Source organism: Melospiza georgiana, chromosome 27, assembly GCF_028018845.1.
Source record: "Melospiza georgiana isolate bMelGeo1 chromosome 27, bMelGeo1.pri, whole genome shotgun sequence".
NCBI classification, from domain to species: Eukaryota; Metazoa; Chordata; class Aves; order Passeriformes; family Passerellidae; genus Melospiza; species Melospiza georgiana.
Genome location: NC_080456.1, coordinates 1,444,279 through 1,515,192, shown reverse-complemented (window position 1 = coordinate 1,515,192; position 70,914 = coordinate 1,444,279). Strand labels below are relative to the sequence as shown.

At 44.9% G+C, this 70,914-nt stretch overlaps 2 protein-coding genes across 5 annotated transcripts in view; both read left to right on the top strand.

Annotated features, from left to right (window-relative positions):
* ADAMTS8 (ADAM metallopeptidase with thrombospondin type 1 motif 8) overlaps window positions 1–6,558 on the top strand; it is a 19,244-nt gene extending 12,686 nt beyond the window's left edge. Inside the window, exons 6-9 of the mRNA XM_058041415.1 lie at window positions 1,809–1,992; window positions 2,308–2,480; window positions 3,147–3,322; window positions 5,359–6,558. Of these exons, the coding sequence (XP_057897398.1) occupies window positions 1,809–1,992; window positions 2,308–2,480; window positions 3,147–3,322; window positions 5,359–6,091 (1,266 nt within the window). The 3' untranslated portion in view covers window positions 6,092–6,558. The remainder of the gene's footprint in view (window positions 1–1,808; window positions 1,993–2,307; window positions 2,481–3,146; window positions 3,323–5,358) is intronic.
* A 14,304-nt stretch (window positions 6,559–20,862) lies between these two features.
* On the top strand, window positions 20,863–62,219 carry ZBTB44 (zinc finger and BTB domain containing 44). 4 transcript variants are annotated; one of them, XM_058041252.1, is made up of 6 exons: window positions 20,863–20,951; window positions 39,519–40,588; window positions 45,392–45,476; window positions 51,275–51,384; window positions 54,720–55,020; window positions 57,016–62,219. In XM_058041252.1, exons 2-6 carry the CDS (start codon window positions 39,571–39,573, stop codon window positions 57,296–57,298), a joined length of 1,797 nt encoding a protein of 598 aa, XP_057897235.1. In that variant the 5' UTR covers window positions 20,863–20,951; window positions 39,519–39,570; the 3' UTR covers window positions 57,299–62,219. The 4 variants fall into 4 exon arrangements, with proteins under 4 accessions (XP_057897235.1, XP_057897234.1, XP_057897233.1 ...); XM_058041251.1 differs by having other exon boundaries at window positions 51,272–51,384; XM_058041250.1 differs by having other exon boundaries at window positions 51,221–51,384.
* The last annotated feature ends 8,695 nt before the right edge of the window (window positions 62,220–70,914 follow it).

Sequence of the window (70,914 nt, the reverse complement as noted above, 5' to 3'; positions counted from 1 at the left end):
CCAGTACCTGGAGGAGTCCTTGCCTTTCCTCCTGCACTGCCCTGGGTGTCTGCAGAGCTGTTCCTCTTACATTCTCACTCCTCTCTTCTCTGCCTAATAACATTTTTTTCTTCTTCTTAAATACATTATCCCCAAGGTCAAGACCATATCTGCTGGGCTCAGCCTTGGCCAGTGGTGGGTCCATCCTGGAGCTGGTGTTGGCTCTGCTGGACACAGCAGGAGCTTCTGGCAGCTGCTCACAGAAGCCACCCCTGGATCCCCCTCCACAAAGCCAGTACAGCTGGGCTGGGGCTTGACACTTTGGGATTTCCAAATCTCTGACCCCACCCCTGCTGTCTCTTTGGTTTTGGATTGGGCTGATTTATTTCTGAATGTTTCTCCTTTGTTAATATTTATTACTGGCAAGTCCAGCTCATAGACAAAAGTCTGCTACTGAGCCGTGGGCTGGTCTGAACCAAAAAAAGCAGTGTGGATCTGCAATTAAATCATGACTTTTTGCCCTGCTGGGGAAATTAGCAGCAGTTTCAGAGTCAGTCAGCAAAGAACTCAAAGCCCAGCTTAACTTGAAGCATGTGAACAGACTGGTGGAAGTCAGTACTAACTTTGTGTGAATGCCAAAGTGCTTTTCTGGATCAGTGCTGGAGGAGATTGCAGCATTACTCCAGCCCTGAGCTCACCCTGGGAGGGAGCAGCTGGGCATGGGCAGGCTCAGGGCTGGGCTTAGCAGCTTCTTCTGTATTGGAATAATACCAATATAGCCAGATAGGACATGCCTGGGCTTGTCTGGCCCTTGCTGCTTGACCAAGAGGTGGCAACTGTGGTGATTTCACCTCAGAGACACCTTTGGCCGGCTGGGTGTGTGGTGTTTCACCCCACAGACACTTTGGGCTGGCTGGGTGTGTGGTGTTTCACCCCACAGACACTTTTGGCTATCTGGATGTTGCAGCTGGGCACATGGAGACAAGTCCAGGCCTGCAGGAGCTCAGGTTTGCCTTGGCAGAGAAGCTTTAAGGTGATGGTGAAGGAAAAGGAGTCAGTTCTGATGGAGGGTGTGACCATTTTCACAGGGATCTGAGGATGAGGGAGGAGACGAGGATCTGACTCCATGTTTCAGAATGCTGGATTTATTATTTTATTATATATATTATATTAAAATATACTAAAAGAATAGAAGAAAGGATTTCTTCAGAAGGCTAGCTAAGAATAAAAGAAGAATGGAATGATAACAAAGGATTGTGTCTTGGACAGAGAGTTTGAGCCAGCTCACTGTTATTAGCCATTAATTAGAAACAACCACATGAGACCAATCCCAGATGCACCTGTTGCATTCCACAGCAGCAGATAATCATTGTTTACATTTTGTTCCTGAGGCCTCTCAGCTTCTCAGGAGGAAAAATCTTAAAGAAAGGATTTTTCATAAAATGTGTCTGTGACAGATGGTTTCGATCCAGAGTTTTATTCTGGCCCACAGGCCTCTGAATCCAGCAGCTCCTCCAACAGAACTCCCTGAGCCCATGGTTGCTGTTCCTTTGAACCCTGGGGAGAGGGGCAGGGAAGGGGCAGGGAGCCACCAACCAGGTACATGGGAGGAAGTCTCAAGGGACAAATGGACCTGGATGGCCCAATATCCTTCAGGGTAGAGGGCATCTTTTGAATTCTGCCAATCACTTGACGCCCTTCTGACAGACAGTGCTGGGAGGAGTCAGGGTGGGGAAAGGAGAGGTGACTGACACACCTGGGAGGGAATCTGCAGGGAGGAAACTGAGGCAAACCCTGCCATCTCACCCCAACCGCGGTGCCCCTCGCAGGCGGCGCTGGACGGCGGCTGGGGCCCCTGGAGCGCGTGGGGCGCGTGCTCGCGGAGCTGCGGCGGAGGGATCCAGTTCTCGCACCGCCACTGCGACAGCCCCCGGCCCCGGCACGGCGGCAGCTACTGCCAGGGCCAGAGAGCCAAGTACCAGTCCTGCCACACCCAGGAGTGCCCGCCCGACGGTAAGGATGGCAGTGCCTCAGTGCCCGCTCAGCTCCCACCCCTGCTGCTCCAGAGCGCGCTACAGGGATTGCTCTGCTCGCGCTTGGATATTCATATCTGGGGGAGCAACAGCTTCCTGCTGGGGGCTGTGACCTGCTGTGAATGATGGAAGGAGTGTGGGATCCCTTCTTCATGATGCTCCTCCTTCATAACATTCCTCCTCACTGCATGCTCTCCCTGAACTTAGCTCACTCCCACATCTCTGTGATGGCCAGGGACTGGAGTTCCTGCCAGCTTCCCATGGATTTTGGGCCATGTTTCACCTTTCCTTTCAGGGAAAAGCTTTCGGGAGCAGCAGTGCGAGAAGTACAACAGCTACAACTTCACTGACCTGGAAGGGAATCACTTGGAGTGGGTTCCCAAGTACGCCGGAGTGTCCCCCCGAGACAGATGCAAACTCTTCTGCCGAGCCCGAGGGAGGAGTGAATTCAAAGTCTTTGAGGCCAAAGTAAGATTCCTGGAGATGGGAATGTCCAAAGTAAGATTCCTGGTGGTGGGAATCACCAAAGTAGAATTCCTGGAGATGGGAATATGTACAGATTCCTGGTGATGGGAATCACCAAAGATTCCTGGAGATGGGAATCACCAAAGTAAGATTCTTGGAGATGGGAATCTCCATAGTAAGATTCCTTTAGATGGGAATCTCCGTAGTAAGATTCCTGGAGATGGAAGTCTCCAAAGATAGGTTCATGGTGATGGGAATCACCAAAGATTCCTTGAGATGGGAACCTCCAAAGATTCCTTTAGATGGGAATCACCAAAGTGAGATTCCTGGAGATGGGAATCACCAAAGATAGATTCCTGGTGATGAGAATCACCCAAGTAAGATTGCTGGAGATGGGAATTTCCAAAGTAAGACTTCTTGTGATGGGAATCTCCAGAGATTCATTCCTGGTGATGTAATCACCAAAGTTTAGATTCTGGGTGATGGGAATCTCCAAAGTGAGATTCCTGGAGATGGGAGTCTCCAAAGAAAGATTCCTGGAGATGGAATCACCAAAGTAAGATTCCTGGTGATGGGAATCACCAAAGTAAGATTCCTGGTGATGGGAATCACTCCTGTTCCCCATGTCAGAGCTCATGCCTGGTTCCTCCTGTGCATCCCCTTTCCCAGGTGATCGATGGCACGCTGTGTGGCCCAGAGACCCTCTCCATCTGTGTGCACGGGCAGTGCATCAAGGCTGGCTGTGACCACGTCATTGGCTCCTCCAAGAAGCTGGACAAGTGCGGGGTGTGCGGTGGCAATGGCTCCACGTGCAGGAAAATATCTGGCTCGCTCAACAGATCCAGGTGAGGCACCAGGGAGAGGGTTCTGCAGGGATGGGCTGGAACAACAGCATCCTATCTCATCCCCCTTTTTCTATCACCAAAGTTGTAGGCTTGGAATGTATTGGGATTCAAGCCAGCATCCTCAGCTGGCTGGCATTGCAAGAGCCTGGGCTCCTCCCCAGACTCCTGGACTAAAACTCAGTTTATTTTGGGGGCAGAATTATGCAAGCCAAGTAGAGCTTATTTCCTATAATAATAACTGATGTGACAGGCTTGGTGCACCACTGCAAATAAATCTGCCCCAACGAGTTTACAAAACACATTTCACACCAGAGCACTGAGCTGATTGTGATATAAATGTTCAATAAGCTTTTCCTGGGCTGGGGGGTGACTTTGAATGCTTGAACAAAGGCACTGGGGCAGTCACTTCCCTCACCCAACAGATTTGGGAATTCTGCTTTGCCAGAGAGCAGAATTTAAGGCTTTTGTTGGAAAACCATAACAAAAGCCCAACCATCCAGTTCCATGCAGTGAGGTGACTCACACAGTCAAATTAGATTTCCTAAATGGTTTCCTTCCAGGGAACAGCTGAAACGGGGCTTCCACTCTCCTATGAGTTGTTTGTGGTTGACTAAATGGAGATTAGCACAGGAGCTACAGCCAAGAAGAGATCCCATTAAGATCAGGGTGAGGGAGGCCAGGGTGACGGAGAGCAGAGTTTGACTCAAAGGCTTTTTTCCAAAATACTCTGAACCTAATTACTGACCGCAGCATCCACCATGGGGATCCGTGGAAAATGATCCTGTGCTGGCCCCACAGTGTGAGTCACAGTGCTGAGGGTTCAATGAAACCTTCCACGTGCTGTCCTGGGAGCCCTGGTGCTCCAGGGATGGGCTTTGGATGGCTCTGCAGGAAAATATTTCCCTGGCATGGGAATGTCCTCTGTATCCTGCAATGGGATTACTTCTGCATTGTAGTGGTGACTGCAAAACCCTTCAAAAAGTGAGCTGAGAGTGCAGAGACTCCCTTCTCTTCTGTTGTTCTACATCTATAGCTGTATCTGTACCTACATCTATATTAACTCTATATTATCTCTGTCAATAGGTGATGTCATCCTTCAGCATAACCAGTGACAGGCTTTCAACCCCAAACACTTCACCATTTCCAAATATAGGGAGCAAGGGGAATTTCCCACCTAGGCTGGTGATCACAGAGCTGTTCATTTGATTGCATCACTCATTTTCATACGAAATTCAGAGAAACCTTCCAGCTGAGCTCACATCTAGAACATCTGCAATATTTCTAACTCTTGAGTGCTCAGGGTTAACAGGGATGGCTTCAGAGCCAGGATCCCGAGTGTTGGGGAAGATGAAACAGGAAAGCCTTACAAATATGATTGTCTGGCAAAAGATTTTGAGAATATAGAAACTATAACCGAGATTGAAATGAAAGCAAGCTTTGAGATCCCTCAGTTACTGAACAACTGGAAAACAATGGTGTGGCTGGCTGAAGGTGATCCCCTTTTGATGGAACAACACCCTCTGCTTGCAGACAGGCCCAAGGGTCAGAGCAGACCCTGCCAGCTTGGCAGAAGGGGCCCAAAGAGGAGTTTTTAGGGTTTAAAATGTAACACAGTATGGTAATGTAATGATTCTTATAGGCTGTATGGAAAAGCTGTAGGATTTGTATCTTGTACTAGATTGGTTGGTGAGAATTAGAATATTCAACACAGAAGAAGATTTATGGTATTGTAACAGGAACCTCACTCTCTTACGCTCTTGCTCTCTTGCCCTTTCACTCTCTCACCCTCTCATCCTCTCTCCCCCTCTCTTCTCTCAGTGCTGCTCTGAGCTGTGGCTGGCAGCTCCCAGCAGGGCCCTGCACCCAGGCCCTTTGCAATAAACCACAAGTTCCCAGCCCTGGCTTCAGAGATCTCTAATCTCCGTTCATCCCGACCATCCTACCCCCCTGATGCTCCTACACCTGAGTGCTGCTCCTTACATGAGTGTGTTTTTAGTAAATCTTGCAGGATAACCGTGTCCCTTTGCCCCGCGCAGGTACGGCTACAACGACATTGTCACCATCCCCGCCGGAGCCACCAACATCGACATCAAGCAGCGCAGCCACCGGGGGCTCCGGCATGACGGGAATTACCTGGCCCTGAAGACCCTTGAGGGCAAGTACCTGCTCAATGGAGACTTTGCCATCTCAGCCATGGAGCAGGACATCCTCATTAAGGGCACCATCCTCAAGTACAGCGGCTCCATGACCACTCTGGAGAGGCTGCAGAGCTTCCGACAGCTCCCCGAGCCCCTGACCGTGCAGCTGCTGACCATTGCCAGCGAGGTCTTCCCACCCAAAGTCAAGTACACCTTCTTCATCCCCAAGGACGTCCCTTTCAGCAAGCAGAAGGGCAAAGAGAAGAAGTCAGTCAATGTCATCCGGCCGATGCTGACCTCCCAGTGGGTGCTGGGGGACTGGTCCGAGTGCTCCAAGACGTGTGGCTCCGGCTGGCAGCGGCGCACGGTGGACTGCCGGGACGTGGAGGGTCAAACCTCGTCTGCCTGCAACAGGTCGCTCAAGCCTGAGGACATCAAGCCCTGTGGAGACGTGCCCTGCCCTCTGTGGCGCCTGGGTCCCTGGTCCCCCTGCTCCCAGACGTGCGGCGAGGGCGTGCGGACGCGCAGCGCCTCCTGCATTGACTACGCGGGGAAAATCACCGCCCCCGAGAAATGCAGCTCGCCGGGACCGCCCCCGGCCACCAGCGCCTGCCTGCTGCGGCAGTGCTGAGCCACGGCGGGCTGCAGGAGCCCAGGGTGCCACACTGCACTGGGGCAGCACAGCCAGGGTGCCATGGACTGGGGCAGGACAGCCAGGGTGCCACCATACTGGGGCAGGACAGCCAGGGTGCCATGGACTGGGGCAGCACAGCCAGGGTGCCACCATACTGGGGCAGGACAGCCAGGGTGCCACACAGCACTGGGGCAGGACAGCAGTGGTGCCATGGGCTCCTCCACACCAGGGCAGCACAGCCAGGGTGCCACACAGCACTGGGGCAGGACAGCCAGCGTGCCACCACACCAGGGCAGGACAGCCAGGGTGCCATGGGCTAACACAGCACTGGGGCAGGAAAACCATGGTGCCCAGGGCTCCACCACACTGAGGCAGGACAGCGAGGGTGCCATGGCTAACATAGCACTGGGGCAGGACAGCAAAGATGCCACGGGCAGCACCACACTGGGGCAGGACAGCCAGGGTGCCACACAGCACTGGGGCAGGACAGCAATGGTGCCATAGGCTGACACAGCACTGGGGCAGGACAGCCAAGGTGCCACAGGCTCCACCACACCAGGGCAGAACAGCCAGGGTGCCATGGGCTCCATCACGCTGGGGCAGGACAGCAAAGGTGACATGGGCTAACAGCACTGGGGCAGGACAGCAAAGGTGTCACAGGCTCCTCCACACTGGGGCAGGACAACCAGGGTGCTGTGGGCTCCTCCACAGTGGGGTAGGACAGCCAGGGTGCCATGGGCTCCACCAAACCAGGGTAGGACAGCCGGGGTGCCATGGGCTCACTCTCCAGTGCTTCATCCCCACCACATTGATGTCTACCTCAGAGGGGAGAGTAACGGCAGCAAAACAGGGAGGAATCACTTCTTTTCCTTTCTTTCTTCCTTTCTGGCTGGCTGCTCGCAGGGAAGTTGTAACTTAAAGGGAAAAATAAGCAGATCTGTAGGGTGTTTCCAAAGAGCCGGATGTGGTTGCAGGTTGCTTTTGTAAAGTTTGCTGGGGTTTGGCCCTGGAGAAAATGGGGAGCCTGGTTTTGCTGTCACCCCATCCCAGCTGCAGGTCAGGGAGGTCCAGGGTGGATGTCTTTGCTGATAAAACTGGGATCTCTTCACAAAAGGCATGGAATGGGTCACCATCCCCTCCCTGCAGCAGTGTGGGTGTCCTTGAGCATCAGGAGTGTTTTATCAGCTGTGGGTTTCACTTGGGAGATAAATAGCTTTTGTGAATGGGAGAAGGAGTAAGCTGAGAGCCAGATCCTGGCGTGAATCAGGCAGGAGGACAGGTGAGAGGTGGTTTCTGCTGGATTTATAATCTACAAGGTGACAAACCTCTTTCTCCAAACACCCCCAGCATCTGTGGTGATTCCTAGAGCTGTTACCCCGCACCTCTGTTTCCCCAGCTGTAAAACCAAGGCTTAATTACACCTGATCTGTCTCACAGGGTCACTGTGAGGATTAATTAATTCCTAATTCTGCAGTGCTCCGACTCTGAGATGCCTGTTGTGATGCCCTCTGGAGCAGGCACTCTGGTGTGCCAGCATTTCCTTTCCCATCATTGTCCTTCAGTCCCCTGTGGGCCCATTTTTTCAGCTCTGCTGTAATTTTGGAGATAATTCATCAGCCTGGTGTGCAGCAGGGATGAGCCCACGATCTGCAGATGGTGCCAGAGGTGACCAGTGCTGCTCTTCACCTCTGCTTTCCTGGGACATTTGAGAGTGCTCAGATGTGGTGCCAGCTCCAGCCTTGAGCAGTTCTCGGTGCAGGACCAAGCCTGGCGAGGCTGGAGCTGCTCTTTCCCAGTGGGGAGCAGCCCCAGCCCTCTCCCCAGCCCAGCTGCTGCCTGGCCCCAGCACAGATGGCTGTTCAGACCCTGAACTTTGCCCTTTCCAAAGCAATCCCTGGCCATGTGCTGGCAGCAGCCTGTGCCTGGGGAGCAGGGATGGAATTTGGAAAGATTTTGCTGTTGCTGGATGAGCAATTCAGTATCTCCAGGCTCCTCTCATACCCTGCCTTGGCTTCCTTTTTGGCAGCAAAATGTTGAATTTCCAGTGGGATCTGCCTTTTTCTCATAGGAAGGGGAGGAGGGCTGGAATTTTTGATGTTTCAGATTCCCCATTCACATTTATGGAGCAAATCCTTTTCCTTGTCCCTTTTGCCTGAGCGAGCCAAGCTCGTGTGAGACCCTGTCTGGCTGTCCAGACAGGTTTGGAATGGGATGGTGGGATGAGCTGCTCCTCTGAAGACAGAAACCTCAATGTTCATCTGAAAACATGAAATATTCCTGTTTTATCTGCCATACATGATTTCTATCAAAACCACTACAGCCCAGGATTGAGGGTATTGAGTGCTTGGTTCCTTTGTTTTTATTAGGAAAGGAAAAAAAACCTGAAGGCCAGCTGCAGCTGTTTGTGCTGTGGTACAGACCTACCTTTGGGCAATGTTCTACATCTGCTAATTAATCTCCAGGAATTTAAGTTCTAACAAATAGCTGGATGCTAAAGTCATGTAGCCTTGCAGGGTTATTTTCTTTTTTCCCCTCTGAGTCTGCAAGGGATTTATACTCAAAGCCAGCATGTGTTTCCTCTCCAGTGTCAGCACCAGCTTTTAGGATGGGTCAGGAACATCAGTCTGAGGCAGTGCCAAGGAAAATGTCTGTATTTATCACCCAGGATAATGTGTGCATGACAAGGGTTTTTTCCAGGCTTTTATAATCACTGTGTGGCTGCTTTGCTGGATGTAAAAACTCCTTTTTTAGGGCAAATCCTGCTGCTTTTCCAGCAAGAGGGAAGGTGGGGATCCCCCAGGAGGGGGGACCAGAGGCAGTGATGCTCTGTTGAGGTGTGGGTGATGCTAAGTGGAATTCCTGCCCCAGATTTCTGTAAAAACAAGTAGCCTTTACTCTGATTTAAGTCAAAGAGGTTTTATATATTAGGCTATATATATATGTATATATATATATGTTTCCCTTCAGTGAAGGATTGTAGCAATGTACTGAGCCTCTTGTGTTAGGTATTTATTACAAATTTCTGTTTGGTTTTGTACAGTAGCTGGAAAGGAGAAAAAAAAAAAAGAAAGAAAAAAGAGATTTAAAAGACTGTGTTTTAACATGCTGCTCCCACATCCCCTCTCTGGAAGCTGCAGGGAGCTCAGAGAAGGGATGTCTGCTCATTGTTTATCCACTCTGGTATCTGACTGGTGTTTCCCTCCTCCCTGGTGTACCCACCAAGCTGTGTAAGCATAACAAACCCAACCAAAATTAAGCTTTGGAATTCATCTTAAGGAGAGGGGGGAAAATACAATTTTCTGATTTTTAGCCTATTGTTTGTATTTGTTTTTAATTTTGAAAACAGTCTGTTTGTGGCTCTGCCTTTACCCCTCAATAAAGGACTTCCTGCCTTTTATCTCTTTGCATTTGTCTTTATTTGCACTTTTCTCAGGACTGTTATTATCTCCATCCCAGAGAGATTTCAAATCTCTCTTTTCTGTATCTTATTGATAATAAATGGTTCATTCAGTTTTAAGATGCTGAACCAAAATATTACATGAGAGAATAGACAAAACCCATGGAGCCAGAATTATTCTGCAGAAATTTGGAAGCAATTCCATTGTGCAGATGCCTTATGAGCATGTACCTCTTTTCTATACATACACAGTATATCTTTCTGTATATATTATATACTTATATTATTATAGATAATATATTATTATATATTATATATTATATATTATAGTATATGTAATATACTATATTATAGACAGTATACTATATTATACTATAGTATATATAATATAATATAATATAGTATAATATATATTATATATAATAATAGTAATAATAATAATAATAATAATAATAATAATAATAATAATAATAATAATAATAATGGAGAGCCATAACATATGAACCATAAATCATATATATAATATACATAAACCATTATAGAACCATATAATATATTGTGTATATGATGTATATATACATCATATATATTTATGTAGGCATAATATATATTATACACAGAACTCTAACTGTATTATATATATCTACATATACATCAATTAGATATACACATGTATATACATATCTACATAGAATTCTATTATATATATATTAATATATTCTATATGTATTTTCTACTCAGAATCTTATTAATTCATTATAATATATTTATTTTATATATAATATGTTACATTATACATTATATTATATATTATATATAATAGATACACATATATACATAAAATATACATATATACTGTCATCAAATTTTATAACTATATTACAGTATGTAATAGATAATTATAATTAATTATATTCTAGGTAATATATATATATATACATGATGGGTATATATTATACATAAGAAATATATATTGTATACACACAATATAGACATAATACATTCACATTATATGTATAGATAGATAGAGAATATAAATCTGTTCATACATATAGATAATTCTGCTCTCTACTAGGACAGACAGCCTAAGCAGGACTTAACCAGAGGGGAAATATTGATATAGATATAGATATAGATTAGATATAGATTAGATATTGATAGATAGATATAGATATAGATATAGATATAGATATAGATATAGATATAGATATAGATATAGATATAGATATATATTTCTGCTCTTTACTAGGACAGACAGCCTGAACAGGACTTAACCAGAGGGGATTCTGACTCCTTCACTTTACTGTGGGATAACCAGAGGCAGTGGAATTTGCTGCTCTCTGGATGTGTAGCTCTCCAGAACACTGGAGGGCTACATTTAGTTTATGCCAATGGGAATTTTGGAGCCACCTCGTTAGAATATACCTGGCTTCATTGCAGGGGAATCTTGGATACCTGCCAGATGTGCTGGGTGAAGGCCCACCCTGATGTCTGCTTTATTTTCTATATATTTATGATTATATTATATTATATTATATTATATTATATTATATTATATTATATTATATTATATTATACTATACTATATTATATTATATTCTATTACATTACATTACATTACGTTACATTATTATAATATAGTATTGTTATACTATTATAGTATTATATTGTTATATATTATAGTATTACATTATTATATTATAGTATTGTAGTATTGTAGTATTGTAGTATAGTATATTTATATCATATCATATTATATTATATTGTATATTATATTTATATTATATTCACAGTTACTATTATTTCTATTATAACCATTACATTATGCCATTATTATAATATGCAATACATATACATTATACATTATTGCAATATATTATACATTAGATAATATATATTATGCGTATATACAATATATATTGTAATATACATTAGATAATATATATTATGCATATATATTATATATATAATGCATATATATTATATATATATTATATTTATTATATTATATATTATATATTATATATTATATATTATATATTATATATTATATATTATATATTATATATTATATATAATTTTACATTATTAAAATATACAATATATATACTGAATTTTACATATATATGTGTGTACATATATCTATATATTACATATAGGTATGTGTGACTTCCATTCCAGGTGACTTCCCTGGCACAGGGACAGGCCCTGCCTTGCAGCTCATTAAGGTGACAGCAGCTCATTAAGGTGACAGCCTGCCCCGGCTTTTCCCCACCTTTTTACTTCCTTGTTTTGTAGCCATCGCTGGGTTTGAGTTGAATAATTTCAACAATGCAAAGGCTTTGGGATATTGGATAATATCCCAAGGCTTTGTGATATTACCAGTAGGGGAAAAGTCCTTAATTAAGGATATCAGTGTTACCATCATAATTTAGCTTTAAAAAAATTAGTGGGATAAGGAAATGAACCGTGGGGTAAGAAATAAACCTCGGGGAACGTTTTTTACACTGCATCCATGATGGTACCATAGAGAAAATGGGAACCACCAGGCACAGATGGGTCTCTGCAGTCCCACCAGGGGAAATCTTTGGGGTCAACCCTTGGCTGAACCTCCCCAGCCTGTGCTGCCCATAATGCTGCTCCTCCATCAGGGTAATTATGTTTTATGGGCATATTTCCTCTTGAAATTCACTTGTAGAGGCTGTAGGATGGCACAGGCTTCCCCCGGGCATGAACATTTCCAGTTCTGTGTTGAAATGGTGCTTTGCTCCTTCATCCCAAGAGTTTCTCCATCCAAGGACTGGGCTCTCCTGATCTCCAGCCCCAGCCATTGCTGGAGAGCTGCTCCCCCTTATCCTTGTGCTAAAACTTCTTTATTTCAATGATTTTCCTCTCTCCTGGGTCCATCCCTCCCTCCCCATGTGTCTGTGGACAGCAGTCAGACCCATTCCAGCCTTGCTTTGCTAAACTCTGCAAGGCTCACCTCATAAAACACCCTCCTCAGCCCTGGGCTGAATTTATCATCCCTGGACAGAAGGATCACAGTGTCCCAGCAAGGTCACACCAGCACCTGCTGCTCCAGCCACAAATCCATCCTTATTCCTGATGGAATCATCCTTCCTGCCCTGTCCTAGAGCCATAACATCCATTTTCTGCCCCTATCCTCTGCTCAACTCATCCATCTTGGTCCTACAACCCCTCTGCTCTGTTAGATCCCTCTTTCCCCACACAAACACCTGATAAATCCATCCTCAGGTGCCCAAGAACTCTGTGGTTCCTTGGCAATGGCATTTCTGAGGGGCTGTTGCAATTCAGAGCTTTTTAGAAAGGTTTCCCTCCTAAATTCCTGCTTCAGCCTCCTCTCCTGACAATTAGGATGCTTTAACCCTCAGCACCACACTCACTGAGGGAAAGAAAAAGCAACTCCAGGTCTGGGGAGGACATAGACTCTCAAGCAACTCTGTGGTTCCTTGGCAATGGCATTTCTGAGGGGCTGTTGCAATTCAGAGCTTTTTAGAAAGGTTTCCCTCCTAAATTCCTGCTTCAGCCTCCTCTCCAGCCAATTAGGATGCTTTAATCCTCAGCACTACATTCACTGAGGAAAAGGAAAAGCAATTCCAGGTCTGGGGAGGGCATAAACCCCAAATCCTCCCCATATCAGGAGAAAATCAGGAGTTTCCAAAGAGAGAAGTCAGCAGGGTGGAGTTAAAGCAGATTAACAGCCCTGGAGACCACAACAGGCAGGAGGATGGAGAGGAAACAGCTCCTGCGCCCTGATGGTAAATTCAGGAGCAGGCAACAAGTCCCTGAGTGTGGGAGCAAAGCTGTTTTCCCTCAGGAGCTGCTGGGTCAGGGAGATGAGAGCAAGGCTGTGCAGGGAAGGTGGCACTTGCTGTGGTTGTTAATGAGGAATCCTGCCAGGAGCTGCTGGCACTGCAGAGTCTGCTCCAAGAGCTGCTGAAGCACAGGAAAACACATCCCACAGGCTGCAAAACCAGGGTGAAGCAGCTTCCAGCCAGAAATGGCACCTTCTGGGTGCTTGGATGAGGTAAGCAAGGGAGAGATTCGAGGATTAAAGAAAGGGGCAGACCCCAGGGATGGATGGGAGGTACACCTGGGTGTTTACTGAATGTATGGGAAAACAGAAATTCTGTTTAGATGGATAAAGGAGGCTTTAAGGGCATGGCACAACCTCCAGGCACTCTCCTCATGCTGCAGACAGGAATTTTATTGAAAGCTGTTTTATACCCATCAAATTCCAGGAGGTTCAGCCCAGGAACTCCTGAGATCCCTCTATGTCCCTATAAGAGAGCAGAAGATGCACAGAGCAGTTTTATCATAATTTCACTCAGGGTTTATGTTGGTGTTCCTCCATCTACATCCACAATTCAATCCCAGAATATTGTACAATGCATGCAAGAGCAAATCCCATCACTGGGCAAATACCGGGAATCAGGATTTGGCATTTCTCAGCCTCTCACTGGGAAGCTGCAACTCGATGGAAAAGGCAGTGTTGGGACCCAGGACATCCCTCTGGCTGCCCTGAATGGCTCCAGCCCCCTCAGAGACCTTGGCACAGAGCCCAAGCCCCCTGTGCCTTTGATTTTGACCCATGGAAAATATTACCAACCCTATATGAGGATCTGCAAGCCATGAAAGTTTAAGTAGAATGATAGTTAGTTTGTCACAAGGTGAAAAGTGGAATTTTGGGGTTTTTAGAATGAGGGCTTGAGGTGCCAAGGTGGAGGAATTTGGGCGTACCTTGTCCTTCTTCTTTCTTCTTCTTGGCCTCCATCTTCTGCTGTGATAACATTTTTAGATTGGTTTAGAGTAGAAGTTCACTGTCTAACATAGGTGATAGGTATTGGGAAATTATTGTAAATAAAGTACATGTAGTTTTTAGTATAAAAAGATAACACCAGTGTGCCTCAGACTGACCTGCTGAACAGACCTCAGCAGGCCAGGGAAAGAATGTTAAAAATAACAGAAAATAAACAACCTTGAAAACCAGAACAGAAGAATCCTGACTCCTTCTTTGCTTGCTGGGCTGGGAAAAGAGATTCTCTGCCACATCTTGGGGTCAGCCATGACCACAGAGACCCCTGAGAACTCATATTAATAAAGGCCAACCCCGTCACTGAGGAAATTAATCAACACAGCTCCTCCTCTGGTTTTTCTCCTCCCTGGCTCTGGGAATCACTGGAGGACCTCTGCAGGTATCCAGGGCTGATAAAATGTTGTTAATAAGGGAGAAGAAGCTGAGGGTTGAGGCAGGTTGGTTTTTCAATCAAGTCAGTTCATCTTTCATACACAGCACTAGAAACTGAAAGCAAACAAATTTCATAGTGCTTTTATAAAAGCTATCAATGAAAGGATTGAAACAGTTCTCTTCCTACCTATGTCACTTTTACCAGATTTTAACATGGAAAAAAGGAGAGAAACTTTTATAAATATGGTGTTCTGGAACCTGGTACTGTCTCTGAAAAATTGTTTGGTTTATTTTCCAGTAGGATCCTCAGATCCCCAACTTTATGTGCAACATGTAGGAAAGGTTTCATGAATAAAACTTACCAGTTGGATGCTATTAGTGTCTACTCTTAGCTTCCTGCACACAGGAATGACTAGTTAATTACTGAATTAATTCTTTCAAAAGAAAGCCAAAGCAGTTCTTTATTTTAGAATTTTATGGCTTATTTACAGGTCACATGGAGCAGGTTTAAAGACTGTTGATTTTGACAGTGAGGACACAGACCATGCCTTATTTTACCTTTACTTAATTTTAATTTTGCTTAATTTTACTAAATTTTACTTCAATTTTACTTAATTTTAATTAACAAATTTGTGCAGTTTAGACCCATTTTCCCTCCTGTGCAAAGCCCATCACCTGCTCAGAGCAAGTTTCAAGCTGGATAAAGCACGTGTGACAACCCACAGCACTGAGAGGCTCTGCTGGGCTCACCTGACTCTTTATTCATGAGGTTGTTACAAATCGGCATTTTAAGGCAATTTTAAAGTTGCAACAACACATCTAGGGAAGTCAGCAAGAAAAGATAGATCAGATTCTGCATCTGCAGGAACCAGCACTGGCTCTCAGTTGACTAAAATCACTCATTCTGCAACTTCACCATCAAAAAGCCCCTGGTGGAGAATTTTCAGAGCTTTTTGAAGCTAAGGGATAGCAGCCTGAGGTTTTTTCCATAATCGTCTGTGATTCAGGAGTTACCATGGGTAGCCAGCAGCAGATTTCCTTGAAAGTTATGTCTCATTAAAGTGCAAACAGCACCTGCAGACATGTAACGAGCTGAAACTGGTGCAATTTTACTCCTGCTTTACACAGGGGTAGATTGCAAGGGGAGGCTGCATGTGTCAGGGTTGCAAGGGATCCCTGGGAACTCAAAACCGGTAAGGGGAAGTGAAATGAGAATTAGCAGAGCCCAAATCTCTGCTCTGGATCTCCCAGCAGCTGTGTAAGGAAGCATCTAAAAGGATCTGAAAGGATCCCTGAGTTTTCACAACAGCACAAGGGGAGTTTGGCCCCTTTTCTTTTTGCTGATGGAGCAGCGTGGCTTTTCCAGGCACAGGTTTTAAATTTTTTACTGCTGATTAACACTTTTGGACTGTGGCCTTCAATCTGTTTCCTGCTTCAATTTACTGAGAGCTCATCACCAAAAACAAACCCAAAGCAACAAAAAACCATGCCATAAAACAATCCACAGAGGAAGGGGTTGTGTCCATCCTGTTTTAAAGCTGTGTTTACTCGAATTAGTGCAGATTTGGACCAAATTAATTAGAGACTCATTAAAGGTGATTGGCTGCAAACTGGTGGGACGTTTCTGAGGTTTTGGGAGCTGGGTACCTCATGTTTGGGGAGGGCAGAATGCCCTGACATCCCATAGACGGAGGATGCAGGAGCAGAGCATCTCAGTGCCTGGGGGAGGCACAGCTGGAGCATCCCAGTGCCCTGGTGTTGGGGAAGATGAAACAGGAAAGCCTTACAAATATGATTGTCTGGCAAAAGACTTTGAGAATATGGAAACTATAAGGGAGATTGAAATGAAAGCAAGCTTTGAGATCCCTCAGTTACTGAACAACTGGAAAACAATGGTGTGGCTGGCTGAAGGTGATCCCCTTTTGATGGAACAACACCCTCTGCTTGCAGACAGGCCCAAGGGTCAGAGCAGACCCTACAGCTTGGCAGAAGGGGCCCAAAGAGGAGTTTTTAGGGTTTAAAATGTAACACGGTATGGTAATGTAATGATTCTTATAGGCTGTATGGAAATGCTGTAGGATTTGTATCTTGTACTAGACTGGTTAGTGAGAATCAGAATATTCAACACAGAAGATGATTTATGGTATTATAATGGGAACCTCGCTCTCTTGCCCTTTTACTCTCTCCCCCTCTCATCCTCTCTCCCCCTCTCTTCTCTCAGCCCTGCTCTGAGCTGTGGCTGGCAGCTCCCAGCAGGGCCCTGCACCCAGGCCCTTTGCAATAAACCCCAAGTTCCAGCCCTGGCTGCAGAGATCTCTCATGTCTGTTCTACCCCCCGGGGGATTCACAGCCGGATCATCCCGGTGCCCCGGGGCAGCCCGTGCTGGGGGATGGTGTGAAAACCACGTTTACTCTCTTGTGAAAATGTAATAAGTTTAATAAAGGATATCAGCAGACAAGGACTATATTGTAAAGGTTATTACAGCCGAGTGCATCTTGGCACTCAGCTAACACTGCACTATCACTTTCGGGGGTATTCTTTAAATATTTTTTTCTCTATAACAATCTGTTGCATATTCATAGACTCTTATGCATAGTAAACTTTTTTCTCAAGCTACTTTACATGTTCTAAGAACTGTTTAGCATAGCTCCTCCTTGGGTTCGCCTTTTTAGAGCATGTGTATTCCTTGGCTGTGGTTTTAGTCCTTTTTTTATTACTTCTAGTTTCTGGGTCTTGGTCCACATTGTCTTCAGATGGAGAGTGTTGGTAGATCTGTAGTAGGTGTTTTATCTGATGTTCATTGGGTGTGATCCCATCCCAGCAGGCACTTTAACACAAGCAGCTATTTCACTACTGTCTAAGCTTAATTAACCAACAGAAATAAAAATGATATCTTTACAACAAAGTTAATTTAACACCACACACATACAGAATACATTTAAATCTTTGTGAAAAGCCAATACTACACTGTGTATCTGTAACAGGGGGATGTGCAGCCAGGGGCATACACTCTCTAGTGCCTGCTGGCTACATGTCCTGTGCCCCTCATTCTCCCTGTGCCCCCCATTCCCCAGTGCCCTGATGGCACAAGGGGGGATCACTGGAGCCCCATTCTCTGCCCGGCTCCTGGCACACCAGCACTCCATCCAGGCCCTGTTCAGCCTCTGCACTCACACCTTGTTACCCCATCGGGAGGCACTGGGGCCCCGTTCTTCCTGTGCTGGGGGACACCAGAACCCAACTGGGGCACAGCAGGGCCCTGATGGGTGCAGTAGGACCCCACTGGGCTTCACTAGTGTGGGATCTCAGCACAGCAGTCCTGATGTGCCGAGTCACCGAGACCACCCTTGGGGGGCTCGGAGGTCCTGGGATGTTGCCAGAAGTGTCTGGTGGCTGGACTTTGATCCTGCACAGGAGACGACACCTGTATGAGGATGGGAGGATTTCACTGGGATAAATGGTGAAGGGATAAGTTAATTAGAGTGTGAAACACAGGTTTTAGAATTTCTGTACAGGGGGGTCTAGAGAAGTAAGATGGAGGAATTGGGGCGTGTCCTGTCCTTCTTCTTCTTCTTCTTCTTCTTGGCCTCCATCTTCTGTGGTGGTGGTGGCACTTTGGGATTGGTTCTTACTAAAAGTGCACTGGTCAATAAGGGTGAAAGGTATTGGGGAAAATAGGTAAATATTGTATACGTAGTTTTGAGTATAAAGATAAGTGACCGCCCCGGGGGCTCTCAGTGTGCTCATGGCTGGCTGCTGTGCAGACCTCTGTCGGGCCGAGAGAAAATCTTGTAGATAAAAACTAATAAACACTGAAGACCGAGAAAAAACCTGAAGACTCTTCTCGTCCTTTGGAGCGCGGGCTGTCCAAGGCCATCCCAAGCCTTTCCAGGCCATCAAAAACAGCCGAGAACAGGACACACTAGAACCCCGTTTCTCCCTGTTGTGGTATAGCAGAAGGCCATTTCCCCTGCTGGGATACAGCAGGATCCCATTTGTCCCCGTGGGGGTTCCCTAGAACCCCATTTCCCCGTGCTGGGCGCAGCAGGATCCTGTTTTCCCCCGCTGGGGTTCACTGGTATCCTGTTTCTCCCCGTTGCAGTGCACCAGAACCGTGTTTCCCCCCGCTGGCATACAGCAGGACCACAATGGGGTTCACCAGGACCCCATTTCTTCTCGCTGGGATACAGCAGGGCTCCATTTGTCCCCACTGGGAACCCCATCTCCTCAAGCTGGATGCATCAGCACCCCATCTCCTCCTGTTGGGATGGAGCAAGGCCCCACTGGCATTCACTAACATCTGTTTCCACTCATTGGGATGCAGCAGGACCCCGCTGGGGTTCACAAGGGCCCCATTTCCCCACGTTGGGGTTCACTAGGACCCTGTTTCTCCCATTGCAGTGCAGCAGAACCCCGTTTCCTCCCGCTGGGTGCAGCAGGACCCCGCTGGGGCTCACTCGGCCCCCGTTTCCCCGCAATGGGTGCACCAGGACCCCATTTGTCCCCGCTGGGGTGCAGAAAGACCACATTTCCCTGCTCTGGGGTTCACCAGGACCCCGTTTCCCCCCGTTGGATGCAGCAGGACCCCGCTGGGGTTCACCAGGACCCCGTTTCTCCACGTTGCAGTGCAGCAAAAACCCCGCTTCTCCTCGAGCCGGGGTCCCCCAGAGCCCCGATTCCCGGGGCTGGGCTTCCCCGTTTCCCCTTTTCCCGGTGCTCTCTCTCCTCACTGGAGTTCCCCGTTCCCCATTACCCGTTTCCCGTTCCTCTCTCTCTCCCCGCTGTTTCCCCCGTTCCCATTCCCCGTTCCCTGTTCCCGTTCTCTCTCTCCTTTCTGGGTTTCCCCGTTCCCGTTTCTCTCTCTCTCCGTTTCCCCGTTCCCCCGCTGTTTCCCCCTCTCCCCGTTTCCCGTTCTCTCTCTCTCCGGCGGGGTGCCGGGTTCCCCCTTTCCGTGTCTCTCTCTCCCCGTTCCCCGTTTCTCTCTCTCTCTCTCCCCGCTGCTTCGCCGCTCCCCGTTTCTAGTTCCCGTTCCCATTCTCTCTCCCCGCGGGGTGCCGGGTTCCCACAGTTTCCCCGTTATTTCCCCGTTATTTCCCCGTTGTTTCCCCGTTATTTCCCCGTTGTTTCCCCATTATTTCCCCGTTTCTCTCTCTCTCCCCGCGGGGTGCCGGGTTCCCGTATTCCCGCAGTTTCCCGTTTCCCCCGTTATTTCCCCGTTGTTTCCCCGTTTCTCTCTCTCTCTCCCCGCGGGGTGCCGGGTGCCGGGTTCCCGTTTCCCCGTTATTTCCCCGTTGTTTCCCCGTTTCTCTCTCTCTCTCCCCGCGGGGTGCCGGGTGCCGGGTTCCCGTTTCCCCGTTATTTCCCCGTTGTTTCCCCGTTGTTTCCCCGTTTCTCTCTCTCTCTCCCCGCGGGGTGCCGGGTGCCGGGTTCCCGTTTCCCCGTTATTTCCCCGTTGTTTCCCCGTTTCTCTCTCTCTCTCCCCGCGGGGTGCCGGGTTCCCGGGTTCCCGTTTCCCCGTTATTTCCCCGTTATTTCCCCGTTGTTTCCCCGTTTCTCTCTCTCTCTCCCCGCGGGGTGCCGGGTGCCGGGTTCCCGTTTCCCCGTTATTTCCCCGTTGTTTCCCCGTTGTTTCCCCGTTTCTCTCTCTCTCTCCCCGCGGGGTGCCGGGTTCCCGTTTCCCCGTTATTTCCCCGTTGTTTCCCCGTTTCTCTCTCTCTCTCCCCGCGGGGTGCCGGGTGCCGGGGTCCCGTTTCCCCGTTATTTCCCCGTTATTTCCCCGTTGTTTCCCCGTTATTTCCCCGTTTCTCTCTCTCTCTCCCCGCGGGGTGCCGGCTCTGCCGTTGCCGCCGCCGGGCTCTCAGTGCGCAGGCGCGGTGCCCCGCCCCCGCCGCCGCTCGTGGTGCATTGTGGGACACAAACAAAGTGCCCGGGCGGCGCGCGCGGGAGCTCGGACGGAGGCGCGCGCGCTGCCCCCTCCCCCCCGCGCCCCCCCCTTCCCCCGCGTGCACGCGCAGCGCGCGCGCCCCTCACGCCCCCTCGCGCGGGGGGGTCGCGCGCCCCCCCGCTCTTCCCCCCCCCCCCAGCCCCCCCCCTCCCCCGGGTTTCCCGCGCGCCGCCTGAGGGGGAGGCGGCGGCCTCCGCCCCCCCCCCCAGCCCCGACACCATCCCGGTCATCCCGCTCGTCCCGCCGCCTCCCGGCCCCGCCGTCATGGCCCCCAGATAGCGGCCCGGCCTCACCGACCGCCCGCAGGTAACCGGGGAGCGCGGCCGGGCCTGGAGCGGGAGGGGGCCGGTCGGTGGCGCGGCGGCCGCTGGTGCCCCTGGGGGGCGGGGGGCGGGAGGGATCCGGCTCCGGCCCCTCTCCCTCCCTTTCAGACCCGGCCCGGCCCGTCCCTTCCCCCGTGTTTGCCGTGCGTGCCCCGGGGCTGCGCTCGCCCCCCGGGGGATCCCATTGCGCGGTGCACCGCCGCGGTGTCCCCCTCCCGCGGGGCCGTGTCAGCCCCGCGCCTCGCCGAGGGTTCCCGGCCGGGGGTGTCTCCTGAGGGTGTCGCCTTTCTCCGGGGGTGTCCCTGTCCCTTGTGCCGGGGCTTGGGGGTGCCACCTCCCCCTGGGATGCCCCGCGTTCCGTTGTTCGGGGTGTCCTGTGCCTCGTGTCCCGGTGTTCGGGGTTCTCTCCCCTCTAGGGGTGTCCCTGGTCCCGGAGCTGCGGGTGCACACGGGAGCCTGCACTTCCGAGGGCTGTGGGGGGAACTTGTGTTGTTTCCTGCATCCCAACGGGATACCTGCTGCCTCCAGTGCCGGCTCGTGGGAGGAAATAGAGGGATTCCCACTAGCCGTGAGGCAGAGCTGCTGTCCCTTTGTTGTTGTTTGTTTTTTCCCTACAACAGCCCCTTCTGCACATTCCTCAGGGTCCATCTGCCAGGGTCTGCTCTGCTGCCTGTGTGTCCCCGCACCGTGAGGGTGGCACAGTGCTCATCTGCCAGGAACTGCTTCGTGTTTTTCTGCTCTCCTTCCATCTCTCCAGAGTCATTTTCCTATATAAACACAATCAGCAGATTCTGGGAGGGTATCATGTGTTTCTTGCTTGCCAAAAGCCTGTTGTCTCCTGTAACACACCCAGGGTGCCTCCCAAACTCTGCTGTACCTGTTTCCATGGGGTCCAGCACAGCCTGGTAAATCCCACACCTCAGGGGGCTGCAGAAGCTGCTGAGGTTTTCCCCACCCACAAACACACATCCTCCTCCAGAGCCCGAGGGATGAGTCGTGCAGCCCCTCTCGTGCTGTGCCCACTGCAGGGCTGTGTGTCCCCTCCTCCACACTCACCACCCATTTCCTGCCGAGGGCCTGCATCCTGTCCTGGCTGTGTGTGCACCCCCGGGGCAGGTGCAGGGTTTGCTGCAGGATTCCTCATGCATGTGGAGGTTTCCACCCTGAGTCCTTCCCCACCTTGGGTGTTCCCACAGATTCCTGTGCTTGCTCCCATCGCCTCCTGCACATGGTATAGAGGTCAGCCCTGTTCCCATCTCTGCTCTCTTCTTGGCTGCCTGTTACATCTTCCATGGCTGAAACTTCTCCCTTTTCCTTCCTGGGCCCTGCTGATCCTGCAGTGGGAGACTCAGCTTAAGCCTGCCTTGGTTTTTGCTTTGACTTTGGGGTTTCCTTTGCTGAGCACAATCAAGTAGTGTGTGTTCTTCCGAGGTATCAGCACATCCCATCGCTCTAAAATACCATCACTTTCTCTTTGTCTGGTCACATAAATAATTTTATATATTCCAGTGGCTGAAGAGTTTCCATGTAAGCAGGAAAGGGACTTTTGACAAGGCCATGGAGTGACAGGATGAGGGGGAATGGCTTCAAATGACAGAGGGCAGGGGTGGATGGGATATTGGGAGGGAATTGTTCCCTGTGAAGGAGGTGAGGCCCTGGCACAGGGTGCCCAGAGCAGCTGGGGCTGCCCCATCCCTGGGACCATTCTGGGCCAGGTTGGACAGGGCTTGGAGCAGCCTGGGACACTGGAAGGTGTCCCCTGGGCTAGTGGAAGGTGTCCCTGCCCATGGCAGGGGAGTTGGATGTGCTCTTTAAGGTCCCTTGCAACCCAAACCATTTTGTGATGTTTCTAGAATCATTGCTGTCCTCTGGGTTTGCCATACCCCTGTGGGGAGTTTCTCAGTCACACCTTTGCCCCTGCTTTATTTCTGTGCTTCTGCCTCATAGGAAGCTTTTCCTTTCCCTTTTTAAAATTTTTATTTCATTTATTCTTGGGGTGTATCCACCAGGTATCCTCATGGCAGCTCTTCCTGAGGCAGAGGTCACTCAGCTGAGCTGGTCCCTGGCTCTGAGCTGGACGTTTCCACAGATGAGGTGTGGTTGTTTGTCACATGTGACACTGCTCTGTGGGGCCTGCAGGGTGATGTGAGTGGCAATGAGTCCTGTTACAGCGACTTGATGAGGTCTCAGGGTGAGAGAGGTGGACGAGAATCTTGTTTGATGATCAGAAGGCTGGATTTATTGATATAGGATATATAATACATTATGACTATACTAAAAAGTATAAGGAGAGAAGTTGCAGAGGCTGCTAAGCTAAGAATAGAATAGAAAAGAATCTAAAAACAAGAGAGTTCCCTGTCACTGTGTTCTAGAGAGCTTGCCCTGTGATTGGCCCTTAGTTGTACACATGGAACATGAACTAATCACAGGTACATCCTATTGCATTTCACAGCAGCTGATAATCATTGTTTACATTCTCTTTCTGGGGCTTCAGCTTCCCAAAAGATGAACAAGTCCCAAAGAAAGAATTTCTATGAAAAAATGTCTGCGACAAGTCCTGTCACAGAGCAGCACCCAGGAGTCTCAGGGAGTGGGATTTCAATGTGTTTTCTCCTGCTGCAGCCTGATGTGTGCATGTGGTGCAGATCCCAGGTGAGATCAGCCTGGAGACCTTGCCTGGCTTTCAGTGCAGCTCTTTGAGGAGGTGTGGCTGAGCCTGGGAGCTCCCCCAGCTCTCCAGGGTAAATGCCTCCATTGATGTCCAGCTGTTTACTCCAGGAGCCAGTTACAATGCTCTGAGTGCCTCTCCCTTGGGACTGCTCCTATTTGAACAGCTGGTTTTAATCCAGAGCTGGAATTGGTGCTGACACTCCAGGCAGTCTCTTTCCATGGGAAGGGAATTTCCAGCCCCACTTCAGTCTCCCAGGTGGATGCTGAGGGAGGAAAACCTCATGCTTGGGAGTTTTTGTTTACAGGGTGAGGGAATTCCTGCCCCTCTGACTGTGAGCTTTGAGGGGAAGCACTGTCCTTACATATTCCTTCTACAGTATCTAAGAGTAGTCAGAGGGTGAAACTGAATCCTTGCCATGTTTGTTGCAACAGGAGGTTAATCATAAACTCTGGCCCTTTCCAAAGGGCTGCTTTCATTGTGAGGTGTTGCTGGAGAGTTGTGCTGCTCAGAGGATCTACAGCAAAACAGCTTCCCCTGGCTGAGTCTGAGCAACCCCCCAGATGTTGGGTTTGGTTGGGTTCGGTTGGGTTTGGTTGGGTTTAGTTGGGTTCGGTTGGGTTCGGTTGGGTTTGGTTGGGTTTGGTTTGGTTTGGTTGGGTTCGGTTGGGTTCGGTTGGGTTTGGTTGTCCCCCACGACCTGCTGGAAGGAGATTTTGTGTCTTTGTGGCCTTTCTGTGCGTGGATGTGTGGTGTGTTGTTTTCTGATGCAAGGTAAGGCGACTTGGTTCTGAGGGAACAGCGCGGCGACTTAAACTCTCTAGGGTCACTCGGGCTAAGAACACTCGCAGGCACCAGCATGGTGGACGGTCTAAAGGCCTTTATTGTTTTGTCTCGTCGGGTTTTATACTCAGGAATGTTTTACTCTACATCAAAGAGTCTCACCTTACTGTAATTGGTTAATAAGGAGTCGAAAGTTACTAATATTGGAAAAAACGACATTCTTAAATAATCCCTTATCGCTAAACATTAAAAAAAAAAAAATCCTACTACTTTCCGTAATATCACAAAATTTTCTAAACACTTAGCTCTGTCTACTACAGTGGTGCTTGTGTGGCCAGCAGCAAGCCTTGGCTCCTTCACACCTGTGTGGGGTATTTCACATCAGCGTTTCACTGGCCTCACCCATTCCACCTGCTAAACTGGAGCTTTGAGAACATCTGAGTGTGTTCCTAGGAGAACATCTGGTGATATGTCGGATTCTCGGCTGTTTAGGTGGCCTGGAGAGGCTCGGGGTGGCCTTGGACAGCCCGGCGCTTCAAAGGACGAGAAGAGACTTCTGATCTTTTCTCGGTCTCGGTGTTTATTAGTTGTTTATCTAAAAGATTTTCTCTCAGCCCAACAGAGGTCTGCTCAGCAGCCAGCCATGAGCACACTGAGAGCCCCCGGGGCGGTCACTTATCTTTATACCCGAAGTTACGTATACAATATTTATCATTTTTCTCCAATACCTTCTACCCTTATTAACCGGTGCACTTCTAGTAATGACCAATCCCAAAGTGCCACCACCACCACAGAAGGTGGAGGCCAAGAAGAAGAAGAAGAAGGACAGGACATGCCCCAATTCCTCCATCTTACTTCTTTCGACCCCCCCTGTACAGAAATCCTAAACCCTGTGTTTTACACTGTAATTAACTTATCCCTTCACCATTCACCCAGTGAGACCCTCCCATCCTCATACAGGTGTCATCTCCCGTGCAGGATCAAAGTCCAGCCACCAGACACTTCTGGCAACATTCCAGGACTCCCGAGCCCCCCAAGGGTGTTCTCGGCCACTCTGCACATCAGTCCTGAGGTGCTGAGATCCCACAGTGATATATGTAGCTTCACTCCTTTTAGGGGTTGTTTAAAGAAAAAGAAAAGAAAATCAACCTGTGAGAAAGCAAATCAAGCTGTGAGAAAGCAGTGGTGCTTTTGCTGGCATGTGACGAGGAAGGAGATGTCCCCTGACGTAGAAGGGATTGTCTGTTGACATTCTTCTCCCTCTCCCAGTTAGAAGTAGGTTATCCCTGCTCAAATTATGCAACTGTGCAGACAGCCAGACTTCAGGAATTCCAAATACTTCAATGTGTCAAGTGCTGACTTGGAAATGAAATGCCACGGTTGCAGAGCGTGTTCACAGTCTGGCGCTTGCAATCCAACATCGAGCTTGGAACCGCGCGTGGCTGAGAAGGGGCAGCAACTTAATTGCTTGTTTCTTCCAAAAGTGTCGTGGGAGCCAAACTGGGTGGGAGAGCTGCCTCTACCTGTGACACTGTTTCCATATGGAAGCAGAAAAAAGCCCTGCTGAAAACATTGATTTATGTAACAAATTGAAATGCTTCCTTCTCTGGCCGTGGTGTTGCAGTTTTCAGCATCCAGATCTAATTAAAGAGTTGTGTGCTCATTGCTCAGTAAACGCAGGAGTCCATCACTGTCCTTGCCTTGCAGAGCAAATTGATTCTCCGAATGGTTTCACTGGATGGAAGCAGGTGTCTGGGACTGCTTTGTGCAAGGTGCTGAAATGAAATGGTGGTGGTAGGAAATGAGCTGCAAGCCTGATGAAATGGGGTGACAGGAAATGGAAACGCTCAGCGTTTCATTCAATTCTTACATTCCATTTAATCAAGTGAAGGAAGTGACTTAAACTGTGCTTTATTTGTAAATAACGTGTTCTTAACGCCTTCCACTTCAGAGCTGGGGAAATCATCATTTCACAGGAGCACATTGAGCAGAGGATGTGAACAATGGGATAATAAGTGCTGCAGAAAGTGTGTTGGGCTCAGCGTGTGGTCTGTGACAGTGGCCAGCAGGAAATCATTAGGGGAGAGTGGAGCAGCAGCCCCAGGCAGCTCAGGCATCAGCCCCAGCTCGGGTTTGAGGTGCTCTGAGCCTGCTGGACCTGTCCTGGAGGGCATTGCTGAACCATTTCCAACACTTTGTACCTGCAGCTTCCACAGAATACCCTGTGAATACTCTCAACCTGTACAAAAATAATACCTGGCTTCTGGGGAGTTTTCTTGCTTCTTTTTAAACTAATCTCATTGAATCCCTTATACTTTTTGTATTTTTTTTTTTTTTTGCATCAGCACCTCATTTGTAATTTTACAAGTCTCAGTTTTCTCTCTTTGGGTTCTTTTCCTTTCCCAAGCTGCATTGTCCCATTTTGTTTAGTACAGAGGCAGCTCTTCATCACTTGGGGGTTTTCCCTTTGAGCTCTGCTGTTGTTTTGAGGTGATTTGGCCACAATTTGTTTGCTTGCTTTACCCAAGAAGCCTGAATAAAGAGAGATGTGCTGTCTAATAAAGGGATACTTTGTAGCTCCTCTGTGATAATATTATAAACATTTACTATGTGTAATGTTTTGCATTCCAAGTGCAAATGAACTCAGTAATCAGAGTCAGAGATATTGTAGTGGAAATACAGATACTGAGGAAGATCTGAGTTTATAAATACAGTACAGATGGCCCTTGATAAGGCATTTTGTATTTGGATATTACCAAGAGAGCAGTATGGAAAAAACTACACTTGTGGTGGATTCTTGCCAGAGTTGAGTTGGAAGGCACTGGAAGCATGAAGATGCCATGTCCTGTGCAGAGCTAAGAGTCTCAGAAATGACTTTTGGGATATCTGGTGGGTTAAGGGACACATTGCTCCTTTATTAGGGACAGATATTGACAGTGTTGAAGCTCTGTGGTTCCTGCAGTTTTCTTTCAACGTCTTGTTTTGGTTTTTTTTACGTAGATAAATACCCCTGGTTTGAAATGCCTACTGTGAGAAGTTTCTGTAAAATGTTGTGAAGATGCTGGAGGTTTAACAAAAACCCCACAAAACCCAGCACAAACTGGGGATATGGCCATACAAGGGCAGACTGCTCCAGCCTGTGGAGTTGCTGCTCACCTGATTAAGTGCTTTGTGGATAAATACAAGCACTTGTAGCTTTTGGAGCCAAGAAGAACTCCTTTGAGGCATTTATCTGCATAAATGAGTCATTAGGAAAATAAAGGTACACGTAGTGCTGAAAGGGTGATGACACAACCACATTCCTGCCTTGCTTGAACTTGTTGAGGATTCTTTTGTAGCTGCTTCCGTTGGAAGGTGCTGCTGTTGTTGATGTGTCTGTGACACCCTGGCTGCTGGCACTGTCCCTGCTGGCTGGGTCAGCAGTGCCTGTTCCCTCCTTGGATCTCTCAGCATCTGAGATTTTGCCTTGATCTCTCCCCTCTGCTCTTTGCTGAGCTCTTTCCTCAGTGTTGCTTCCAGCACTGGGGGTGTTTATGGGGCTGCTGTGCTTCAGGGAGAGTTCAGCTATGCAGTGCCTTTCAGAAAAAAATACCATTTCTTAGAGTTAATGTGGATTTCATGAGGGTGTAATGCTTCCTGCAATAAAAGTGAGAGAGAAAAGCTGTCATTTTGTGTAATAAACCTGAATATTTCAAACAACCAGTCAGCTGACAGGTAAGCTTTGTGCTCAACTAGTAAAAACTAGCACTTAGCCAAATTTGGTTGTGACAAAGCTTCTGTTTGTGCTGTGCCCTCCAGTCTCTTATTTCTGTCAAATAAGAAATAAGAAAGAGAAATAAGGGAGTGATTTCCAGGGATAGGGGGCAGCACATGGTTTGGGGGATAGTTGAAAGGAGGCACTCTGCACTTTGGCTGCTTTTCTCATTTTGCCTTGGAGAAAAAGAAAAAAATAATGTGTGGGGACCAACAGATGGGAGAGTTTTGTTATTTTTGGGGGTTTTTTTGTCTTTTTGACTCTTTCAGGGAGTAGTGCTACCAAAACAATCTTGAGCCATGCTGCTTTGCCGTGCCATTTTTCCTGAGATTTCTTCCACATGCCATCACCAGAAAGGGCTTGGAAATTCTTGTTTTTGTGACTAATTTGAGAGGCTGGCTTGAGTAGTTTCCTTCATGGATGTTTTTCCTGACTTCTTGTTGATAGGCTTGCAGAGCTTCTGAAAGTGAAGGCTCAAATGCTGTGGGTAGCCATGGTAAAAGAAGAAAAAATAGATTTCTGGAATTAGTTTAAATTAGCAGGTTGCTGCAGTTGCTGCCACGTGCAAATGAAAGTAATATATGGACATTTTTTGGCAATTTGCAGTGCTTAGAAAATTTAATATTCAGTTGGGCGTTTTTGCGCTGTTGTTAAAGAGCAAGGACTATAAAACTGCAGCTTTGCTTTTTATTGCACAGAGTGGGAAATGGTCATCTTACAGCTTCTCTACACTAAGAAATTTGGGAAAAACTTCACCTGAATTTGCATGGAGCAAAAGGATAAAAAAGTTCCTGAGATCCCATAAAAATTTTGCATGAGCAGTGCCATGGAAAGCGTGGTTAAATGTGAATGTGTGCCTTGGGGCTGTAACACATCAGCCCATTCACTGGGAGCTGATTTCATTCTGAGGCACTTCCCTGCATAAGGACATGATGAGAACTCAGTTCACTTGTTGCTTTTTTTCTACCAAAAAAACCCCAAAAAACAAAAAAATGGAGATTTGTTTCACATGTTGATAGCACATTTAGTAGTTTGATCATGTGTTTTTTGAGGAATTGGTGAAAACCGAAAGTATGGGGTGGTGAATCTGCTGTGAGATATCCCAGAACACTCTGTGTAGTGAAGTTCACACATTAATTTTTATTATGAGAATGAAGGTAATTCAGTGTGGAACACGACTTTTCACAGCTCCTGCTCACATTGTTAAACAAGCCTCAGTTTTAAGGGCTGTCAGAAAATTGCTTTTATTTTACACACACAGAAAAGTGCTGTAAGGAATGCTAACGTGAGATTCCTTCAGTGCAGAGCTGAAGCACCAGAGGCTGGGGAAGGTGGCATTTATCTGGTTTGCTTATTCAACCATGTGAAAGCTATATTAGGCACATCAACTTTGTGCACTACACTGCAGCTTCAAAAAAAGCAACAAGTTAAATCTGGGCCCTTTGAAGTAGTGAATAGTAACATTCTGTTCTCCAGAAGTGATGACTTCAAATGATCACACCAAAACTCCAAAAGCTGTCAGGGCTGAGGAAAACAAGACAATTCTCCCCAGATAAATCTTATTTCAGTGTATCACTGTTGCATGAGACGTGGGTTTTGTTGGAGCCAGCAAACTTCAGTTATGCAGAAAGGCAGAGAGGCTTAAAAAAGGACATAGAGACATAGATCTTCTTTCTCTATCTGGAAATGATCTCAGAAAACATCTTAGTGTTGCAGAAAAATGTGTCTGTGGCATCAGATCAGTTCCAGCAGCAGGCACTGCTGTCCTGCCCTGATTATTGTAATCTGTGCTTTTAATTAGATGCTGAGATTAGGAGCTGTTGTGCTGCTCAGTGCCCTCAATGTGTTCCCTGTCACTTCTGCCCCAGTGTCCTGGTGGAGGAAGATGCTCTAAGATCTAAGCACACTTTGCTTTGTAGACACGTTAAGGGACAGCTGCACAAAGAAAAATACACCAAAACTCCTTCTTGAGACTCTTTCAGGAGGTTAAAATAGATATTGGCAAATAGCTGGCAAGAAATCAGGCACTGCAGCAGTTCTGTGTGCCTTGTACTGAGCTGTTCATTTCATGGAACAGTATGGAGATCTTACTCCAAAGTCACTTTTAACTCATTAGCTTCCAGTTCACAGCTCCCTAATGTATCATGCCAAAAATTAAATTAGTTCTGTTGGATTTCCCATGAATTTCATTCTGTTCCTGGGATTCCAGTTCTCAATCTTTTGTTTTTGTGTGTTGTGCTGATGATACACCTTAACCTTTTGATCAGCATTTCCTGAGCCAGTGTCTTGGAGATCTGTGCTGAAATGAGTTCTTGGGGCACTCCATAGGTGAATTCTTCAGTCTGTTCTCCAAGTACATGAATTATGCATACATAGGGGTTGATTAGGGACAAGAATAAATCCAGAAGTGTCACTTCCATGAGGAAATGACAAGCCAGAGCTGCATGAGAATCTGCTGCAAGTGTGTGGCTCTTTACCTTCAGTTTGTCTGTTCATCTGTGTGTTTGCACTAACAGCTCTGTTTGTCATGTTAGTCAAACATTTAATGAAGTTCTCATCAGAGCTGGTGTTTCCTCTTTCTCTGAAAAATACATTTTCAATTCAGCTTGAGACACTTTAACTTCAGTAAACACAGGTGGTATCCCAATTTCTGTTTGTTTTCTTGTTCTTCATTCTTTTTTTCTCCAGTTTGTTTTCATTTGCCTGGATTTGTTCACTTGTATACAAACACCTGCAATCGTGTATCTTTGAGAGATGAAAACATCTCTATATTTTTTTAATAATCAGCCCTTGTACACTAAATATTTGAGAGATGAAATTAGCATAGTGCTAATGTTGCCAAGCTTATTTGCAGGTGTGCACCACAAAATGAGACATTTTTTGAACAGTCTTGCCCCTCCTGCTGCCCTGACACCTTTTCCCTGGGAATTAAAGTGTCACCATTTAATCACAGCACTGGCTGATGGAAACACTTTTAGACTGGCTTCTAATGAAAGGAGTGGTAACATGTTTTGCACACCTACAACATGACATTTCATCTGCAGGTTTTATCTGTGCCAGCAGTTGTAGCTATGCTTTAATCTTGCAGCATTAATCCAGCACACTCAGTGCCTGATTCCAGAGCCCCAGGTCGGCTCTCAGGGATTCCCAAGCGTTTGCATGACAAACTCTTGCCAGCTCCCAGCTTTTCCCATCACTCAGGGGGCTCTGTGCTCAGCCATGGCCATTTTCAGAGCTGGGCAGATAAATTTCCATTGCCCTGAAGCCAACAGGAGCATTTAGCAGTCGAAACTTCACTGTGGACAACTTAACTTGCAGCCCTGTGACATTTCTGTGACAGTTCCTAATGTCCCCATTTATCTGTGTGTTGGTTTGCACTCAGGACTCATGGCAGCTCTAAGTCCACCAGCTGCAGAGAGCACAACTCTCATTTGCTGAGGCATAACTGATGTGCAATTCCTGCCATAAAAATTAAAAAGAGAGAATTGAAGTAGAATTGAACTCTCCTGCCAGAGAGACAGCAGAAAGTCTTGCAGGCCCCTTGCTGTAGGCCATACAGAAGGGTTGATTAGGGACAAGAATAAATCCAGAAGTGTCACTTTCATGAGGAAATGACAAGCCAGAGCTGCATGAGAATCTGCTGCAAGTGTGTGGCTGCTGGTGGAGTTAATGAATGTGGCCTTGGAATCTGTAATTATTACAGTCAGCCAGATGAGTGCTTAATTCTGCCAGATGGGAGAGCTCCACTCTGAGTTGCAGGACAAGCCTGGGGGTTTCAAACAGATTCACTCTGCAGAAACACTCTGGGAGCTGCTTCAGCCCACATAGGTAAGTTCTGTTCTTGTTCTGTTCCATCACTGGGAAGTTTCTGGAGGTTTGTGGATCACTCTGACCAGCAGGTTTGGCTTGGTTTGGATTCTCACATCCCCATCCTGTGCTGTGTGCTGGGCTCTGCTCTGCAGGCTGCAATTCTGCTCCTATCAGCCCACACAGGCTCTCTGTAATTTCTCCTCTCACACTGTCAGAGCACAACTGCTGAATTTTTACAGCCAACTTCTTCATTCCCATGCAAATGACTGGTCAGGAAAACAAACAAAAATCCCTGAGACACCTTGTGCTTCACCTTCAATGTAGAAACAGCAACTCCTGAAAAATAGTGATGCTTTAACTAATGCTTTTCAGCTTTTCCTTTGCTGTGACCTCACAGTACAGGAGCAGCTCTGTGATATGTTTGTGTTGGTTTTAATATTCTAAAATAAAAGTAGCAGACACATATCTCTTTTCATCACAGTAGATGTTTTGGTTTTTTTTTTTAATTTTTACTCAGGCAGTCTGGTGACATGAGGAAGACTTTGGCCATCTCACTCTGGAAGCTATAAACCTTTTCTTGGAGTTTTATAGTTTTGAGTGAGGACAGCTGAGATATTTATAATCAAGCAAATATTTCTGATTTGCTCTTGGTCCATATTGCTTTAACAGCAGCCATTGTGCTTAATATCCATGGTGTAAAAATAAAAAAATCTGCAAAATCATAGAGGAACAGGAAGTGCACACAGAGGAACAGGAAGTGCACCTTACACAAGGTGTTGGTTGTCCATCTTTTGGCAAGGGAAGTTAAAATCAAGTGCCAGGAATGTGTGCAAGTGGATTGCAAGGATGGTGCAGTGTCTGACCATACCTCACCCCTTGCTGCTGGTAAGAATTAAAACAGAATGTCAAAGTAGGAGGATTGTTTGCTCTCTCTTTTATAGGAGTATGCAAGAAGTTAATTAGCTCAACTTTTTTCAAGAAGCTAGCAGAGATTAAGGCATTGTTGCCAGAAGCAGAGGCTGGTTCTGAGTGATAAATTGCAGGGGTGAGAAGTGGCTGGGAGCCTTGGCACCTCCAGCAGGAGGGGTGTCAGCTCCTGCACCCAACACTCAGCTAAAGTTCCACTCACACAAACCAGCCTAAGATAATCTGTGCTCTTCTGCTTGGGGAGAGTCTGTTGGTGCTGTTCCCTTAAAATGTGTATGTAAATGTTTTCTAATTTTATCCTTTCAGAAGTGTGCTGTTTGCAGCTGACATCCCATCTCCACTTCACAATAAAACCATTCTGTAGAGCAAATTGATGGGTTTGGCACCCCACTACTTGTCTCAATGCCTTCAGCAGCCCTGAGAATTAAAATGCACCTACTAGATTTGCATCATGCAAATGCATTTTTCCATGATCTGAGTCAGTTTTTTCCTATCCCCATGAAAGATTAATGTTTTTGATAGCAGTGACAGTGTGAGTCAGAGCTGGAGCTGTGAGCTGGGGCTCTGCCATGGCTGCACACATCTGCTTTCTCCTTGTGTCATGGTACAGGCCAAGCTTTTGTTTTCTGTTATTGCAGGGTTTAATTTGGGGGAAACTGCAGAGATCTGTTAGGAGTACGAAAAACATGTATTTTATGGACACCCTGCCTTTTTCCTGAGTTGGAAAATTCTTTTGGAAGAGGAGCCGTTGGATTCTTTTCAGCTGTTTGCAGATAAACACTGTTCCTGGTCTGTTGGATGACTTAGAATAAAGAAATATTCTGTGCTTTTGCCTTTATCTCTTTCCTGCCCTGAAGAGGTTTACCTTGGTTGCTACCAAAAATGGTGGTGGGCCCTGTCACAGCTCAGCATTTCCAGATGTGCAAATCTTCTCAGCAATTCTTTGTGAAGAGCTGCGACCTTGCTGTGTTGACTTTGTAAACCTCAGGAGAAACTTACCTAAATGTTTACAAATCCATTTAAAATTGGGGAATGAGAGTAGCTTATGGAAGAGATAAACATTCAGAGCCTCTGATAATTGTTATTTATAGGTTATTTATATTGACCAGGATCAGTTTGAACCATGGCTGCTTCCTCACAATGTTTTAGTCTCCTTCCATGGAGCTGGTTCTGGAGTGCTGCCTGCCACTCTTCAGCAGCAGCTTCTGCTGGGCTGTACCTAAAATGTAGGAAGATCTAAATTCTAGAATTCGGAAAGTCTCATTGCAAGTTTTCCAGAGGAAGAGGTGACTGCTTATGAACCAATTTACCACCCTTGGAAATTAAAAAAAAAAAAAAAAAAAAAAAAAAGAAAAAAAAAAAAAGAAAAATTAAGTGTCAAACAAAGGAAGAGGCTGGGGGTGAGTACAGAGCACCCCACAAATGCTCTCTGTGAGCAGCACTAATGGTCATGAAGTCAGTGGCCTCAACAGCTCTGGCACATGAACTTGGCAATAGTGGTTTGCCAAATCCCCAGTCTTTACAGAATGTGTGCTCTTGTGAAGTGCAGTGTTTTTGGAGTACATTGGGAAAGCACAACACACTCTTGAGATGTCTTCTGCTGTGAAGGGGAGTATTAGCTGCTCACAATGAATAAGGGTTGTAGTATTTCAGCTTTTAGGTGAAATTGCTCTTCCATTCCAGCTCCCAAGTGGAGCTCTCTGAGTTCCTAACCTGCCATCAGCCACTCTTGGTGGGCAGACAGATCCTCCCAGGGAGGTGAGTGTTCAGTGTGCAGCAGGAGCCCTGGCCAAGAACAAAACACCTCCAAACTCCTTCAAACAGAAAGTGCCTGAGCATTGTCCAAAACTGGGAGGAGAGGGACACAGGGGCAGTGTGCTGGGATATTTCAGTGACATAGGGACAGTCAGAGTCTGAGAGAGCAAGGACTGAGCCAGGCCCAGCACTGAGTGCTCCCTGAGTTGTTTGCAGGCTGTGCCATCACCTCAGCCAGCACAGACTGCAGCTTGGCATCTCAGGTTGAGCACAACGGGGTTTATGCAGCAGCTCCTGAACACTGGCTCCTTTGTGCACTCACAGTTAGCAATCTGCTGTCCTGGAGGAAATTGAACTTCTCTAGCCCAGAATACTTCCCAGAATGGGTCATTTCCCTGCTCCACTCATCCACTGCAGCCAAAGGTTACAGGTTTGCATTCCAGGCATTCCAGAGCTCCACACTGATGTCATTTTGAGCACAGAAACCTCTGTTTGCCTCTTTTACATGAATTCTCTCAGGTTTGGCAGTGCTGGCTTGAGGTCAAACTAGGTTCACTAACCTGAGTTAAAATATAATTTAAAATAAAGTTTAAAAAGTGCTGTTGATTGATTTGAAACTAGGATGGTGTGGGAGCTCTGGCCTGCAGTTTTGTGAAGTGAACCAGGACAAGATTTATAATGGAGATAGCACCTTTTATTAGGCCAGCTGCTGTTGGGGAAACAGATGTGGGTTTGGATGGAGATAGAAACAGAAATAGCAGACTTGTAGTTCATTCTGATTGAAGCAGTTGTTCTGACTCAATTATGAACTTAATTATACTTAATTATAGTAACCAGTTAATTGGAGGGAGTGAGGGGTGCTGGTACCTGTGTACTGCAGTGAGATGACAGAGATAAAATGCTCCAGGTCTCATGTTTATCCCTGTGGAAGATTTGTCTGTGTCTGGACTGCTGCTGATGGAATGCTGCTCTAACCACTGCCCAAGGAGTGATCAGTATTAAAAATAAATAATAATGTAAAAAAAACCAAAGATCTGATTTACACCATGGGCTCACATCACAGTTTGATGAATGTATCTGAGGGCTTGGTGGGCACCAGGGTGGGAATTTCTTATTTCTTTTGAGGAGCTAATTGCTATAAAGTGATATAAAGTGTGTTGGTTTCAGTGTTCAGAAAAAGCTGCTGTTTTCATGCTGTGAATTGCCACGGATCAGGATAGGGAGGTTAAAGGTAGGGTGGTGGTTTTGTGGTGCTAAAAATGACTTTTGTTTTGAAATGATGTGACTAAGTGAGAAACTGAATGCAGACAGCTCCCTGAGTTTGCTTCACTAACTTCTAAAATATTTTTGTCGATACCATGTTTCAAACCCAATCACATTGGGCAGCAGGTGAATAAGGAGCTAAATTTTGTGCACATGGAAGTAAATAGGTCACATAAACAATATTTTTGAATTCCAATATAGTTTCTTTTCCATTCACAGTTTCATTACATTATAACATTACACTAACAGTGTACAGTTTCATCTTTGCTGTTTCTAAGCTCGGAAACTTGACACCTGCTGAATCCCAGAGCAGTGGATGGGCTGTGGTAGCTGTTGCTAAAACTTGCATTTCAGTAGCCTTGAAAAGTGAGAATGAGCTGAGTTACTCCAAACTACTTAAAGGTCAGGTCTTCATTTGTGCCCCTAGGTGTTAAAAAAAAAAAACAACAACTCATTTTCAAATGAATTGTACAAATCCTTTGGTACAGTAGCACTTCCCTTCAGACTGCTTTTGGCTAACAGTGGATAAAATTGTCCTTGCTCTGGGAGGCCTGAAGTGCTCACATTTGAATTCTCACCTTGTTCAGGGATGAATGCTGTGATGGTGATTCCTCCCATGTTTCCAGGGCAGAAATGCATGCTGGAAAAACCATTCTCTCCAACTGTAAATGTCTGTGTCAAAGTTAAATATGGACTGATTTGTCCCACTGTGAATATTTTTAAAACCTGTGAAAGTGCCTTGAATTTCTCTGTGTTTCTCTGGAGGCTGGAAATGTGTTGTGGGCCAGGGTGTGAGTGTGTGCCTGGGGAATGGGGGGAGGAGCCCCACTCTCTGTGATACCATCCCTGCTCCCTGCCTGGAGAATGGTTTGTGGCTCCAAAATTGACAGCTTTTCCAGCTCCAGCCCACTGAGCACTTAGCTGAGGTGTGCACCTTGCTGTCCCCACCCCAGCCCTCCCAAGGGCGTGGGTATATTTAGTTCTTGGATGTGGCACCCAAGAGCTGCTGTCAGGGACTCACAGTGGCAAATCAGACCTGCCAAAGTGCTATTTTCAAACGGTGATAATACACAGATGATGGACTTGGGCTGAAGCTGTGATCTTGCAGCCCTTTACCCTCTCAGGTCACTGGGAATTGAGTGCAGCTATAAAAGTGCCTTGTGCCACTGAAAGACTGGAAAACCTGCATAAAAAACATTGGATGACCTGGCTGTGCTTTAGCACGCTCATCTTTTCATGTGGAAAATGCTTTCATACTGTTTAAATTACCTTCTAAAAATATTTGATGTTTTTACTACATCATTAACTGTAAGGAACTGGTATTTTTTCCCCCCTCCTCAGCCTGGCCCTTTGGATTTTTCTGAAAATAGCATTTGTGCATGTTCCTTGTTCACACTGAGGCCTGGGTGGGAGCCACTTGTTTGAGTGGAGGTGTCAGAGCAGTGAGGGTGAAAGTCATTTTCCAGAAATGATTTAACAGAGCAATATCCCACAGTCGTGGCAGGAACACTGCTCCTGTAATAAATTTAAATCAATTTATTGCACATCACTGACTTCCGCTATTTTATTTTCAATTCTGTAACCAGATCAAGGTCAAGGAAGCAAAAAGATGAAAGGAGAAGGGGAAAGGAAGCCAGGAGAGGGGAGAGGCAGCAGGACAGGAATGGTTTAGAGCAGGGCAGCAGAACTGAGCTCTCACTCTGGGGCTGGAGGGCTGAGCATTCCCTGTTTAGAAGCACAGAGAGGAAAATGGCTTTGTCTTTTGGGCCTGTAGGAGCTGGGAGGGTTGCTCTGAGATCTTTCTCCTTTTTCATAACAATATATTGGTACTATTTCTAAATCCCAAATTATTCCATGGCTAGTCCTTGTGAATGTGTTGTTCTTGTATTCTGAACAGAAGTACTTGTGAACTTGTGATGTGCCAAGGAACAGCTGCAGCAAGCAGCATTTCAGAAGGAAGGGGATCCAAAGGCCATTTCTAAATGTGCTGTTACAAGATTTTGCTGTAGTGTGTTGGTCTGAGATCAATGAAATATGTTTTTCATTTGATTCATGCTGGAGAACAAAGAGTCTGGATATTCAGATGCCTCTTGAGGTCGATCTGTTTTCTTTCAGTGAAGGGAATGTTTTGCTTGTGCTTTACTTCTTCCTCTGCACCAGTGTGAAATTTCATTTTAAACCCAAATGGCCCTTGGAGTTTCCACCAGACTTTATATATATTATCAGGTGTTAGTTAATCTGTTCTCTTGAACAGTTAGGGTTCCTCTGTCTGCAAGGGTTTGAGTATCAAAAGTGAAAACCCAGGAACAAGAAGCAGCCAAATGCCAATGTCTGTAGAACCAGGTGGGCTGTGACAGCTGCTGTTTCCATGTGTCACATTTGGGGTAAGTTGTTCCACGCTTGCAGTTGCTCTGTGCAGCTCCACGTGAGCCATTTGCAAGCATGGAATGTTTTTTTTGTGTGGAAGGGAAAGAAGGATGATGTGCAGAAGCTGGCTGACTCCAGGAATGAATCAAGCACAATAATGCTGTTGATGTTTAACCAGTGAGATAATTCTGTCTCATGTTAATTGTATCAGCCATGTGCAGCACAGAAAAGCTTCCATGGAGGCTTGGAAGGGGCTTAAGCAGGTGAAAAACTGTGGTTTATGTTCCCTTCACAGTGAAATGTTCCTGAAATTCTTGGGGAAATCCAGGGGTCAAACATTCTCATCCAGACATTGCACTAAACACATGCATTTGCTCCCACGTGGAGAGATCTGGTCCCAAGAAGGCAGGTTTGTGATTTTCAAGAGAAAGAAGTTGCCCTCCTTGTTTTATTTATCACATACATAAAATCAGTTTATGTCTATTTGATTTAAACTTAAACTTTCCTTTGAGGTTTATATTGCATTGTGTTTATGAAGGAATTTTCAATAACCTCTGAGCCTAGTTTAAAGCTATTAAAAGCAGCTTTAGGTGATCAATACCTGCACTACAGCAGGAAATCAGAGCTATTGGCAACTGTTGTTTTATGTTTATTTGTTTGAACTCTGGCCTCTGAAAATTCATCCTGTAGTTTCTCTCAAGCTTTTCTGGTATTAAATACCTTCCCTGGGAGATTTGCTTACTCCTGCACCCTTGTTGTTAACTCAGCCTGACTTTTCTGTTTAAAAGAAACCTTCAATAGTCTGTCAGTTTAACAACTATGAACAGTGGTTTTCTGGGCCCAGAAAATAAAAATACAGGTTTCTACACAGTTTTTAAAATGCTTTGGTTTTGGTATTACACAAACATTTTTTTGAACTGTGTTGGGAATTTGGGTTTGAGTGGGAATAACAGGAATGTGGAGAGAGAGAGGGAGAGATCCCCCTCTAGGCATAGGGAGATATAGATACATAGATGTATGGAAGATGGTAGGGATAGATTGCAAATAATTTAATCTGTGATTATGAAAATTACAAGTAATTGCATTTCTGTGGAGTTAGTCCCTTGCACAGTCTGGATCCTAAAGGATTCAGATGAATTTTCTTCGTACAGAGTCTTACAATCACGAATGCACTTGGCTTTTGCTTTCAGAGATGGAAATGACAGTTTTCCTCTTTATTTCAGGACACCTTTGATCTGTCATATGTGGGAAGAACGCTAAGAGAGCCATCTAAAAATGGGTGTTAAAACATTCACTCATAACTCCCCTGCTCACAGTCAGGAGATGCTGGGGAAGCTCAACATGCTCCGCAACGACGGCCACTTCTGCGACATCACCATCCGCGTGCAGGACAAGATCTTCAGGGCGCACAAGGTGGTTCTGGCAGCCTGCAGCGACTTCTTCCGCTCCAAACTCGTTGGCCAAGCAGAGGACGAGGGCAAGAGCGTGTTGGACCTGCACCACGTGACGGTGACGGGCTTCATCCCCCTGCTGGAGTACGCCTACACGGCCACGCTGTCCATCAACACCGAGAACATCATCGACGTGCTGGCCGCCGCCAGCTACATGCAGATGTTCAGCGTGGCCAGCACCTGCTCGGAGTTCATGAAATCCAGCATTTTGTGGAACACACCCAACAGCCAGCAGGAGAAGGTGCTGGATGCAGGACAGGAGAGCGGTGCAAACTGCAATTTCACCTCGCGGGACGGCAGCCTGTCCCCGGTGTCCTCCGAGTGCAGCGTGGTGGAAAGAACCATCCCCGTGTGCCGGGAGTCGCGGAGGAAGCGCAAAAGCTACATCGTCATGTCTCCTGAGAGCCCCCTCAAGTGCAACACACAAACCAGCTCCCCCCAAGTGCTCAATCCTTCCACTTCCTACCCAGAGTCCAGAAATCAGCCTGTGGACTCGTCTCTAGCCTTTCCCTGGACTTTTCCTTTTGGAATTGATCGAAGGCTTCAGTCAGAAAAGGTGAAGCAGGCGGAGAACTCTAGGACTTTGGAAATGCCTGGGCCCTCCGAGTCCAGCAGGAGGATGGCAGATTATGTGACTTGTGAGAGCACCAAGGGCAGCTCTCCCCTGGTGATCGAGGAGGACGTGCGAGTCAAGGTGGAAAGGCTCAGTGACGAGGAGGTTCACGAGGAGGTGTCACAGCCTGTGAGCGCATCCCAGAGCTCCCTGAGCGACCAGCAGACGGTCCCAGGGAGTGAGCAAGTGCAGGAGGATCTCCTGATCAGCCCTCAGTCTTCATCTATAGGTATGGCCATTTCTGCAGCTACACATCCCAACTGGCACCTGAGCACTGGAGATTTCATTGGAGAAAATCCGCCTTGTGGGTTTTCATGCTTTACTTTTGTGAAACTCCCCTTTTTCCCCCTTGATTTTTGAAATATTACACATAAACTTGGAGTTCTTAAAATAACTTTGCAGGAGGCAGCCCTCAGTCTTCACCTATAGGTACGGCCATTTCTGCAGTTCCATATCCCACCTATGCAGGATTTCTGCAGTTACATATCCCACCTGGATATTTCATTGGAGGAAATCTGCCTCATGGGTTTTCATGCTTTACTTTGGTGAAACTCCCTTTTTTCCTCCTGATTTTTGAAATATTACAGATAAACTTGGAGTTTTTAAATAACTTTGCAGCAGGCAGCCCTCAGTCTTCACCTATAGGCATGGCCATTTCTGCAGTTCCATATCCCACCTATGCAGGATTTCTGCAGTTCCATATCCCACCTGGCATCTGAGCACTGGGGATTTCATTGAAGGAAATCTGCCTTGTGGGTTTTCATGCTTTACTCTTGTGAAAGTCCCTTTTTTTCCCTGATTTTTGAAATGTTACACATAAACCTGGAGTTCTTTAAATTATTTTGCAGAAGTCTGCCCTCAGTCTTCACCTATAGATATAGCCATTTCTGCAGTTACATATCCTACCTGAGCATGGGGATTTCATTGGAGGAAATCTGCCTTGTGGATTTTCATGCTTTGGTGAAACTCCCTTTTTCCCCCTTGATTTTTGAAACATTACACATAAACTTGGAGTTCTTTAACTAACTTTGCAGAAGGCAGCTGAGGATGGTGAGCCTGTGGTAACCCTCTTTATTCAGCAGAGGTTGATAACTCCTTTTTACCTCTAGTTGCCTGACTGGGGAAACTTAATTCTGCTTTCATGAGTGCCAAAAGGCACGATCTCAGCTGAGCTGCAGCATCAGATTTGCAAAGCTTCTGCCTGCAGCCACAAAGGGTTAGAACAGTGCTTTGCATCAGACATCAAATCTCATATAATCGTGACAGAGAGCCTTTGTAAGAGGATTTGCAAAATAAGTGGTGAAACACTGTCATCTTAATGCCCCAGACAAAAATAAAACCACACAGTCATAATATTGAGAATCTTTCCATTTCTGTGGGATTTGATTCTCAAGTTGCTTCTTCAAATGCTGCTTGGTTGCTGAGAGAAATCTTTTTTCCATGAAAGACAATTTGAAACCAGTTTTGGGATCTTATAGCAGGCTGTTCTTTATTAAGAGCTAATACTTAAAGGTTACTGGAACAATCCCTTTTTTCCTCTGCACAGAATGCATTGAATGGCTTTTAGTAAATCAGAAGCTAGAGCTTTTGCAATATTTCTAATTTAATTATCAAAATTTTGCCCAAGTCAGCTCTTTCACTCTCAAGTGGCTTGAGCTGTGCTCAGCAGAGTTTGTTTACTGAAAGATTTTTAATAACTCCTGTTCTGTTTGAAGGCTGGAAGAATGGCAAATGCACTGCTCTGCTTCATTCAAATAATGTGGATGTGAAAGGCTGCCCCCATTAAGGAATTAAATAAACTACAGCACAGTAAAGATTTGTAGCCTTGTAATCTGCATTATTTGTTTGCTTTGGTCAGTGCAACACTGTGACATCCCTGGAGAAAGTGAGATCAGGCTGACCCTGCAGAACTGCAACACACACTCAATGCCAAACTATTCATAAAAAGAAATGAAAATATTTCCCATCTATGCCATCCTGTGCTGTTGGATTGTTCTCCACTTGTTGATATTTTAGATTGTAATGCTTTTTCCAAATGAAAATGTTTTCTTTGTTGGAGACAAGGATGTTTGCCTTTGCTGAGGAACAGACTTAATGTCTTCTAGTTTAACTCTCAACCTTTAAATGTAGTTTGCCAAAATATTGCACAAATTAAAAACTAAAAGAAACTATTTGTTTGCTGGGGAGTGACCAGAAATAGAGGTCCTTGTTCAAAAGCAGGTTTTGTTTGATTCAGTTTTAACTCATTGCAGTCAGAACTGAAAGACTTTGCCAGGGCCTTGTGATAAGAGATGCAAATTATTTCATCAAAGTAATTATATCATCACAGACAAATAGAACAAGAAACAGTAATGATTAGGGAATGTTAAAAATAGCATATCAAGTGATATATATCATAAATATATAAATGAATATCACACCAAGGCAGCTTAAAGAACAAACTGGGTGTAAACTCCAGGCCCCAGATGAGCAGTTTTGTGTGCATGGGGTAGAAAATCTCAGGCTTTAGTGATTATAATTTTTAAACTTAATAAATATCTGTCATTGCTGTTAGTACAGCATGTCCTGCCTTAAAACAGCTGCAGAGAGAAGAAAAATGTGCCAGGGCAAAATCTTTAAAGTACAAATCTGCTCTTTGTCTTTGAATGTGTTTGAATTAATATTTAGTGGTTTTGGCATAATAACCATTCTCAGAATGGTTTTTATTCATGTTTTGCTATAAAGGGAAACAGTGTTCTTGCTTTTTAGCCCAGTTATGATACAGCACACTTTGTAGCTAGAAAGCAGTTTTTACCTCCCAAAAATGCATTACTTTATGCAGTAATGTAAGAATAGTAAATGGAGGCAGCAAGATATGTTAAAGTACAGCTTTTTCTCCCCTGAATGTATTTTCCACATATAATTGCATATATTTATCTCAGTGTTTTATAGTGCATTTACAAAAGCATTCTTGCCTCTCTCTGATATTGCAAAAAGCTCTTATTCACTCTTTGGGAAATTTAAGAATTGTTCATTTGCAATTTATTATATTTGGAAGGAGACATGGAGCAGGGACTTGGTAAATAAATCATTATGGTTACAAAACAGCTGTGTCTGAGAAGACACTCTCATAACTCATTAGCACTTTTGGCATTTGAGAGGTGGAGGCATGAAATTCAACCTAAGAGCAGTTGGGCTTATTTTTAGTGGACTGTCACTTAAGTATTTCATGAGAAAGAAGGATAAATCAAAATGGGATTAACTTTTGTACTTTATAGATTGCTTAGCTGATGAATTTCCCAAGTATAGTTTGTCACTTCTTAACAAAATCAAATAATTTTATTTTACTAATTGGGAAGCTGCCAGAGATGCAATTTTCCTCTTGTCACTGGCCCCATAACATGGCATCACATTAAGACAGGAATCTCTCACTTTGGGAAAGATCTCTCATTCTTTTTGACAGAATATGCACATTTTCTGCTTCACCTTCCCCATCTTTGTTCCTTCTCTTTGGTTTTCCATTTTCTCTGACACTTGCCAGCGAACACCTAATTCTATTGATTTTTCTGGCGAGCTTTAGGGTCCCCAAATTCAGGTTGCTCCTCTCTTAGAAAGCAGAATTATTTCACCCCAGCAGCAAGAGCAGCTTTTGGCACTGTCCTGCATTTGCTTGTCCTCAGGGTGGAGATGAAGGGAGAGAAATCTTCCCTTCCTCATGTCCCATGGATTTAGTGGGGACATCCAGGGGCTGCTTCACCAAACTCTGGAGCTGATGAGAGATGAGCAGCAGCCCCATCAGTGAATGAAGGTTTGCACTTTTAGTGCTGCATTTCTCTGACACTTGCCAGTGTACCCCTAATTCTGCTTGATTTTCCTGGTGAGCTTTAGGGTCCCCAAATTCAGGTTGCTCCTCTCTTAGAAAGCAGAATTATTTCACCCCAGCAGCCAGAGCAGCTCATAGCACTGTCCTGCACTTGCTTGTCCTTGAGGTGGAGATGTAGGGGGAGAGAAATCTCCTTCCCTTCCTCATGTCCCATGGATTTAGTGGGGACATCCAGGGGCTGCTTGACCAAACTCTGGAGCTGATGAGAGATGAGCTCCTGCCCCATCAGTGAATGAAGGTGTGGATTTGCACTTTTAGTGCTGTATTTCTCTGACATTTGCCAGTGTACACCTAATTCTATTGATTTTCCTGGTGCCCTTTAGGGTCTCCAAATTCAGGTTTTTCCTGTAGCCCTCTCTTAGAATTATTTCACCCCAGCAGCCAGAGGAGCTCGTAGCACTGTCCTGCACTCTGCTTGTCCTCAAGGTTTAGGGAGAGAAATCTCCTTCCCTTCCTCATGTCCCATGGATTTAGTGGGGACATCCAGGGGCTGCTTGACCAAACTCTGGAGCTGATGACAGATGAGCCATCAGTGAATGAAGGTGTGGGTTTGTTTTAGTGCTCTGTTTCCTTGGATTCTGTTCCCCAGGCCCCTTGAGCCACATTTGCCCCAGAGCTCTGGAGTGGTTTTGTTTGTACATTTCTCTAACAAACAGCTGGTTTGTCTTTTTTGTGTTGCATTTCTGATTTCCCAGAGGGCTCTTCCTGTCTCAGCTGCTTATCAATAAATGAAGACATTATCAGTTAATATATTTATGGATGATTTGGACCACAAAAGCCATTTAGTGTGGCAGGTTTGAACTCTTTATTGCTCAGGAAGTCTTGAAAAATTGACAAAATCGTCCCTTTAGGTGAATGTAACATTTCTGCTTTTCAGTGCTGTGTTTTGAAAACTGGCTGTATTTAACATTTCCATTTTCTAGGTGTACCAAATATGTGCCCTTATTGAATTGTCAATTTACTGGGTAATCTGTGCAGAGAGCAGCTGATTTGGAACAAGTTGCTTCTGGGTGTTGTAAATGACTTTCCCAAGGCACTTGTATTATCTTATCACCCAGCTATCAGTGTCTATCAGAGATTTGAGAAAGCAACCTTGATGTGTATTTACCTGCCCCCCCAACCCTTTCTGAGCAGTTATTTACATTAAATTGCCCTTTTTTCTTTGCCTAGGCTCCATAGATGAGGGGGTTACAGAGGGACTGCCCACACTCCAGAGCACCTCTGGCACCAACGCTCACGCAGACGATGATGATCGGTATGTACCAGCCTGGTGTGCAAAGTGTTCTGCACCCAGTGGGTGCTGTAATGAACCTCCCCAGCCTTAATCCCACAATGTTGAGTTGTTCCTACATCGAGTTCTGTGTGTTGATCAAAGTACAATCAGTGCCTGGAGGGGCAGATGCTTTAGGAGAATGTAGGTGATGAAAGTCACAATCTGCTTACTCGTTGCTTTTTGGTTCCTGTTTATTTCCAGGCAGCACTGGTGAAGAAAGATGTTCCTGTTCTTGCTGTTTCTTCATCATTGCTCTGTGTTAATAAATTTTAATTAAACCTCTATGTGAAACAACTGAAAACAAGGCCTGACTTCAACAGACCTCACTACTGCAAGCCACAGGAGAGGCAGAGCAGCCTTAAATCTCTTCCCCCAAACTTTCTGCCTGTAGTTCTTACCAAGATGCTGTGTGGCACTTGCTGTAAATATTTAGCAGGCTTTTGCTGTGCTGAGCTGAGTGATTTATTAAGGGAATCCCTTATAAGGGAAGGTTGGCAGAGAAACCCAAACTGAACTGGGTCTGTTTGGTCAAAGAGACATCATGGTTCTGTTAGAGCCAAGTGAGGTACCCAGCATGGCACACAGGGCTGCTCTCAGCTCCTCTGACTTCCAGTGCTGAGCTCTCCCCTCTCTCAGCACATTTTTCCAAACTGGGGTTTGTAAGGCAAGTAAATCTGAGGAAGAAGTGTGAACCTTTGGAAGTTGTTGCAGAAATTGTGTCAAGAGAAGCTCCCTATAGGGATAATAACCAAAAGCTGCATTTTCATAGCTCATAAAATATTTCCTGTCATTTCCATCTCAAATCTGTCCCACTTCCCTTAAAAAGGGAAAATAACTGCTTAGATAAGACTTTTTAGATGACATGGAAGATTTTATCTATCTGCTAACAAACCTGAGTATAAAAATAACACCCAGCACTTAAGGGTTGAATTAATAGTAGGAGCACATGTTGCACTTGAACTAATCCAGGCTTTGAAACCTGTAATTCTGATGTCAAGTGGCACACATATTTTCAGCAGTGGATTATTTCAGAAATTTCCTATAAAACTGCAGAGCTTCAGCACAAATTGCATAGAAAATTCAAAAGACAAAAAATTCTTTAAACACACTGAAAATTCCCACTAAAATATCTCCTACATGCAGAGAAGGAAAGAATATTTACCTTAGTTTATGCTCCAGTTTGAGAATAATTAGTCTCAGAGTGACAGAAGTATCAGGAAAATTAATTTGAATTTGCACCTTGTTTCAATAGCTACAAGTGAACTGAGAGTCAAGGGGATTTCAGACTCCAGAACTAAAATTTTCTACCAAGTGATTTATTTTATAAATTCAGATGAAAGTGTCAAGAATGTTCTGATTCCAAGAACCAGCTAAAAGTTTAAAATGGTGCTTCCAAGACCTGAGCAGTTTCCTTTCAGGGATTTGTATTTGTCTTGTCAGTGCTTTCAAATACACTGGGACAGCCCTTCAAGCATGACTGAAATTCCCATTTCAAGCATGGGATGGACACAGCAGCCAATAAATATGGATTGTTGTCCACTGTGCAGCAATTTGGGCACACAGTTTTGGGTGCATAAAAATTCTGAATAAAGTAAAACATGTTTCTCTAGCTGAATTAGAAAAACCCAATCAATACGTTGTACAGATGGAGAAAATTTCCTTCCCAAACTGAATGTTTCATGCACCTTTAACTCCAGGTTGTACATTTCTTTACCACTAGAAATTCTCAAAATGTCAAAATCAGTTGTGTGTGCCCAGTGCAAACTAATGTTGAAAAATGTATGTTGTAATAAGCATTTATTATATTAATAAATGTAATATAGTACATTTCTATTTCTAAAACAAAGCAAAAGCCCAGTCCCTCTAAAAGCCTCTCAATATTTCATCCATGTCACTGTGGAAGAATCATAAACATTTCAAAAACTAAGATGTCTTATCTCTTGAGTTTCTGTCTTAAATAATTAACATCATTAATTTGGCCTCCTGCATAATCAGTGTTTCATAAACAGTAGGTCACATGTAATTGTTGTCAGCTTAATAGGCACACAGGAGTCTGTTAAGTATTAAAATTATTGTTAAGTGAAGTCTCATCTATTCCTTCTCTGGTATTTCACATTTGGATTGTTACACACTTTTCTAATCTTGGTGTCTGTATCAGTTTGTGGCTGCACTTCAAAAGGAATTGCTTATTTATAAAAGTTATAAAAAGTCTCTCTGATCCAATAGAATGAGAACCTCCACTTCTCTAAAATAACAGTTATTTGCAAATAATGGACATTACCAAAATGCCAGTGAACCTGGAATCCATGTTTGTCAGAGTTCAGTTCTGCATAGTTAAATATGTAAATAATCTCAGGGTGAAAAGAAGAAAAAGTGCAAGTAGGATATTTCAGTGACAACATTTGAAACCTCTCTCTCTATGTGCAGAAGTTCTTGGAGATGCCAGGCAAATCTCAGCTGTTAAATGCCATATTGATCACAAATTGCAAAAAAATTAAATAAATGTGGGGGAAAAAGAAGCAGGGCAGAGAAAATCTAATAATGTTTCAAATATAATATTTTCATGGTGCTAAGTTATGTCACTTTTCTAATCTTGCCTGCTTTAACAGTTGGTCTCTGTATCAGTTTGTGGCTATACTTAAAAAGGAATTGCTCATTTATAAAAGTTATAAAAAGTCTCTCTGATCCAATAGAATGAGAACCTCCACTTCTCTAAAATAACAGTTATTTGCAAATAATGGACATTACCAAAATGCCAGTGAACCTGGAATTCATGTTTGTCAGAGTTCAGTTCTGCATAGTTAAATATGTAAATAATCTCAGGGTGAAAAGAAGAAAAAGTGCAAGTAGGATATTTCAGTGACAACATTTGAAACCTCTCTCTCTATGTGCAGAAGTTCTTGGAGATGTCAGGCAAATCTCAGCTGTTAAATGCCATATTGATCACAAATTGCAAAAAAATTAGTAAATGTGGGGGGAAAAGAAGCAGGGGAGAGAAAATCTAATAATGTTTCAAATATAATATTTTCATGGTGCTAAGTAATGTCACTTTTCTAATCTTGCCTGCTTTAACAGTTGGTCTCTGTATCAGTTTGTGGCTATACTTAAAAAGGAATTGCTCATTTATAAAAGTTATAAAAAGTCTCTCTGATCCAACAGAATGAGAATCTCCATTTCTCTAAAATAACAGTTATTTGCAAATAATGGACATTACCAAAATGCCAGTGAACCTGGAATTCATGTTTGTCAGAGTTCAGTTCTGCATAGTTAAATATGTAAATAATCTCAGGATGAAAAGAAAAAGTGCAAGTAGGATATTTCAGTGACAACATTGGAAACCTCTCTCTCTATGTGCAGAAGTTCTTGGAGATGCCAGGCAAATCTCAGCTGTTAAATGCCATATTGATCACAAATTGCAAGTCGTGAAAAATTAAGTAAATGTGAGGGGAAAAAGAAGCAGGGGAGAGAAAATCTAATAATGTTTCAAATAGAATCTCTTCATGGTGCTAAGTTATGTCACCAAATAGGTATTTCACCCTGCTGGCAGTGTGAGCATGGGAAAAGACAAGCCAGGCACTGATAGCTGGGGAGCCTCTGATTCCCACTGCATCTGCTTTAATCAGCCCTGCTCACCATGAAAGATGGATGAATTAAAAAAACCAGGCTTTAATTTCAATTTCTTCTGTGGAGCTGTGCCCATAACACTTCTCCAGGGGAGGAGGTGGCACCAGCACAGGCGTGGAGGGTGGGTGAGCCCAAGAGAGCTGGAAACAAAAGGAGAGCTCAGCTCTGGCTCCTGAGCTGGAAACAAAAGGAGAGCTCTGCTGCCCTACTTTGGGTGTCTCCTGAGAAAGCTCCAGCAGCACAAGGTGCCTGTGCCTCCTCACAGTCCCCTACCACAGCACTGAGGGAGGCAGCACCTGAGGAACTTGTCAGAAGATGAAATTCTTTGTTGTCACAAAACCCAAATGTTATTCTTATTTGAGCACACTGCATGTATAAAAAAGGAAGCAGAGTGCCAGGCTTGGTCAGGAATTTGGTTAGAAAAATCAGAACCTGTGTTTAAAATGCTCTCATTTATTTCAAAAAGCTTCAGTTGATGTTTTGTAGACCCCAAAATGGCAGAGAACTCCATTCTGCCAGGCCCAGGACAGGAGCTAGTGACTTTGCTCTTGCAAATATTCCCTTTATCACAGATCACCAGTCCGTCACATCTCTGTTTTCCACAGCTCTGGGACCCTACTGTGTATAAAAAGTCAAGGACAAGAAAATGTCTTCTTTAGTGCAAATCTTCCTCCAGTGCCATGTGAGGTCAGAAATCCTTAGGGTTTTACAGACTGAGTGATACTAAACTCTACAGGAAACCCTTTAATCCTGTGTGTATCAAGAGATACCTGGTGCTCTCTCTCCAGATAAATTTTACAACTGGAACTTTGGCTGCTGAGAATTCTGCACTCAGAATTCAGATCCCCCCTGTCCTCACAGTTGTAGTTCCATCCTTTTCCACAGTAAAGACAGTTTAAGTGTTGATTTTAAAGAGATGATCCTGGTTCTTCCCCTCCTGTGCTGAGCTGCTTTGTGAATTTTTGTATGATGCCTAGGAAAATATCTTTGTGCAAAGTGCATGTTTCATTTTGTGTGAGTGTTAGAAACCCCCAAATCCAGCATTACCCTGATCCCAGCCCTCTAGGCCTGAGGGGGAGGCAGAGCAGCAGAAGGATTTCCTCAGTTAGGAAAACTTTCTGACTGTGAGGAGGCACCATTGCATCTTTTCTTTTCTCAGAGCATTTCAGACATTTCACTTCAGCAAAGCTCAGGTTGCAATGTGTTGTGAACAACCGGGGTCAGAGCAGTTCCCTGCTGCCACTGATGGCTGATCTTTCAGCAGGCTGGGAGCAGCTGAAATGGCAATTTCACCAAAAATACAGATTTTAATGCTCAGGGAAGGGAAACCCCAGGTAATACAAACCCTGTTTGTACCAGCAGATCTGTTCCTATTTCACTGTGCCCTTTAGCAAGCTCCTTGCCAGAGGACTTGGATTAGAGCACTATAGTTCCCTTAAACAGTTTGCAGCTGGAGGCTATGGAGGAGCAATTAGTCAGTTTTAAATAAATTACTTTGAAAGTTAAATTGTTCCTCATTGCAGTTCATGTGCTGTTCTTTAAACACAGCACTGGAGCTCTTTGAATCAGACAAGGAGCAAGTATTGCTTCATTAGATTAATATTTTAAACTAAGAAATATGCAATTGTAGGTGCTAGTATTTGTTGATGGAGCTTGGATTGAAATGAAAAATTAATTGGCTTTAATTTCATTTGTAAATATCACTGAAGCTGCAAAATACTCCTTTGCTTTTCATTTGCTCAGCTCTATAAACTCTTCCTCAGGGACTGTTTAGTGATTGCAAGTCATCGATGTGCTGGAGAAAATGCCCACGCCTGGAAAATAACATTCAGTTCAGCTTGCAGTTGTGCTCAGGCCCAGAGAAACAGAATTCTGAGCTTATTCCCTGGGTGTGCTCAGATGTGCAGAGTCAGTGACTGTAAGATTTCAGGTGCAGATCAGACACATTGCTACAGACCCAGAGATTTCCAGAATAAATGAGATTTCAGCAGAAATGTGACGTGCCAATCTCTTCCTTCTCCCACAAAAGCCCTCAAGGTTCCGATTTTTGCAGAGGAGGCTTCTTGGCTGGTTTTATAAATGAATGCCTTTTTTCTTTGTAGTCTGGAGAACGTTCAGTACCCCTACCAACTCTACATTGCTCCTTCCACCAGCAGCACAGAGAGGCCCAGCCCCAACGGTCCCGACAGACCCTTCCAGTGTCCCACGTGCGGGGTGCGCTTCACCCGCATCCAGAACCTGAAACAACACATGCTCATCCACTCAGGTGAGAAACAGCCCTGCTCCCCCAATTCCTGACTCACAGCCTTGTAATAATGCAGCTTTTACACTCACCTGCCAAGTGCTTGAGAGTTGATTTCAGAAAGATTGGGTAGAGGTTGTCGTTGAATGGTTGTTTTGATCCCTGGAGTCTGACTGATAGTTGTGCTCGTGGATAATCAGCATTTGTGTGGACTGAAAAAAAACCTGATTGCCTGCGACTCATCAGGATAAGTAATTTTCCTGAAAAAGATCTGAGATGAAATAAAATATACTTGGCCCTTGTATTGCACTAAAGAAATAGATTGAAATTCTTCCTCTGCCATATTGCAATTCCCTGCTGTGTTTCAGAGCAGACTTGCATGAAGTCTCCTTTCTGCATAAGAAAATATTATCTATCTGTGTCCTTGCATTTTAGGAGGTTGTATGCCTTTGGATCTCAGACTTTTTGGAAGGATTGCAGGACAACTGAATTGGTTTGATTATCAATTTAGCTCCTGCAGGTAGCACAGGCAGCCAAAGGTTTATGGGAATGCCTCCTCTGGACCTGGGTCCCCAAATTAATTTTGATTTCTAACCAAGCATGAACTCCCCAATGTCTTTGCTATTGGTGTTTTCAAGACTTGTCAGCATTATGTGGCAATAACATTGACATTTGAGGGAATAAAGGGAATTTTGAAGGGTTTTGCATTTGGCCACTAAGTCTCATGGTTTAGCATCTCCTGGTTTGAGTCTGACTCTTACTGCACACAGAGGCCGAACCATTCTGGGACAGGGCAGACACAACTGACAAAGTGTAATTTTTCCCCTGTCAATAATTATTTGTCAAATCCTTTCAAGCAAAATAGCCAGATATGTGTTTAATATTTGAAAAAGCAAATTCTGTGGGCATATCAGGTGCAAAATGATCCCAAGCCTTTTGTTAAAATCTGACAGCAAAGCATCTCTGGTCCACCTGACAACCCCTGGGTAAAGCTGGGAGAGCTTTGAATAGCTGGTTTAGAATAATTAACATGCAAAAGAACTCTCAAAGCTTGTAAATGTTGAAAGTGTTTTCACATGAGTAAAATGGCTAAAGAGATTTCCCTCAAGCTACCAGAGGAAATAGGTGCCCTTGGACACTAGGAAAGCATGAAAAGTTTGAGCTCCATCAGACCATATTCCAGTTTATTAACTTGTTTTCACATGCTTAACAGGGCATTGCAGTGTAACCTTAACTACAGCTTTCTCTGTCTAAAAGCCCTCAATTAAAAGTTCACCTCCTGCTTTGAAAGTAAGGAAAGCAGAGTGAAAGACTGGGGGAATTAACAGCCAGGGCTGATGCACATTCAGCCTTTTGAGAAAATCTTTTTTATTCCTTGACAGCCCTATTATGAATAGAGCTCCATATTCCAGATTCTTAACCTCATGTTTGGATTTTCCCACTTTCTGCAGTTCACACTTTTTATTAAATCCTAAGGTTTTGGTGACTCAGACTTTTATCTTGTAATAGTACTGTTTGTGTGATTAAGCACTCAGCCACTCCAACATGTTGCAGAGCTCGCATGTTTTAGGGTAAGAAATGAAAAATTAACTAGGAATTGAATTTCTAGAATTAATACAAGAAAAAAAATTCTAAATTAATACAAGGAAAAAATGAGAGGCACGAAGCTCTGCTGTCTTAGAGAGCTGTCTGTCATGCAAAGTTGCCGAAAATCCTTGTGCAGCAAGGTTCCCACGCAATATAAAGGCTCCTACTGCCCCTTTTATCACCATTCCTGCTGCATTACAGGGGCGTCCCTGTGCACAGTCCCCTTGCCAGAACACTTCTCTGAGGCCAAAGGCAGCCAGAAAAAAACATTGCAATTAAGGGTAGGCTGATAATTGCATTGTTGGGAACCAGTCTGGCACAAGAATCTGCCGAGATCAAAGGAGTTCAAAGGCACAGGAGATGGCTGCAGCATCAGGGCCTTGTGGCTGTGCCTGGGTGTTGCTGGTTGGAGGCTCTGTACAAATCAAAAATGGGACAGGACTGAGGAGGAACGTGCTCTGAACTGGTTTATTTTTTAGTATCAGTTTCATTACAGGGTTATGGCAATGGGAAGATGCTATCAGCTCTAATCTCAGTTCTGCTGTCTCTGAAGCCTGCCTTTTGCAGCTTTCCCAAAACCCTTGATTTTATGAATTCCCACACCTGGGGATGTTTAATCCAATCCACGGGGGCTTGAGCTCATTTAAACTGTGGGGAAAGAGCTCAGGACAGGTCACAGCCATGAGTGATGGGAAGGATGAAAGTTTGACAAGAAAGTCTCACAGATATGTGTGCTTGACAGAAAGATTTTAAAATGAAAGAATAGAGATGGAAGCAAGTTTTGATATAGAAGAAAAGAATTGCTGAGCCAGTCTCACTGGATAACCAAGGAGGCAAAGGGTGTGTTAGTTAGAAGGGGTTTGTATGGCTTAGAGCAAAGGATAAACCCACCCCCAAACAAGAAGATGTTTTTACCAAGCAGGAAGAGAGCACAGGCAAACAAGTCAGCAAATGTGGCAAGTAGAAAAAAGGTCTCAGAATTTTCCACTGCAAGAAAACTGAAAAACAACTTCTAGCTTAAACTGTAATGTACTGACTTTTAGTGACTGGAGAACAGTAACATGAATATGGTAATTACAGTAGTTATGATAGGCTATAGATAATAGTTAAGGTACAGATTGGTTCTGCTGTATTAAGATGCTTAGCAAAGTATAGAATGCATTGTAACCAAAACCAAAGGGTCTCCAGGCCTGCCTGCAGCTGGAGCTGACAGCTGTGGGCACAGCTCTGTCACCCACCACCTTGGACTGCTGTAACGTCTTGGATGTAATAAACTGGATTTTGGATACAATAAGCTGCATTTTGGATACAATAAACTGCATTTTGGAGAGCCCCTGAAGTCCCACATCTCTCATTTCGGCTCTTAGTGGCGCCCAACGTGGGGCACCATCAGTAAGAGCCTGAATGAGGGATGCAGGTTTCCAGGCCTGCCTGCAGCTGGAGCTGACAGCTGTAGGCACAGCTCTGTCACCCACCACCCTGGACTGCTGTAACATTTTGGATGGAATAAACTGGATTTTGTATACAATAAACTGCATTTTGGATACAATAAACTGCATTTTGGAGAGCCCCTGAAGTCCCACATCCCCCATTTCGGCTCTTACACCTGAGATTTCCTGGAGATGGTTTCTGAGGGAGTACAGCTCTGCTCTAGTTGTTAACAGAGAATCTCTTCCTCAAGCAGGGCTTTGCTGTGAGCACCTAGAGCTGCTGTCTGGGGAGGATTGTGCCCTGTGCTCCCCAGGTGAACGTGTTTGTGCTCTCTCCCACAGGCATTAAACCCTTTCAGTGTGACCGCTGTGGGAAAAAGTTCACCCGCGCTTACTCGCTCAAGATGCATCGCCTGAAGCACGAAGGTAAACGCTGTTTCCGGTGCCAGATATGTAGTGCCACTTTCACTTCCTTCGGGGAATATAAACACCACATGCGGGTTTCCCGGCACATTATCCGCAAGCCTCGGATTTACGAGTGCAAAACATGCGGCGCCATGTTCACCAACTCTGGAAATTTAATCGTTCACCTGAGGAGCTTGAACCATGAAGCGTCAGAGCTAGCAAACTACTTCCAGAGCAGGTGAGGTGCACAGCAAAAACCTAACAGGGAAACTTGCTTTTTTCTTTTTTTTCTTTTTTTTTTTTCCTTTTTTTTTTTTTTTTTCCTTAGATCATCATTTCCTGCTTTCAGGGCAGCCTGCTGTGCCTCTCATCAGGCTGCCAGCTAATTCCAGTCAGATTGATTCCTGCTCCACTCTCTGTTGTATCTGATCTGTCTTACAGCATGGGAGCTATATAGGAGGCTACTGAAGAATCCAGTGATATGCAGAGGCTGGTTCTGGGTTATTTAATTTCTCTTTTCACTAGTACCTATGGCCAGGCCAATGGTGTGAAGCCACAGTGTTCTGTCCTACAGTATTGGTGATTTTGTATTGATTTGCTTTTCAAAATCTTGTATGTAGCCTGTTCACTTTCATAGGGCACAGACTTCCAACTTCTGTGGAAAGATTGCATGACTCCAGACCTTCTCCTTTCTCATTTTCTAGATAACATTACTAAATGGTTAGACTAATAGGTTTGGAAATAGTAAGGGCCACTTGGATATTTTTTATCAGGGCACCAAAGACTTGGCATATCTCACAAATGCACTGCTAAAGACTATTAAAAGAGTTCTGAGGTATCAGACGAGCACTGTGTTCTCTCATTGATAAAAATATAATTGTTGGAATTTGAGATAGAAAATACAAAAGTTGGATGAGAGAAATTGAAGACAGGAATATCTTCCAGCTCAGAAATCCATAGAGAGAGTGCAGCTTGCTGTGTGTAAGTCATCTGCCTTCAGCAATGCAAAAAATGCAATGTTCTGAATGTTACAGCATCACAATCCCACCCCTCCTGATTTCCAGACATTATTCTTCTTCCCATAAAAACATTTGAGTATTTTGTTCTATTTGATTAACTCAGAAGTGACGTAGGATGAAAAACAAAGCAGGAAAGCCAGTGGCTGTTCTTTCAGCAGAATATTGTTTAAAAGTACAAGTGCTTCATATCTGAGGGCTTACACAGTTCTTGTTCTTGGCTCTTGTGCCAAAACTGGAGCAAACACTCTGAGGGTGATGCCCTGGTTGTGGTAAGCACTGCATTGTTGTCAGCAAATTAAAGTCACACTAAAGGGTGTGATTTAAGTTGCCTGTAGCCCTTCCTTCAGTCTGATTTGACAATCATGAGGTTTAGCAGAGTTGGGGTTGGAGCAGTGCATGCTTCTGTCCTTTAAGGATTTCTTTTAACTGAGGCATTGCCAGGTGAACCCAAGCATACAAATGTGCATATATGTAATACATGTATATACTTGTCTCAAGACAAACTTCATGTGTGGTGCTGAAAACTTGCAAAGAAATTTATTTCCATTATTACCTCATGCTCTGAAAGTACAACTGGAGCATTTGGTAGGTTTTCTTTGGATCCACTCAGCCCTCAGCTGTTAAGAGTGCATAGCACAAGAGTTGTCCAGGAAGGATTAAAAGGGGAAGGAAGTGCAATTCCATACTTTTCTCAGGAGTGTGATACGTGTCAGGATCACACCCCCAGTGCAGCTGGCAGCTCCCTCTGCCTTCAGCTGCCCCACCTGTGCCCCTGGTTCCAGCCTGCCCACTCACAGGGAAGTCCTGCTGCTGCTCTGGGGGATGTTGTACCTCAGACATGGAAAGGGCCACATTTTGCCAGTGCTGAACTCATTTTTGTTTCTATTTTTAAAGCCTGAGTGCTCCCTTTTTTTCAATGAGGTTTGCAGTGCCAAATGTGTTCCAGACATTAACTTTCATTCTCATCAAGGTGATACAATCTAATCATAAGAAGTTGCTGTGTAGGAAATACAGATGTGAAATAGATGCCACTGAATAAATTCTGTGTGTGTGGAAATGAGAAGCAGGTGATGGTGCTTAGTGGGGTATGTCAGTGCCATGATCTTGGCCAATGTGAAATGAGTTCCTTTGTTCTCTGTCAATGCTTGTGTGATGGAGCTGCTACCATGGTGTGAGAAATGACATTTCTCTTCTGTCCTTTACCCCTCCTGCAGTGACTTCCTAGTACCGGACTACTTAAACCAGGAACAAGAGGAGACCCTCGGGCAGTATGAGCTAGGGGAGCATGGCTTTGAGAGCAACTCTTCTGTCCAAATGCCTGTCATTTCACAGGTGTCATCTACTCAGAATTGTGAAAGCACTTTCCCCTTGGGGTCTCTGGGTGGGTTGGCAGAGAAGGAAGAAGATGTGCCAGAGCAGCCAAAGACTAACACCACTGCTGAGGCAGCCGCGGGTGACCCTCCCAAACCGGAGCTGTCATCTATTACTATCGAATAATTCATGGTTTGGTTTCATTTTTGTTCTTTGGAAAGTGCCTGTGTTTGGTCCTGTACATTTTAATTTAATTTTTTTAAACGAAAAGTGGGGAGATTTTCCCCTTTTTACTTTGTAAGCTACGCTTTAAACTGAAAACTGCGACAGATGTTACGTTATTTTTCATGACTGAATGATCACTTCTGTGAAAATATTTAAGACTGATTGCACAAAAAAAGATCTTGTCAGAACATCATGGAAGCTGTGATATACTTCTAAAGAAGAACAACTGATTCAGATCACTTTAACTATTCCTTCTTCCACAGTTAGAGCAGCTCATTAAGTTTCTCTTGCTTCTGCAGGCCCTCTGGTTAAGGGAAAGAAATCAGAGGAAACCTTTTTCAAATGATAAACAAAAGGATGCATTGGAAACCATGATTGAACAGTTTTGACTAGTTTTGAGTGGATGCTTTAATCTTCTGCATAAAGAAGTGACACTTCCTATATGTGCCTGCTGTTTTTCAAAGCCCTTACTGTGCCCTGTGCTTGGAAATGGTGAGCGGTTTTGAAAGGAACAGTCACACACTTCTTCAAAACACACATCCCTGTCCAGCCCAGATGAATGCCAGGTATTCCTACTTCTTCTGTTCCAGTCCTTTTAGAAACTGCTTGATCAAATAGCCTAAACACATCAGCTCTGCTGAGGCTGGGCATGGAAAGTCTAAAGGTGCACCAGGAATTGGGAATGATGGAGAAGTGTTCAGCCATGCAAGCCTGACAAATATCTCCTGACTGTACCTGTCTGTAGATGGGGAGCCACAAAGGAAAATGAAGGTTTTCCCAAACTGAAATTCTTAAACCGTGGCCAGATTATTTGCAGTTCTGATCATTGCCCCCTCACATACACACTGTGTTTTTACTAATCTGAGATTTAGCTAGAGGGAGTTTACAGATTGGAAAAAATAAGCTCTTTTGTGCATTATTGCACTTTTTTTTTTTTTGTTTATACATATGTATGTATAGTTTCAGAGATTTTTACTAGCCTGTTTTGGATAAAACAAGCAATTTATTCTCTCTAAGGACAACTTTCTAACCAACAGGGGGCTGTTTACAAAAAGCCTATAGAGCAATGATGAATTGTTCCTGTTTCAAAACACTTTAAATCCTTGCCAACTCGGTTTATTAAAGGCCATTACTCCAGCTACACACACAGCTCAAGCAAGCAATAAACTGAAATATTTGCAATTTCATTTTTCCATATTTAGAAAAAGCTACAAATGGAGGGTGTGGGATTTTCAGAGCAGTGAGTCTTGTTTGGTCGAGCCTGTTTGGGCTCAAGTACTGCTTTGAAACCTAAATTAGGAAGTACATTAGGAGATTTGTGATTTTTCTTACAGCTTCTGAAGTTAACTCAGTGTTTGATGCCAAATGCCCACGGCCTACAGATGATGTGCTGAGTGAGTAGGTATTCCTTGATCTCAGTATTCCAAAGGCATGATTTACTCCCTTAGTTTTGAGTCTTGTTTGTGTAAATTGCTATTTTCTGTTATTTTCCGGATTTGTTTTATGCAAACATGAGGAAATGAAACCAATAGAGAAAGGTTGCTCCTGAAGAAACAGAAGACACAAAAGTCGTATTATATTGCACATCAATTTGTATTCAGTCAGCCTAGGCAGCTCTGATACTCTCTGAGACTGAGTTCTTTCTATTAATAGCCAGCTTTTGTAAGGAAAAAAGTTTATTGACCTTTGGAAAGTGTTTAAAGGGTTTCAGTGACTTCAGCAATTTTTCTCTTTTTAGGTTAAACCCACATATTTTAGTTAAATAGAGTGAAAACAGTTGGGATTTAAGTACTTTCCAGGTTGCTGGAATGAGGTTTCTCCACCAGATCCAAAGGGTGTTTTAGAAACATGCTGCAAAGAACTTCTGTGCTGCAATTCAGTCTTGATTATATCTACCTTTGTGAGGCTTCTTAAAAGGGCTTGAAGGAGAAATGCTTTTTCTGGGCTGTGAAATAGCCCAGTGCCTGCTGATGAGCTGGATTTAGAGACCATTTCCCTTCCACTTGAGAAGCCAGTGAGACAAGACAAAGCCTTTTGCTGAGCTTTGTTCTGACCTAGAGGGCTGCAACACTGAGCTCAAACCCAGCGTTTTCTCTTTTTCCTGACATGTTCCACAGGTAAATGAGAGTCCTTTGTGAGTCATGCTCTGAACAGTGCTTCACCCAAACCACATTTCCTGACTGCAGAGATGTAATAATCAAAGGTGGTCAGGGATGAGCTGGAAGACATAATCTGATCATTAAAATCTGATCATTTCCCTCCCTGAAGTATTTTGCTAAAGAGTTCATTGGTGAGAAGGTACAAATACACCACAGACATACCTGGATATTGGATTTTAAGACTTAAAATTTTGAGTCAGAAGGCAAATTGCTTTCAGAATACCAAAGAGAAAGGGGAAAGTTACAAAGACTTTACAACTCTGATCTGTTCTTCCTTGAAAAGAAATAAGGATCATTAACACCGAGGTACAAGGCAGGGCCTGGGGTTCATTGTTCATTGCACTGTGTGTTACACATTATCTTTTCAGCTTCCTAATTTCTGGGTAACATCTTAATTTAGTTCTCACTTTTCAATCTGGTTCAACTGGAGGAAGAATAGAGTTCTTGCAGGATTTTGTTTGGTTGCTTTAGGGTTGAGTTCACTTGTTGATTTTCCTGTCTGTAATTGTTTCTTGTTAATATCTCTTTTCTCCATAGAAATGAATACGGTTTAAATGCAAACACCTTTTTATTCCTCCTCTCTAAAGCTTGTTGGAAGTGTTCAGTTCTTTGAAATGCTGGTGTTCTTCACAAGAGAGATGTAAAAACACAGGACATCTTCAAACAATTTCTGTTGCTCATGTGCTTGGATTCCAAACAGAGCAAGAGAGAGAACTAAAACAGAAAAAAAACTTGCCTTAAACTACACTTGGGATTAAACCTAAAGTATCCATTTCTTTCAGCACATTATCAGAGGGTTTTGAATTCTGGGATGCATTTTCTTATTTCTTCTTCACTTTTTTTCCCTCCCTCCCAAAAAAATCCATTATTTAGTATTCATTTCTGTGTCTGCTAGACAAGGGTCAGGGCTGATGTGGTTCAGCCCTCCTGCTGCAAGCAGAGTGAGCCCAAGTGGTGTCCCCACAGCTGGAGTTCAGTTGTCAGGCTCGCAGAGACCATGGCCAAGTCTCTCATACTGAGAGATCAGTAGACTCGGGTATTGGAAATGGTTCTGGCTTCACATGGATTCTGAGTCGAAAAGATGTGAATTTAAACTTTTTAAAAAAGTAATAGCTGCCAATGCAGTCAGATATATTTTATAAGACTATGATCCCTATATGTCCCCTGTGGGATGGAGTTTTATTGTTTTTAAGCTATGGTTTAAGGTTTTATATGAGGGCTTCAGGCACTTCTTGGTCGCTGGTTCCACCCTGCAGCCCTGGGGTGGGAGGGCTGAGGTGAGTGCTGGTCTCTCTCAGAGACAAACCAGGAAGCATTTTATATGCAAATCCAGCAGGAGCTTTGTGCACCCTGCAGGGATGAGAGAATTCAGATGGAGGAGCACCTGCTGCTCCCACATCCATTGCAACTTCCACACCATCAGAAAATGGCAAATAGCTGATTTTCATTCAGGCCGCTCACGTTCCAGTTTTGCTCACAAGGTGAAATCCTGTTTTGGAGGGTTCTCATCTCCAACTGTAGACATAATAAATCCCATAGCATCGTGATGATGATGGCAGGTAAGAGGGTTCAAGACAGTACTTCACCACACCAGAGGTACCTGGTAAATAGAGTGGGTTCCAAGTATTTGAGGAAATGTACCATAAAAGAAACAAATGTGAATTTTTTTAGTGCAACAGTACTTACTGCTCTGGATTTTCGTTCACTCCGTGTGCTAGCACAGTAACTCCGTGTCCCACAGCTCTCAGCTACAAATCTGGTTGCACTAAAAAAAAAAAGGAATCTGGTGCTGCCAGCCTGTGTGGCAACTGTACCTACAGTCTTCCTGAGGGTTGCTGAAGTCCCCAGAAGAGTGATTTTGTTTCACCATTCATTTAGCTGTGCATGCTTTTGATATTCTGACCTGTAACCCTGGCTACACCGAGTCCTTGGACAGCTTCCTTGCTCTGTTCTGCAGTGCCTTCACTCGAGGTGCTGCCCATGGTGAAACCCCAAAGAGGGAAAAGTGGAAGCTGGAGGGAAAAAAAAATGTGAATTAAATTATTGTTGGGCTTCTTTGTGCATTTTAGTAACAGTGAAACCCCCTTAACTGTGCCAGTCTCCAGTCACCAGCCGTATATCAGTCATCATCTCATCCTCAGTACAGCTTCTCTTGTTGATGCTGGCCACAGCTAGATTACTTGGCATGTTTATTGACCTAACAGAATTGGTTTTGGGTTTTGGTTTTGTTTTTTAATGTATACGATGTTTAAATACACTTCACATTTTATATAATACTATCTGGCTATTAGTATTTTTCAGGAACCATAGTTCTTGGTGGCTATATATATTTTTGTGACTTTTTTTGTAAACTAAGTGCCGTTTCAACGTTACAATCATTTTTAGAGTTATTGTAATCAATGTGAATATCATGTTTTTTCAACTCTGTTCTGAGCCTGTAGTGTTTGCTTTGTGATCATATGTGTAATGTATATATTCTGTATAGTTACATTGTATTGAAATACTAGCTTGTTTGATATAAGAAAAGTATGTATTGGGTACCTTTTTGCTAGCCTGGTTGTTTAATCTTTAAAAAAAAAGTTCCAAAATACAAAAAAAAAAAATCTCCAAACTGGTCCCATTATAGGTCAAAATTAAGGGGGGAGAAAAACTAGTTTTGAGTGTCTTTGGATAGAAATATGAAGCTAAGATTTTTCATTAAAATATTAATGTTTTATGGAGTATATCTTTGCTTTGTGTGGTTATTTAACTCTGGCAGTGTTTGCCTTGCAGTGCAGCAGAGTAACCTGGACCTTCAGTGAGAAGGTGCAGCCCTGTCCCTTGAACCACATTCTCTCAAAGCTTTGCTTTTAACCAGTCCCAAAAGAGCTGATATGGGGAGAACTCACTGGTGCTGAAGCTGTCCCTGGGAGAAAGGTAGTTTAAAACAAAATTAACATTAATAGATGGATGGAGAAGTTACATGAAGAGTATTAAGAACACAGCACACATTTCTGTTTCATTTTCCTTTGTCTGTTAGATTGCCTTCTGTTCACGTTCTCTTTAGACCTCATTCTGCAAAAGTGCTGGGGCCAGCTTTCCTTGGGGTGATGTTGATGGAAAGCCAAGGGGGAGCCTCATCAAATCAGCCAAAGCAGAAGGGGTTTAAAGTACAGTAGGCAGTCACTGCAGTGGCAGCTGTGAGCTTCAGAGGAGTCCTGAAACAGCCCAGAGTGTGGGACTCAAAACCCATCTCTGCTGTTCTACAACCCTGGCAATTAAAATCCTTTTCCTCCTACAGCCCCACCTGTGAGTGAGCTGCAATCCTGGATCCACAGATGACTTGGAAAATGGCAGGTTGGGAAGTGCTTGGCTGAGGAGCTCAATACAAGCAGGCTGGGGTGATTTATACACCAGCTGCCAAACTGTGCTCAGTGTCTGACACAGGAGTGAGGCACAAAATGGAAAAGCTCTCCCTGGTGCAGAGCAGCTGGAGCCATGATGAACATGGGTAGGGCTGGATAGTTTTAAATGCCAAGTTCTCCTTTGAGGAACATGAATTGGGACAGGGGTCTGAACCTGAGCATAACTGGAAGAGGGGAGTTCATCTGGTGAGGGCCCTGGAGAGATGCAGTGTGACAGAGGCTTGGGTCTCCCATGAAAGCAGAAATTTATTTCGTTGAAGCCAGGACACATTTGGAGTCTGCAGTAAATTCTGGCTGGTTGTTAATTCACACAGAGCACCCAGAGGTGGGCAGGGCACCCCTGGGTGTGGATGGTAGAGCTGTAAATTCAGACACAGCCCCCAGAGCTGGGCAGGACCCAGGACATCCCTCTGGCTGTCCTGAACAGCCCAGACCCCCACCAGGGGTCTCAGAGACCCTGGCACAGAGCCCAAAATGCCCCTGTGGGTTTGATTATGACCCATGGAGCAAATTACCAACCTTAGATGAAGATCTGCAAGCCACAAACAATTTAAGTAGAATGACAGTGAAAATATCATGAGGTGAAAAAGTAGATTTGGGAGTTTTTTAGAATGGAGGTTCAGGGGGCAAGATGGAGGGATCTGGGCACGTCCAGCCTTTCTCCTTCTTCTCCTTCTTGGCCTCCATCTTCTGCTGTAATGTTGCACTTTTAGATTGGTTTCGAGTAGAAGCTCACTGTCTAACATAGGTGATGGGTATTGGGAAGTGATTGTAAACATTGTACACGCAGTTTTTAGTATAAAAAGATAACACTGTCCCAGGGGCAAGCAGAATGCCTTGGGCTGTCCTGCTGAGCAGACCTCGGCTGGGCAGGAGAAGGAATTTTACAGACATGAGTGGATGGTGGAGCTGTGAATTCACAGCACCCAGAGCTGGACAGGCACCCCTGGATGGATGGCAAGGCCTGGGCTGGTGACTGGAGCAGGATTTTCCAAAGCACAACCATATATTTTGTGTGAAACACCTTTTAGGCACCCTTAACAAAGCAAGTGCACACTATTGAAGCTTTTTGTGTGGCATCCTTAGAGCATTCAGCATTTTATTCCTGACAGTAATAAAGGATTATTTCTTTTGCTTAGAGGAGAGTGTCTGAGCTAAGACCAAACTCAGCTACTGAGAATGTGGCAGAGCGGGGATGAGAGTTCTCCCAGGGCTGATTGCTCCATTCCTACCCAGTGATATCCCCAGGAAAATGAAGCTGCTGAGAGAAACCTGGCTGGGGTTATGCATGAATACAGTTTCAATGCAAACACCTTTTTATTTCTCCTCTCTAACTTGTTGGAAGTGTTCTTTGAAATGCTGGTGTTCTTCACAAGAGAGATGTAAAAACACAGAACATAAAACAATTTCTGTTGCTCATGTGCTTGGATTCCAAACAGAGCAAGAGAGAGAACTAAAATAGAAAAAACTTGCCTTAAACTACACTTGGGATTAAACCTAAAACATCCATTTCTTTCAGTACGTTATCAGAGGGTTTTGAATGCTGGGATGCATTTTCTTATTTCTTCTTAGCTTTCCTCAAGCTGCATCTCCAGAGGAGTGAGGTAACATCACCCCTGTGAGAGCTGAGGTTTCTGTGAGACCCTGAGCATGCAGAGCAGGGAGGTGTGCCCGTGGCAGAGCCTTTCTTACAGCCCCGAGGTTGGGGTGCAGTCCTGTGGAGTTTGGGGTCTGTTGGCAGCTTTTCAGGGCACAGCAACATGCTTGAACAGCAGAGTCACTGCCAGGAGCCCTGATTTCCTTAGCTGCCTTTCACAAATCCTTGAGAAATAGGCCACAAACACCCCGAGTGAGATCTGTGTGTTTGAAAACCACTCTGAGGGCTTGAGTTAATTGCCTTTGAGCATGAGCTGCCTTTGTCTCACTCACAAGGTCTCAGGTGAAGATAAGAGAACAACTCACAGGGCATCTATTTGTGTATCTCACTTGAACCTTTACCTCCCTGTTGAAGTTTGATCTCTTCTATCCAAATTATGAAATTAATGAGTTAAATGTGACTGAGTGTTGAGTGGCTGTGCCCTGGCTTTGCCACACACCCCTCTCATTTCAAACACCACTGGATTCCTGTGGGAGTGTCTTCAGGAATGCATGCACTGCAGCTGGCTAAACTGCATTCCCAGGCTCCCCGTGCCTCCCTAGGTGCTCCAAATCTGTGGTTTGCAAAGCTCCAGCACTCAGAAGGTGACAATTTTTCTTCAGAGAGTGCTGCCTGCTCCCCTGAAGGTGCACACAAAATCCAGAAGGAATTTTGAACAATGACCATGTGAAAACAGCAGTTGACCAACTCCTTCCTTGCTGCTTCCCTCAGGAGCAGCTGGTACTGCTGGCTCCTGGGAAATGATGAAATAAATGGGTTCAAAGCCCAGACCTCCAGCAAGAACCTTGCTTTGCTCTGGTTTAGCCCTTACAAGCTTCTCTTGATTTTGGAGAGGGAATGAGAGATGTGTTTTCCTGCCATCCCATGCCCATCTCTAAACAAGCTTCTCCTCCCCAGGGAGGCAGGACTTACAGACAAGATACTGTAAGAAGCAGATATATTTTATATTTTCTGGTCTTGAAGGGTTTTCTTTTCTTTTTTTTTTCTTTTTTTTTCTTGTTTTTAGGAGGGAGCATTGATACTTCATTATAGTGGTACTTTGGTATTTTTGGTATTTTTCATTTTTTCCCCTTGCAGAATCTGACATTGTCTAGACTATTTTAAAGAAAAAAAAAAACAATGTCAGCTCCAAACAGATTGCTTTTAAGTATGAAGGAACATAAGTGGAGTAAGTACTGGGTAGAATTCACTGATGTCAAAATAAAGTCCTTCATTATTTGGTGGCTTGAAGCATTTCTGTCTGCAGTGCTGAATGCCTTTCAGAACACCTTGGGCCTAGGGGATCTGATCTGTGAGCATGGCCCTGGCATTTGTGCCTCCAGCAGGACAGAAAATGAGAGGTAAAATGGATCATTGAAATTCTCTGGGGGCAGGAGAAGCCTCCCTGCCAGGTGAGCACAGCCCTGGTCAAAGGGGATGATCAGGAGTGTTCAGGAGGGGCAAGGACACCAAGAGGAGTTTGGAGGAGCTGACTCTGAATTCCAGGAGCAATTTTTTGTGTTTGGGTGAAGAGACACAAGGAGAAAGGATCCCATGGGGTCTGATACTCCATCATTGCATGGAAACAGCCCGCTGGTTCTGGAAGAACAAGGTAAATTACAATTCCAGCCACTGGAGCATTTAAATAGTCTGCCTTGCCAGAAATTGAAATTGCTCCTTAAGAGCAAACCCATTTTGTGAACTTTGCTTTTGCCAGTAGCTTCTCTGACTCAGCAGAGTTTATTTTATAGACTGTGTATTAGTGGGGTGCCCAGAACTTTTTGGAGAGTTTCTGTGCATAAACAGACCCTGTGTAAAACAAAACTGGAGAGAAAAGACACAAGACTAATAGACAACAGAGCTTAGAAAACCAAAACATCTCTCCAGGGTAGGACTTCATCTTCCCACAATTTAAACGAGAAAAATAACAAAAATCCTAACAAAACCTTTTATATAACTTCAGTGTTGCAGTGATCAGTTGCAGGGTTGACGTGACAGCAATTACAAACAAGAGTTATGCAACTGCCTCGTTGATGGAATTGAAATTAATACAGAGCCAGACAAAAAGAAATGGCTTTAGGTTGGATTGTTGTGCTTGAAAGAAATAAAAAAATGTTCAGGTCAGCCTCTTTTGAAAAAGTGAGCATAAGCTCAGGCTGAAAAAGCTCCTTGAAGAACACACAGAGTGAATTGCTCTTAAAAATTCTCTTTGTGTGTGTTACAGGCAAAATTGTGTTTCTCTTCTAAGGTTTACAGCTCATGAGTTTTTAATCTGACTAGTTCAGTATTTTAATTTTGCTCATGTTCCTTTAAGTGTCCTTTTCTAAAAGCATTGAGCAGAGCATCCCTGGCTGTTGTGATTGTGGCTGATTCACTGGAGGAGAAGCCCACGCTCACGTGTGCACCCACATCATCCCCTCCACTCTCCATCTGCATCTTGGAGTGGAGCTGGAGGCAGCATCTGGCATCCCAGGCAGGAATGAATCCTGTGGGTGAATACTGTTTGAGAGGGCTTGGATTCATGGAAAGAAAATCTGGGAAAATCCTGAGTCTAACTGGAAAATCCTGAGTCAGAGCCCAGCCTGCATTGACAGGAGCTGTTCCTGGCTCCTTCCCTGAGATGTCTCTGCTGAGGCAGGGTGCACTTACTGCTCATGCAGCAATGGTTTGTGCAGATGTCTTGGTTTCAAAAGCCAGGTGTCTGCTGAGGAAGGCAGGAGCGTCCCCTGAAATGGAAAATGTAAATGCCCCCGCTCCAAATTGCTATAAATATGGGAGCAGGGAACTAACAGTTCTTGAATAGGGAAGAAAATGAAAGGATAAAATAAACAATGCAGTACACTAGAACAACACTGACAGAGTCAGAACCCAACCTGACACCCTGTGGGTCAGGGTGTTGGCAGCAGTGCCATTGGAATTGTGGCTCAGCCCTCCTGCAGTGTCAGGGCTGGTTCTGCTGGAGCAGGATCCTGGAGAAAGGTGCAGTCTCTCCTCTGAAGATCCAGGGGAAGAGACAGCTGCTGTTCCTCTGGGGAATCCAGTGGAGAAGCCGTGCTGGTGTTCCAGAATCTCCAGATTATATCCAGGTAGGAATGCTTGGCTGGTGTTCCAGAATCTCCAGATTATATCCAGGTAGCAATGCTTGGCTGGTGTTCCAGAACCTCCAGATTATATCCAGGTAGGAATGCTTGGCTGGTGTTCCAGAATCTCCAGATTATATCCAGGCAGGAATGCTTGGCTGGTGTTCCAGAGTCTCCAGATTATATCCAGGTAGCAATGCTTGGCTCCTCCCTCTGGGCTCACATCTCCCAATGGGATGCTGTAGTTCTTATCAGCCATGCAGGGACATTCAATGGCTGTTATCAGCAGATGTCCCCCCAGCTGTGGAAGAGATAAGGAGAACTGCCCACTGAACAGAAGGCAACTGCCATACAGATGGTAATAGAATACAATGTGCTTGGCAATCCAGGACAGCAGACATGAGCCAAACCCCTGGAATTCATTTCCCATTCACAGGCAGGTGTATCAAACCATGCCAGGGTGGGTCTCTTGCTGAAGAAACACTGAGGATTTTCTGTTTCTCCAGAACTGGTCCAGGGCAAGGTTCCCTGCCCAGTGCAGAGTGTTGGAACCAGATTATCTCAAAGGTCTCTCCCAACCCAAACACTCTGTGATTCTATGAATTTCTCCTGTTTATTCAGGGAATAAAGCACCAGAGGAGACACGGGGAATAGGAATTAAACCCATTGTTTCTTTGCTCCTCCTCACCTTTTTCACCCTGAGTAGAGGAGGCAGAAGAGCCCAGAGCTTTTTGCTTCCAGAGGGAGAGGAGGAGCAGATTTTGGAGGAGCCTACAGGGGATGTGTTTGCTGCACATTCACTGCCATGTGCTGGTTAGTGTGAGTCACCCTGGGAATTCACAGGGTTCAGTCAGGATGAAAACACTACAGGATGGAAAACACTGGCTGGCCGTCCATCCATCCATCCATCCATCCATCCATCCATCCATCCATCCATCCATCCATCCACCCACCCACCCACCCACCCACCCATGCCAGGAATTTTTGTGCTGATTCCCCATCAGCCTTGCCACAGGCGGGTGTTGGACATGTGGCTTCATCCCCAGCAGCCTCATTGCTCAGGAGAAAAGCTGATCTCCAGGAAAGCCTTGGCTGCTGAGTTCCCAAAGGCCACTTGTTCCCACCTGCGTTTGTGTGGGCCAGGAACTGAGCACTGATGTGGCCTTGGCTGCTCAGTGGCATCAAAAGTCCACTTTCTGTTGTTCTCTTGCTGGAACCCCTGAGAATTTTAAACTTTCTGTGCCTAAAGGCACAGACCCACATGAGAACACTGCATTTGACCTGAGGCTGTGGAGAAGGCTTCCAAAATTGATTGATAGCACTGGGATTGTGGGTGTGGAGTTGGTTAGAGGTGTGCAATATCACAGAGTGGAAAACTTAGAGTTTGGGATTTTAGAATATAGAAATAAATATGAAGAAAATGGAGGTTTTAGGGTGGAGGCAGGTTGTTCTTCTTTACCTTCTTCTTCCTTCCTCTTCACCTTCTTCCTTCTTCTTCATGGGTTTGGATGGCATTTTGTAATTGGGCAGAAAAGTCCACATTGCATGCTTCAAGGGATTAGTTACTGGGTTAAAAGGGAAAATAATCCAGGTATCAGCTCTTAATTGGATAGTTTAGTCTTAAAAGACCTTGTAACAAGAGATTGTTGGCCATTTTGTGCCTTCTGATGAAAGGCTGCAGAACTCATGGTTGTGAGGCTTTTACTGATAAGAAATAATAAACACCTGGGTCTGAACATGAATTACTGTCTCAAGTGCCTTTAATCCAGACCCAGAGAAACCAATATTCTCCCTTGCCTTTGCTGCTTTCCTCCTCCTGTCTGTTGCTGTGGGTTCTAAGGGAACATGGAAAAAGTGAAAGCTTGCATGGCCTTTGACATCCTCCAGCCAGAAATAAAGGCCTGGAGGTTAAATCTGATGGTTTTGCTGCCCTTCCCCTCTGGGACATGGCAAGGTTAGAGCAGCTTGATCTATGGTGTGGCTGGGCAGCTGTGATGGGTGCTTTGTCACAGTCCAGAGCAATCAGGCTAACACAAACCAGAGCCTTCCCTGGAGCTTTATGGAACCCTTTAAAAAGTGATGGATGCTCTGCAGCAGGAGAGGAAGGGGAATCAGCAGGTTAGGTCAAACTGCAGAGCACGATAACCAGGGCAATTAATACCACTTAATGGGAAACTGCAAGCTCTTGGCTCCTCAGATATCTGAGTTTATAATCCAGGCCAGATTGCCTTTGAAGGATGGCTCTCATCAAGGGAGGCTGGGGAGCCTTGCTGCAATAAAACCATTCCATGGAGATGATCCTTGGCCCTCTCTGCCATGTCTTAAGGAGCTTTTGGCCACTGCTTTGGCCCTCTTTGTCTCAGCACTGTGGGAGCTCTGGGAGAGGGAATGGGATCCCTTTCCCTGCAGAGCTGAGCTCAGGTGCCAATGGGGCCTTTCCCCATCAGCTGCTGTTTGTGCAAACTCCCTGGATCAGCTGCAGAGCGTAACTGGCACGAAGGGATTTTGTCTTTGTTGCTGAGATGGTGCCAGAGCCCCTGAATTCCCATCCCAGAGTGGCTTTGCAGGACCCTGTTCTGAGCAAATCTCTCTCTGTGTGCAGTGTTGGGAGGGACAAAGGCTGCAGCAGCACTGACCAGGGCACATTCTCCTCTCCTGCAGCACCCTGGATGTTTTGATCCCTTAATTTACCTGAGCCATTCCATTTTCCAGCCACTGCTGGTAGCTCAGGCAGCTGCTTTCCTTCTTGCCTAAAGCCAGAGAGGGAGGAACCAAACCTCTGCAGGAAGAATCAAACCACGGCAGGAGAAACCCAAGGGAAAGAGGCAATTCCTGCTGGACAAGTGTCACTGGGATATAACCCCAGCCCCATCCTGTCCCTGCCCTCTAGATCTGTGCAGGGTTTAAATCTGGGTTTCCTCCTTTTCCTGCCTTGTGCTGTTCTGGTTTTCTCTGACAGAGTGCAGCCACATCACTCCAGGGTTTCCTGTGTTCTGAAACTGGCACACAGGAGGAGGAACTGAGGTCCTCGTGCCCCTGATATTCTTTATACAACTGCATAAAATTCATTACTGTGTTGGTTTTGGTTTCTTTTATCAGGGGTGTCAAGCACAATCGCTTTGCTCATTAAAACTAACTTTAAATTCCTGAAGGGAGACAGAGGGAAGGGAGAAGTGGAGAGTTTTAGTTTTCTGAAAGTGTCTTGGAAAGGAAATTACTGGATTATTTAATTATCCCCAAAGCAAGAATATGAAACCTGCAAAATTGGAAACTAATTTTCACTGCAACTTTTTTAATT

What these genes read in the sequence shown, in the direction of transcription:
- ZBTB44 (XM_058041250.1), top strand. Translation starts at nt 39,571, where the DNA reads ATGGGTGTTAAAACATTCACTCATAACTCCCCTGCTCACAGTCAGGAG. An exon ending in ACACATGCTCATCCACTCAG is followed by an intron (nt 51,385 to 54,719) that starts GTGAGAAACAGC and finishes TCTCTCCCACAG; the next exon opens with GCATTAAACCCTTTCAGTGT. An exon ending in GCAAACTACTTCCAGAGCAG is followed by an intron (nt 55,021 to 57,015) that starts GTGAGGTGCACA and finishes CCCCTCCTGCAG; the next exon opens with TGACTTCCTAGTACCGGACT.